The sequence below is a fragment of the Bidens hawaiensis genome, unplaced genomic scaffold (assembly GCF_021521415.1).
Source record: "Bidens hawaiensis isolate Kalapana, Puna unplaced genomic scaffold, B.hawaiensis_p1.1 tig00032475_1, whole genome shotgun sequence".
In the NCBI taxonomy this organism is placed as follows: Eukaryota; Viridiplantae; Streptophyta; class Magnoliopsida; order Asterales; family Asteraceae; genus Bidens; species Bidens hawaiensis.
Window position 1 is genome coordinate 111353 of NW_027495544.1, and position 63075 is coordinate 174427.

General features: G+C 35.7%; 2 protein-coding genes, 1 long non-coding RNA gene and 1 pseudogene across 5 annotated transcripts; 3 read left to right on the forward strand and 1 right to left on the reverse strand.

The window, feature by feature from the left end:
• The first annotated feature begins 5976 nt into the window (after positions 1–5976).
• LOC143583636 (uncharacterized) lies at positions 5977–7237 on the forward strand. The gene is made up of 3 exons (XR_013144221.1): positions 5977–6144; positions 6824–7027; positions 7112–7237. It is a non-coding gene; the product is annotated as an uncharacterized LOC143583636 (long non-coding RNA).
• A 34864-nt stretch (positions 7238–42101) lies between these two features.
• On the forward strand, positions 42102–48211 carry LOC143583633 (putative UDP-N-acetylglucosamine--peptide N-acetylglucosaminyltransferase SPINDLY; annotated as a pseudogene). The gene is made up of 18 exons (XR_013144219.1): positions 42102–42253; positions 42895–43339; positions 43411–43572; positions 43649–43824; positions 43916–43991; positions 44085–44213; positions 44369–44488; positions 44580–44648; positions 44734–44815; positions 45121–45215; positions 45940–46004; positions 46106–46304; positions 46386–46580; positions 46659–46753; positions 46841–46976; positions 47058–47275; positions 47362–47489; positions 47571–48211. The product of XR_013144219.1 is annotated as a putative UDP-N-acetylglucosamine--peptide N-acetylglucosaminyltransferase SPINDLY (transcript).
• A 2668-nt stretch (positions 48212–50879) lies between these two features.
• On the forward strand, positions 50880–54152 carry LOC143583634 (carbon catabolite repressor protein 4 homolog 1-like). Of its 2 annotated transcripts, none has more exons than XM_077065884.1 (10): positions 50880–51423; positions 51550–52282; positions 52351–52608; positions 52697–52783; positions 52886–52939; positions 53034–53125; positions 53216–53330; positions 53412–53547; positions 53622–53777; positions 53844–54152. In XM_077065884.1, the coding sequence occupies exons 1-9, from the start codon at positions 51266–51268 to the stop codon at positions 53765–53767; spliced, it is 1779 nt and encodes a 592-aa protein (XP_076921999.1). In that variant the 5' UTR covers positions 50880–51265; the 3' UTR covers positions 53768–53777; positions 53844–54152. The 2 variants fall into 2 exon arrangements, with proteins under 2 accessions (XP_076921999.1, XP_076921998.1); XM_077065883.1 differs by having other exon boundaries at positions 53849–54152.
• Positions 54153–54188: 36 nt separating this feature from the next.
• LOC143583635 (putative protein kinase At2g41970) lies at positions 54189–56425 on the reverse strand. Its single transcript, XM_077065885.1, has 8 exons — positions 56275–56425; positions 55997–56173; positions 55668–55918; positions 55445–55571; positions 55104–55362; positions 54902–55034; positions 54727–54813; positions 54189–54655 (listed from the first exon to the last, which is right to left on the reverse strand). The coding sequence occupies exons 2-8, from the start codon at positions 56100–56102 to the stop codon at positions 54530–54532; spliced, it is 1089 nt and encodes a 362-aa protein (XP_076922000.1). The 5' UTR covers positions 56103–56173; positions 56275–56425; the 3' UTR covers positions 54189–54529.
• Positions 56426–63075: the final 6650 nt, after the last annotated feature.

Consider the following 63075-nt stretch of genomic DNA (forward strand, 5'->3'; position numbering starts at 1 on the left):
AAAAAATAATATCTTTCAGGCCAAATGGTTGCAAAACTCTTTTTTTTCATGTACTTTTGCAATTTAGACGTTTGGTTAGTTTTTTCTAACCACCATATATTTATAAATCGATTGTCATTAAAAAAAACTTGAAGGTATGTTACCAAAATTATACAAATTATGCAAACATAATGTATACATACATAGACGACATACATATATCGTTAACAAATACTATGTTCTAAAATCAGTTACATTTTCCTCAATTTTTAGTGCCTAATAAAAAAACGTTTAAATGTTTAATTTCAACACACAATGTAAAATACTAAACAATTTTTTTTAAAATTCATACATGTCACACCCCGACTTAGGGACTAAGCGTGTGACGACAAGTTGGTACCTGTTTTGTAAATATATCAGAGTTTATGGGCTAATTTTAGCGGAAGACTTTAGGTTTGAATATAATATTTATTTACATTGAAAATTTACTTGGAAATTAAATACCCAGTATTAGTTTACAAAATATATGTTTCATATTACAAGGATTTTAGTTATCAAAAACGGAGCCATCTTTTATGCGCTTCTATCTTCATTAAGACTCCAATCCTTGCTAATGCTACTTATGCTTAATTACCTGCAATGGGTTAGAAAACAATACGTCAGCTATATGCTGGTGAACATGTATGACTCTATAAAACATTTGAATGAAATTACAATACAATTATAGTTTTCTGTACACCCAGCAGAAGTAAGTCTACTTCTGGGCTTTGTACCACTACCCTACACACATACAAATGTTTCTCCCGAGCCATGGTAGCCCCTGCAAGGAGAACTAGTTATGACCGTTAGCCCACGGCCACATGGCCTTTGACTGATTAGGCTGAACAGTTATGTTTGGATCCAGACACATGTCTACTTGGTCTGAGTGCTTTTATTTTCTGTATTGTATTATAACGTTTTAGAGATCACATGATCTCATGAAATCATTGACTGACTCGTTAAGACAAACACCAGTTCATCTTTGCAGAGTATAAATATGTTTTGATTGAATGATTGAAAAGGTTAACGTATTCACCTGTACCATCGGTGTTGGAAACATTGACAGATTGATTGATTGTGGGTGATATTTAACCTATACATAATAGGTTTGTATAAATATCCGAATGATGTTTTGATTAAGCTATTATTGCTAAGCTTAACCTTGAAATCGTTTATCTTTGATTGTGAATGAAAACACTTGGTTTTTATGTGACGTTTGATGTAGCATGCTTTGGCTTATAGGTTATAACACGTTGGTAAGTTTCTCCAGATAAGTAAACGGGTTCCTCGGTTGATTGGGATTTATACGAATTACTTTTTCTTAGGCAAGAAACTTACTACTAATGTTATCACCCTTACAGTTACTACATGCCCGTCAAAATATATCTTTGGTTAACATTACTTTACTATGAAGTAACGTTTATGAAAACTTGCTTATGAATGTGAATGTTTACAAAATACTTTCAAGGTTAATGGCCATAGCCTCGATTGATTGTCTAAGCTATAATTCAAATAACTTAAAACATAACTCCTACCTTATGTCGGATACTTAGATTGATAATAAGAAAAAGACAGGATCTTGCTCTACTCGATTGTGTGATTGCTAACTTGATTATAACTTCGTTACTTGCACAAACTTCGAGAAAATGACATGTCGACTCGTTACGGCAACCGGGCACGCCTTCCTATGCTAAGTGTGTGTAAATTGTGGTGTGATGGGATGAATTTGGCTTCAAACCCGTTCACCCCTTTTATAGGCGAATTTCTGGACCCATCGCGATACGCGATGGGCTTTCTCAACCCATAGCGTATCGCGACACTGCAATTTGACGCCGCCTCATCAGAATGTGACACGTGGCCTGTCATATCGTGCCACGTGTTGACACGTGGTTGGACACGTGTCTAGTGACTCAGCATGGTCATCGCGATACGCGATGACCTTGATGATTTAGGCTATAGCGTATCGCTACGCCGCCCATTTCTGGGTTGTTGTGCAAGCCCATCGCGCTACGCGATGGGCTTAATGCCTATCCTATCGCGTATCGCGATGCTTGAAGTTTTCTGATTTTTACTTTTTGGTCCCTATTCTTTATAAGTTAGTATATTTAGCTAATATTTTATAGGGTTTAAGACGCGGTGTTACAATACCTGATATTGTCACGAGCTTACATTAATAATTAACCACAAAAAAAATTTACATACCCCATTCAATTTCAAAATCCTAACCACCCATGAAACCAAAGAAAAGATTATAGAGCCAGTATCTTAAGATTTTCTAGTAAAACCTTAACCAATATCATAAGAAAAATATGCACAATGCTTGCATACTTCACTTGATTCTCATTCAACTCTCTTGCCTCCCAGTTACTCATACACACATGCTTAGGCTTCTCCATATTCAGCCCCAACACATCCAAGATCCTCCAAATTCAGCCTATGAAACTTCCCGGGTCACTTCTTTATCACCGCCAATCCAATATCTGTACTTTTGGAACAATCCAGTCCATACTCATTCTTCAGCTTGAATATATCATTGTGAGCTTCAATTCCAACAAAAGTGAAAGCCATAGTTGATGCTTGATTTGCTACTAACCAATTAAAGGTAAGTATTCAGTTGTAAATTGATTGTGGACTTAGTGGTATTTATAATAATCTTGTATATAACTTAAAAGGCCTTTGGTTTTCTTATGAATACTTAACGTCAAGAAACCATTTAGTGTTATACACATTTAATTCCATTAATTGCCCTTAAAGGTTTATGAATCAACTGAACGTCATAATGAAAATAATAATACTGATGGATGATGACACTTTAATGAGATTAATTGATGGCACCATAAACCTTAAAGGATACAAGAGTAAATACACAAAACATGACGCTTCATAACTTTGTACGATACGCTTGAAGAATGAATCGATGGATTGATAAATTACTTTTCTTGCTCAATTATGAAATGACTCTTTTCTCCTTGTCTTGTAATTATGAAATTACTTTGTTGCCCATCACTCTTCCTTTATATATAATATAGATATAGATAGGGAAAGTGGCAAAGGTTTTAATTTTATTTCATAAATTTACTTTTACATAAGTTTATATATATATATATATTGTTTGCTTAGGGGATTTTATATGGTTGTCAAAACATGTCAGGCACGACACGATGACATGTGGTACTAAACACGAACACAACACGATAACTAATCTTGTCATTTTTCAAACACAAACCTGTTTAGTAACAGGTTACAATGTTAAGACCTGTTAAGGGTATTGTTTAAAGACACAATAAATAATACATATGTAATGAAATAAAAAGTTTCAAAATGAACACAACAATCTTAATTAATACATAATCATCACATATTTGAAACAAAAGACGACAAATCTGCAACATACTTGAAACGAAAAAACATGGAAGCAAATCATAACATCCATTAAAGATATAAAACCATGATATGAGATTAGTAGTGAAACGCCGCATGTAAGTATTACTTTAGGTTTAGGACTTCAGGAGTGTATATTATTATTATTTTTAATTTAAAAATCTAAACAAGTTTTTAACAGGTTAACATGTATTTAACCTGTATTTAACCTGTTAGCACACGAATTTAAACAAGTCTTAAACATGCCGGCATGTTTATGACACAAACCCTGTTAACCTCAAATCCAAACCTGTTAACATCTGTGTCGTATCGTGTTGTGTCATGTTAACAGCCCCGTGGCTGAAATTAGCAGCCCTAGGATTTTAAAATCTTGCCAAAAGGGTGGGCGGAATACCTTCGGGTTGGCCCCGGGAAGGCTTCGGCCTTGGAAGGAACACCACCCCGGACTGTTCAGGTCAATAAAAAATGACCTCGATATCAATGAAGATCATAAAATAAATGAAATAAGCGCGAGGTGGACTTTTAGGATGAGTGTTGAATTTTGGGATGGGAGAGGTGCGAACACCATCCCCACGCTCCTCTGCGATCAAAGCAAGGTGATCGGGATGAGATGGGTACTTCCACCACCCTAAGAGCTATCACCATATATGATAATACTTTTTATTAAGAGAATAAAGTACTCGTAATCGAATTAAGGGGATGTTTAAGATGTTTTAAACTTATTGATAAGTTATAATTTATAAGAAGACAAAAATAAGGAATCCTAAACACCCCTAAACTGTTAGTTATGGAAATCCCTTTATTGTGATTATCATGTAATTATATTTCATTTGTGTATTTAAAGATGATAAACAAAACCCTGTAATTAAATATTTTATGTAATTAAATATTTTATTTAATATGGTACTACTCTTTTATTGAAAATAATTTCTTATTATTATAACTTGACATATTCCACGAACCATATAATAAGAATTGCAAATCCATTCTGAAAACTCTGAAAATCACAAGCGTATCTTATCAAATTCTCTTACAACAATAAATATACTAGACGGGTGCTCGCGCGATGCAGCAGGTTTTTAAACACAAACCCGGGTAATCACAAATAATTTGGTGTTAATTGTTGGTTGGAAACCTTTAAACCGTTTTAACCAATCATTTGTTAGGATTCACGGTCGGTTTTTCTTAACTTTCGGTTTCAAATTTTTACGGTTCAATTTCGATTTTTGATGACAAAAAACGTTACTAACGGTTTGACTCAAAGGTTAAAAACATTCAAAACCGAAGCGCGAACACCCATACATAAGTTGTATATTTTAGTTGAAAAAACCTAAAACGATATCATACTCAAATTAAAGAGAATAAAATTTTCGTTTTTATAGTGCAACTTTAAAAAATATATATATTAACATATGAAAAAGTTATGGTCGTTTAAAAATCATGGGTGAGAAGTTGGTTAAAAGTTAAATTAAAAAGTAATATATAGTAAAAGATAAGGGGGCAAACTTGCAACTATTTTTTAATTTAACTAAAGTTAAAGGTGGAAAATTGTAAATATATTAAATGAAACATGAGATTTTTTACTTGAAAGACTATATTACTCTTTTTCAACATGCATTATAATAGTCTTCTCTATTCAAACACCCATTTAGTTGTTTAGACACTCTAGCGTATAGCTTATACTACCCGTATAGATGGCAGTTTCTTGTCAGTATCCGTTGACCAGTTACTACGAGAAGGCATATACGAGTGGAGGCTTATATGAGTTGTATGAGCTATACGAGACAATTTGAATTTTTATAGAGTGGAGGCCATACGATGTGTATGAAGATGACAACTTTTTGTCCCTTAACCACGTTTTCCAACACTGACTGTACAAGCTGTATGGGCTATAGGAAATAAATTTTAATTTTTTTTTCTACCGACATTAGTAGCATTTATTTGTAATAGATAAAATTGTTTTTTTTTCAAACGCAAATATGAGCACTATTGGCTATACGACTTAAATTATTAAACACTAGAAATTCTCACTATAAAAAACATTTATGTTGCAATCCTTTTAAAAAAATAAAAATTATCAAATTTTTCTTATGATTAACTGAGAAAACAATTATTTAACGTCCCATTGGACATCTGGAATACACTACAACATTCTAAGTTCGTTTATAACTTACTTTTACACAACTGAATACTAATTATTTATTTTTTAATTAATTTTTATAAAAAATACCAGTTATAAAAAACATAACTTTTAGATTTTGAGTTTGTTTCTCATTTTTTTTTAAATTTACGATACGCTAGAAAGCATAAATATTATCTAATATAAGTAAAAGTGAAGGTTGGCGCCACAGTACCGTTTAAGAAGGGAATGCTAACATGAGCCGCACCAATCTTGGTAGTCCACATGCTCCTTCCTTTGCATGCCACCGCTACACCTGCAATTTTCCCCGTCGACATCTGATCCAGCCACGAACCCACCTTCACTTGAAGCCACCTACTCACCTCATCGATAGACACCATCGGATACGCCAAAGATTAAATCGGTTTGGCTTGGATTAAAATTTCCAAATAATCAAATCTGCAATATCGTTCTTCACCATAAACCCTAGAAATTGTGCTTACTTTGATTCCTTTTTGTAGTTGTTATTAACTGATTACATTTGCTGAAGAATCACTCCAGACTTGCTTAACGGAAGGAACAGGGAAGGGAGTGGAGATGTCGGGAATCCTTCTTGATGATTTCAGGTAATTCCGTCTTATGTGTTGTTTCATTTGAAATAAAGATATCATAATTACTTACAGTTACAATCATATACAATTTAGGGTTTCATCCCGAATCATTTAATTGCATATTTAGAAGCTAAATGAATCTGTAAAGTTGAAAGCAAAACTGGTTTATCTTTCATAATACAACCTTTCATGTTCTTAATCATGGTCAAAACCACACACCTAATAATATTTGATGCTCATGACAGGTATTTATTAAAAATGCATATGTGTATGTTGGTAATCTAGATCCAAGGGTCTGAATACCAGATATGGAGGATGAATTTCACAATTTTGGTGTTATAAGTGAAGGATGAAAGGGGATGATGTTATTGTTCCTGTCTATTCGTAATTTAGATTTTGCTTTATGATATTTATAAGGGGATGTTGTTAAGAGGCTTATAATAATTTTTATATGCTTATGAAATGTGATCATCTAATGTTCATGGCACAGTAACTATCCATACTATGATTATACAACATGTTTTGCCATTTTTTGTTGTTGTGGTAGTTTGTCAAGTCCGCTGATGCGGTAATTTTGTTGCACCTTCTATTGGACACTGTTGATGGGTTTTTTTATTACCGTTTAGGATTGGATTATGTTAATGAAAGTTGTGTTGTTATTGATTACTTCGTTGTTGTAATGTGGTGTATATAGGTGTTCATATCCGTTAATGTTCTAATGAGAATGCGGCTTTCTTTGTCTGGACGTGTATATTTTTTTCTTGATTTAGATTTACTTTCTTCATCCAGGTTACGATGACCCTCTAAAGAATTGCTGCAATAAAAAATGGAACTAATGGCGCACCACTTGAAGTTAGGGTTGTTAGAAAATGGATGTTTCCTACTGGTCGACATCAACGTAAGTCTGCATTACCATCTCAGCCATCGTGTCTCTCACACATTTACCTAATATTTAGCCCAATAATTATCAAAATGTTTACAGGGAGATGTAGTTGAAGTTGTGGCTCCTGCGAAGACCACACAATACCTGATTGAATCACTTCAAGTTAATTGGTGCTACTCAATCCAAAAACGTATTTGCACTTCAAAGCGTTACGCGATGCAAACAGTCTATCACAAAGCTTCCACAATACTGGAAAAAATGCATGCAGAGACTACATACCTGCATATCACCATAACTTGCCACACGAGCTGCCGCATACCCACACCAACAAAGATCTCCTAGTAGCTACTTAACATGTCTTACCAAAATTCGGTTTCCAGTTCTCTAGACAATGCTAACTTAAGTAATTATAATTCGTAGTGACAAACGGCCCTTTTGACCTTCCCGTGTTGACATGAGCAAACATATCCTAACCAGGCACGTATCCAGAATTTGTGCTTCGATAACACCTGACACATCCCACATACTAGACCAAAAGGTCATAGATCCTCGGCGGATCTACTATTTAGTGTCGGGTTGTAAGGCCCTGTTCCCGGTAGCCCTACTTTAGCGTCAGATTTACTCATAAACACAGTTCTACAAATCAGAGTTTATTAAAACTTTCGCGGAATATAAAACTTTAACCCTTTATTACAAAACATTTAATCTTTTCTTTAAAACCATAACATAAATCATCATATTAAAACATCATTTCTTCCATCTTCAAATGCCAGCCGTTCGATCCATGCCATGTGCCGACCTCATGCTAGCTCTTTAATCGTATTCACCTGCGTACATACTAAAAGTCAACTACGCTGAGTGAGTTCTAGTTAATCAGGTGACATACAATACATACACGTATCTTACATACATACATATCTTAACATTGTATAAATGTCCATAAGAGGGACGTCACATAATATCTATTGAAAGAACTATTACTATTACCCCTACTATTTATATTCTCCGTAGAATGACACTCTATATATATATTCTCCATAGATGGAACATCCTATATACTTCCACAGGCTTTCCATCAAAGGAACACTATGCTTTCCATCAAATGAACATTATGCTTTCCATTAAAGGAACACTATATTTTCCATCAAAGGAACACTATGCTTTCCATCAAAGGAACACTAAGCTTTCCATTAAAGGAACACTATGCTTTCCATTAAAGGAACACTCTATATATTATCCGTAGAGGGAACTCTATATATTTGTTATCATTTAATATCCATATAAGGAGACAATCATCACTATTCTTGGCAATACATGCAATATCCGAAGATCGTTCACGTATCGACAAGCAATCATCCTTAGATTACATACAATATCCATATCTTTATTTATAACCTAACGGTACGTGCAATATCCGAAGATCGTTCATGTATCGTCAAACAATCACTTGTATCTATCACATATATCATACTTGGCATACATTTACCATTCAAGGTAAGTGTATTAACTATCACATCGAGTATGCACACAGCCCCGAAAACATAACAAGGAAATGGGGTTAGAAACTCACCTGAATGCGGTTACGTTCACCGTTAATAGTTATTCCCTTCTTGAGCTGTGCACGGCTAACTGCATAATATTTACATGTATCAATTAACTATTTCTACTCATATAGTATTTCTATCTTTATATAACCCACAACGAACGGGGGTCCGGGGGCAGCGCCCCTGGCAGCGGGGTTCTAGGGGCGGCAGCCCCTAGCGGGGTCCAAGGGGCAGAGCCCCCGGCTGGGGTTAAGCTGCCAGGTCAGCTTGGAAAAATTTTATTTTCATTAACTGTCTTAACACATTTCCCATTAACACCTTAAGTTATTTTCTAAGTTGGGCTTGACTATTTAAGCTCCAAGATAATGGGCTAGTTTGTCTAAATTGGATATGGGCTTAGCTGATTCAGGCCCAACTGTCCATTATGGTATCTGGGCCCAACTGGACTCAGGCCCAAATCCAAACAGAGAACAAAGATGGCTGAGAACACTGATCTGACCGAGAACTCAAATTTGACCGAGATCTCATGTTGACCGAGAACTCGTGTTTCGGCTGAGAACCATGACCGATAACACATGGCCACCGAGAACTCTGACCGAGAACTTTTGGTGACTGCATGTTTGACCGAGAACCCTATGGTTTGACCAAGGATTCTCAAATTTGGCCAAAAACCCCCAGCTCAGCTCATTTTTCTATCCTATGCTCCCACCTTGCCCAGTTAACTTGGTCAAAGGTTCAAATCATGCACTTTTAACTCTTTATTATCATTGTTCATAACCGTTTTACACTCATTACTATCACGACTTCAAGATCTATCCCGTTTTAGGCATAAAGCTTTGACCTTTATAGCTTTAAAACGTTCTAGGCTAGATCTAGGGTTCATCTATGAGCCGTATATTTCCATAGGTCCATTAAGTTCATTTTAATCACGAAGTTTGTATTTTTATGAAACATCAAGACCCAATCTACTCTAGGGTCAAGTTTCGTGGCAAATCATTCATAAAAATGTAACCTTTAATCGTAGGAAACATACCTTCGACGTCCTAGGTTACGGCTAGCTTAGTTATGAGATTTAATCTTCTATTTTGCTTGTATATAGCATGCACACCAAAGATCTATCAATAAAGGGCTTGATTTAGATCTGGGATCCTTGTTCTTGATTGCGGCCGAAAATGGAAAGGTTGTGTGTGTTATGGTGGTGTAGGGAGAATAAGATTGATAAGATGGATGGAAATGGAAAGATTTAGGGTTTAAGGGATATTTATACTCCCTTAAGCCCGTGGACCTAAGGCCCATCTTTCTTTTCTAGTCCATGATTAATCCCTCTAATCTAGCCTACTTATCTTTCCGCCTATTATTATTATTTTATTTACCACCTTAAGCAAACTTGTCCACCATAAGAGATAATATAACAAAATATTATTTATTGAACTTTTGGGATGTTTCACGGGTTTAACTAACACCATATATTTTTGCGTTTATAAATAACGCAAAAGGCTAAACTGTAGACGCTTACTAAGAACATGCCCTGTCTCGCCTTTACTCATTACTGGTTTGGACTAACAAAAGGGCCCATTTAATAATGTATAAAGACATAATTAAATAGAGGTGAAATTACCAACAAGCATAATGAAAATAAATCAACAAATGTGGTAATTGTGTTACAGTTAACTTTTCTCAGTTTCAACAGCTTAGGTGCTTAATCTTTGGATTAAACACCGATTTACCTGTTATAGTTTAAAGGAAAATTGTATATGGATTGTTTTTTTTTTACATCTCTGAAGATTGCATACATTTGATACAATTTTAGGAAGTAAATTTGGAGTTTTAACAAATCTGATTAGCCCATATGAACGGAATCTCTAATTCTTTTGTTGATAATGATGTGTGCACATTAGTTTTATGGAATTTGATTTATATTTTGCATTAGTTTAATGTTTTGACAAATTGATATGTAATATGCAGTACCATGACTTTCTTAGTGTCCATTAGTACTGAATATTTTACATCCTTTTAGTTTTGAAGGAAAATTAGTATATTTGTCTATGGTAGTGTTTGAACGGTGTGCCATTGATGTTGTAACCATACATAATACAAGCTCCTAATTCTGTGCTTTATTATACTAAAACCACCCTTCAATACAGGTTATGTGAAACACGTAAGTCACTTGGAGCATTAACTTTATCTAAAATAAAAGCTGCAGCTATGCTAAGAAATATCTTTTTGACGTCCACAACAGCGGACGTGCCGGCAATAAAACAAGTGCAGCACCGGATATCCATCTTTTGCAACAATGGCTTACTGCACGCATCTTACAAACCTAGAAGCTGGGAATAGTTGTAGTTAATCATCTACAAATCACGAGCATAACTGTAGCTCCCACACTAACAATCCCGGCGCAACGCGCCGGGTCAACCACTAGTTAATATAAATAAACATAATTAAAGATAAAAATTACATCATTAAATTTATAACATGATTAAATATTAACTTTTAACGTATTCTAATCGAACAACCTTCGATCTAGCGGGAGCATCTCGAGGCACTGGCCTTCTATAAGTCGTTATTCGATCTATTCCGCTAGCCGTTGTTAATTCTTCTCCCACCACGTACAAGCTTATCTCATGGACCCCGTGAACACCAATGTATGATGTTAAACATGCAATGTATTCTGCAGTACTCGATGGAAGTAAACCTTTATCCGGATCACCCGTCGGTGTTTTAATGTAAAACCACATATTGTTGGTGTTTTGATACCCAAAGTTTGGCATTAATAAATTCATATCAAAGACAAAGTTTTGAATTTGTAGAAATACCACATAATTATAGCGTTGATGGCGTATATTCTTCTCGGCAAACCTGTAAAATGACCATAATGGTAGATATTCGAAGTAAAGTACCATGGTCTATCAGCTTACAGGTCATTTGTCATACTAACTACGTGATCGTATTCTTTATCACCTTGGATTACACATCTTATACACCACGATTTTGGATAAATATCTTATGAGTAGTTGAATCCATCGTTAGGTGACACCATAGGGTCTAACTAGGAAAGAAAATAAGTTAAGAAGGAAAGCAAATGAAAGTGGGTGAAATGTAATGAAAACAAAAGTTAATAGATGTAATTTTAGTGAAGAATTAGGGTGGTGTGAGCAAGGTTGTATACTAACAACATGACCCACCATCTAGACACACAAACACCACCTATACGAATCGTATAAGGTTTTAGGACTCATATAGATGGTGTGTAGGGAAATATACTCGTTAGAAATAAGGCCTATACATACATATATACTTCATATTTAACATCTTTACATCAATCTTGCATACTCCATCTTTCAAACCTTTATTTTTTTTTCATATGGCACACCGAAGGGATAAAGAAGATATTAATGAATTTTTCTCTCAACCAATTCTCAAATCGACAAAATGGACTTATTTTTTAAATCAATAATTATGCGTACAAACCACATAAAAATAAAGCAACAATACCACATAACATAGCATACCACATAGAATGTCATGTGGTGGCGCTCGGTTTCGATACATATTATGTACCATAACCTTTAGAACAGGAGTAAGTCTACATACGTACGCATGACACTCGAAATGCTAAACGAGTTCATGGTTATGTGTATCATCAACCACCCACAACCTCCCTCAATTGTATTGTCGCAAATAGTTGCCTATTAAGTTAAAATGTCAACCAGTTTAGATTGTACCAGAACGCCTAACTGTCATAATACAATTGTATGACCCGTTATGATCACACTGTAGCCAAAATTTTACGATTTCTCCACTAGCGCTTGTCTTCGATCGTTAATATGTACGATCTGAAAAGGGTGTATACAGGGCCGACTATAAAGGAGGGAGGGTGGTCGACGGACCCCACCCAGCACCCCGTTAGGCCCGAATTTATATATATATATAGATAGATAGATATATATATAGGGTAAGAATCTTAAAATAACTTTTTAAAATTGATACTTTTGAGAACCGTTTTGGGCCACAAAGAAACCCCTTAAAAATATTTAAATAATAATAAAACGAAAAACACGAAAATTTTAAAATTAAAAAAGTAAAAACACCAATAATTTATATTTTTCATCTCGCTTTCATAAAAAAACAAAAAAAATCAACCTAATTATACACATATGTATATTTTATTTAATCTCGATATACATAGTATACACATATGTACATTATCATTTATTTTAACTGTACATATGTGTATAGTAACATATATAAAATTAAAAAATACGTATTATACATATATGTATAATTTTTCCAAACCGATGTTTTTTATGAAACTGGAATAAAAAAATAATTTATTTTTTTTTGTTTTTTTACTTTTTTTTATTTTTGTGTTGTTTTTTTATAATTTTTCTTAAATGAGTTTTTTTTGTTTTATAATTATATATATGTGTGTGTGTAGGAAAAACAATATGTATACTTGGTGTTTTAACTTAATTACACAACTGATAGCTTGGTTTAGTGAAAAATGAGAATGACTTCTAACCAAAAGGTTGTGGGTTTTAGTCTTACTTGAAACATTTTAACTCTATTTTTATACAAAAAGTTTTTTACACAACCTAAATCATAACCAAGTAAGCTTATTTCACTACTAGAAAAAAAGCCTTCAATGACACGCATTACGTGTCATTAAAGGGTATATATGACACGCAAATGTGTGTCAAGGAAGCCCCTGTCATAAAATGAATATGACATGCATTTGAGGTGTCATCTTTTACGACACGCATTTATGACACACAATTACGACAAGCATTTACGACGCCGTTTATGACACGCCTTTATGCTTGTCATAGTTTAAGGTGTTTTAAAAAAAAATTATTATTATTATTATTATTATTATTATTATTTAGTAATATTACTAATTCTCACATTAAATGATAATTAAATTTGATAATACAACATAAAAGACATATATAGCAAAACAATTTATTTCATAACATACACATATTAAGTCAAATATATTAACAAATATGATAAAGTAACAAAAATAATGTTTGTTGATATAAAATTATTACCGAAAATTAAAAGTTGCCCCAAAAATCAACTATGATCAACCATAACTAATAAATCAGTCACCAACTCGGGCCGTTTTTCATCCGGTCTTTCTTGGTTATTTTCTTCTTTCCACGGCTTACAAACACAATTTCAAGCGGTCTATAAGTTGCCTGCATAGCAAACAATTACATTAGTTAACTACTCATTTAAAATCTACCATTTATTTGCCTTTTGATTAAACAATTAACATCATTTTGAGAAAATTCAATTAATGACCATGGCCACTTGGCCACCATTAACAGTAGCAATGAGTGTTAATGTGCAATCTAACAATTGACCATCAAAAGTCAACTTTGTGGATAATTATAAACTTAATTTGACAAAGTATTTTTGGAGTAGGTATGTGTAATTATAAGATAAAGGTTAAATGTATAGATAATGCCAAATTACCTTGAAATTTAGACACCTTCATAGACGTGACTGAAAATAGTTGTTGGATGTGGCATGTGTGAACAGTGTTGTTGTCGAAGTGGACTGCAAGCTCCTCCCATATAGCAGCCCCGATAAATTTCGAATGAAAATGTTACTACAAACAACAACAACAAAAATAAAACACCTCAATTTGGACAACAAACCTTTTACGAAATTAAGATTGACCAAATTAGGCATATGAAAGATAACTAAATACACATTAGTTAAGTCCAAACGGGCCGGGTCAACAAAACTTCATAATCAATCTAAGTATAAAAATTAAACTCCTAACAATATAACACTATTTCAAGTGATAACACGATATAAGCCCGTGCGTTGTGGCAGCTTCTGACTGATAATTGTAAATTTTCTTTAGAGGAGGCATACTCATTATTATTTATATAGTCACTATAGCTTTTTTTCACCATAGTTGTGTTGGGTTTCTATGGAAATTTTAAACTTAGTTAACCATTTAACTAGTCATTAATTAAGGCGGAAGCGTGAAAATCACAAACTTAAACATATGTATCCATATATATATATATATATATATATATATATATATATATATATATTACAAGTTTATATGATATGTTAATCTATGAATAACCCTTTATTCTTGTTTCAAGATTACCATTAATCTTAAGATTAGAAACCCGAGACAAAAGATCAAATAATACGGGGAAAAAAAACTAAACTATCAAAGATTGTAAAACTTACATTCTTAAACCTTTAAGAGATGTAGTTGATGGTTGAAGAAGATGATGATGTTGATGCTAGACTTTCAAAGGGAAGATCCTCAAACGGAAGATACCCCGAGCCTCCAACACACACCGAGCTATGTTAGGGAGCTTGAACACGAGAAAAAACGAGACCCGAACCTCTTCTTTTCTTGTGTTCGGTCGAACCAAAAAGCAAGAGAGAAAAGGTGTTGTATATCTCTTCTTACTTGAAAGTATGTTGATGCTATTTAAAAATGAGATCATATCTCAATCAAATCCTTGGTTAGGTCTTGGTCAAGTAAGTCTTACTCAACCTACATCAACTCTTTACCAACTTTGACCAAGTGTATGGAGTGTATGTGACTCATGTTTTAAATGATATATATATTTTATACCTTATAAAATATATAAACACCCCTTCTTTTATAAACCATTTTATAAAAGAACACATGTTTAAATAATCATTCCAATAATAATTATTTGAATAAATAAATTAACCAATTAATTTATTTAACACTTTCAAGTAATTATTCAGAAACCCGATTTCTGAATGTGTCGTGTTCTGTATTTGTTTTATAGATCATATCTCAACAAATACATAATTGGTGTGTGTCTAACTCGTTATTGGGTATGACCCGACTTGGATCAAACACAACTAGCCACATTAACCTAATTATGTGTCTCGGGCATACGGTATTCCAACAATCTCCCACTTGCACGTGACTCATAAGAAGTTAATGCTAATGGTGAATACCGCCTAACAACAGGTCACCACCCCTAGTGTGTTTGACTAAGTGCCATTCAATAACATCATCCCCTTCAAATCCATACTTGATATGATATAGGTAAGTCTTATCACTACATCCCTTGGTTACTAGATGTCCTGTCAAATCGAAGAGACAAAGAGTGATCATTCTCTCAATGATTTAACTTAACAGGCCTTAGACATCTAAACTCTCAACACATAAGAGGAACAAATCCCATCTTGACTGCATACACCCTTTTTGACATCTCGTATGATATCTGAGCTCTTTCTTACACGTTATCGTGTTACCGAAATAACAAAGAAGAGAGTCAAGTTATCAGACTTGATGAAAAACCAGATCCAATATGCATCTCAGGTCAAAGGACACAATGATACTCGCCTTTACTCAAGGATTACTTATGATCAGTTACACTAACTCCATGCAGTGATTCTTGAGAGCGGGTCAGTCCAATATTTGTATCCCACAAATATCTATGAACTTTGGTGGCAAACCTATGCCCTATATTCATCACATGAATATCAACCAATCCGGGTTCATAATAGTCTTACCTTCATACTTGTTCCCACAAGTATGATCGACTACGGACGTTTAGAACAACATAAGTCATTCATGGATTAAACATGCAAATATAGAACATAACTCATTGAATAATTAAAACATAATTAATTTTCATGAGATACCCATTACATTCGTTCTTATACAAACACTAAACACAGATTAAATCCACTCACTAGAATACCGAAGTCCTAATGCACAAACATGACCCTCATGCTTTGGCCTATCGAGGAGCTTCGTGAGTGGGTCCGCAATATTTTGATCGGTATGAACTTTATGAATACATATCTTTCCCTTTTCAACTTCATCCCTTATGTAGTTGAATCTGCGCTCAATGTGCCTCGTTTTCTGATGAGCACATGGCTCCTTGATCTGTGCAATAGCACCCTCATTGTCACAGAATATCTCTAGGGGCTCCTGAATGGTAGAGATAATCCCTAGATCCATGATGAACTTTTTCATCCATGCAGCCTCTTGGGCTGCCATTGAAGCGGCGATGTACTCAGATTCTGTAGTGGATAACGCGACAACATCCTGCTTCGAACTCTTCCAAGAGACAGCGCCTCCATTCAAAATGAAGACATATCCCGACTGTGACCGAGAATCATCTCGGTCAGTTTGGAAACTCGCATCCACGTAACCCTTTACGACGAGTTCCTCCTCACCAGACCCATATATTAAAAACATATCCTTAGTCCTTCTAAGGTATTTTAATATATTCTTGACAGCCATCCAATGACTGTCACCTGGGTTGTGCTGGTATCTACTCGTTATGCTTAAAGCATACGAGACGTCCGGTCTGGTGCACATCATTGCATACATAATAGATCCTATTGCCGAAGCATAAGGAACATGCTTCATCCTATCCTGCTCTTCCTTAGAGCTAGGACTTTGAGATGAGCTTAACACGGTTCCTCTAGGAATAGGTACCAAACCTTTCTTAGAGTTTTCCATCCTGAACCTTTTCAGGATTTTATCAATGTACGCACTTTGATTGAGTCCGATCAATTTCCTTTGTCTATCCCTATAGACTTTTATTCCCAAGATATATGTCGCTTCTCCAAGATCCTTAATTGAGAAACGACTACTTAACCACGCTTTAACGTTTTCCATACTTGGTATATCATTTCCAAATAAAAGTATATCATCGACATACAAAATAAGGAACATGACTATACTCCCACTAGCCCATTTATACACACACGCCTCATCACCGTTTTGGACGAAACCAAACGCTTTGATTTCTTCATTAAAACGATGATTCCACATCCGTGATGCTTGTTTCAACCCGTAGATTGATTTCCTTAACTTACATACTTTGTCAGGATTAGATGGATCGACAAAACCTTCAAGCTGAACCATATGGACATCTTCCTCAAGATATCCATTAAGAAAAGCGGTCTTGACATCCATCTGCCATATCTCATAATCAAAATGAGCTGCAATGGCAAATAATATCCTGATCGACTTAAGCATCGCGACCGGCGAGAAGGTTTCATCATAATCAATCCCTTGAGTTTGTGTGAAACCTTTTGCTACAAGTCGTGCTTTGTAAGTATCTAGATTTCCATGCATATCGGTCTTCTTCTTGAAGACCCACTTACATCCAACCAGTTTGGAGTTAAGTGGACGATCAACCAATTCCCAAACTTGGTTATCGTGCATGGATTGCATCTCGGCGCTCATGGCTTCAAGCCACTTGTCACAATCAGGTTGTGACATAGCATCTTTGTAGGAAATCGGTTCATCCGAATCGACCAAGTAGCAATCATCCACGAGAAATCCATATTTCTTGGGAGGTCGACTAATCCTACTAGATCTGCGAGCAACGTGTGTATGATCAACCATTTGATCACCTTCAACATCCTCGTGTTGAAAACTAGTATCGACCAACTGTGTATCATCCAGTGATTCTTGAACCTCTTCAAGTTCCACTCTCTTTTCACTAGGTCCTTCCATAAGGAACTTAGTTTCTAAGAAGTATCCTTTGCGTGAAATAAACACTTTTTGTTCACTAGGATCATAGAATATATATCCTATATCATCCTTTGGGTATCCTATGAAGATACACCTGATGGATCGAGCCTCAAGCTTATTTGGGGTGTCACGTTTAACATAAACTATGCATCCCCATACCCTTAAATATGAAAAGGATGGAACCTTTCCATGCCACACTTCATAGGGTATTCGATCCACCTTTTTGGTCGGGGCCATATTCAAAATACGAGCCGCTGTAAGTAGCGCATATCCCCAAAATGATGGCGGTAGTGAGCTTCGTGCCATCATTGATCGAACCATGTCCAACAGTGTTCTATTCCTCCTCTCGGATACTCCGTTATGTTGAGGAGTTCCAGGAGGAGTGAACTGTGAAATAATTCCACAATCTCTAAGATGACATTGAAAAGCATCACTTAGGTATTCGCCTCCTCTATCGGAGCGGAGTACCTTGATTGTTCGGTCGAGCTGATTTTGTACTTCATTTTGAAATTCCTTGAACATTTCAAAGGCTTCATATTTGTGTTTCATTAGATACACATACCCATACCGACTAAAATCGTCGGTAAAGGTAATGAAGTACCTTTCACTATTCCTACTAGTGGGGCTTGAGAGGTCCGCATACATCTGTATGCATGATACCTAACAAGTCCTTAGCCCTCTCATTTGTACCTTTAAAAGGTTCTTTGGTCATCTTGCCTTGAATACAAGATTCACACTCATCAAACGAACCTAACTCAGTTGTTTTCAAAAGACCATTCTTTTGGAGAGTATTTACACGATTCTTGTTTATGTGTCCAAGACGACAATGCCAAATGTAGGAATCACTCAAATCCTTTTTGAGTCTTTTAGTGGAAGTTTGATATAATGAGCTATTTGAGGTATTGTCATGAACCAATTCATAAATACCGTTGTTTGGTACAGCTTTAAAATAAAAGATACCATTAGATGATACATGCATTTCTGATTTTACAAATTTAAAGTCAAAGTTACATTGTCTAAGAAGGTGCACGGAAATAATGTTCCTTGTCAAACTAGGAGCATACAAAACATTTCTCAAAACAACTTCCAAACCACTTGGAAGCGATAAAGTGAAGTCTCCTCTAGCGACCACGTGCACCCTTGCACCGTTGCCCATGAAAAGACTCACTTCGCCCTTCTTTAAGTCTTCATTCCTTTTGAACCCCTGCAACCAATTGCAAATATGAGTTCCACATCCGGTATCCAATACCCATGTGTTAGAAGAAATAAGATTTAGCTCAATATTAATCATAAAGACATTACCCGAGGCATGCCCCGCATTCCTCTTGTCTCTTAGCTCTTTTAGGTAGACCGGGCAATTGCGTTTCCAATGTCCGGTCTCCCCACAACCAAAACAAGGATCATCCTTATGACCCCTCGGTTCCACAACCTTTTGTTTCTTTGCCATAACCGGTGATTTGCCCTTACCCTTAAGATGCACAGGAGGACCCTTTCTTTTTGCTACCTTAGCCTTAGAATTGGGTTGAGATCGATTCTTGGATTTACCTTCATTGATCGCAAACACGGGTAAAACCCTTTTACCCATGCTCGCCTCGGCTGTTTTAAGCATTGAGTGAAGTTCTCCAATGTTTTTGTCCCACCCATTCATGTTATAATTTAACACGAAAGTGTCGAACCTTTTCGACAGGGAGTTAAGGATCAAATCCGTTGCTAACTCTTTTGAGATGGGACAATTGAGCTTGGCGAGGCGATCAATGTAACTTTTCATCTTAAGTACATAAGTTGAAACTGGTTGATTATCATCCATTCTACATGCATGCAAGGCTCGAACCGTTTCGAACCTTTCAACTCTTGATTGCTTAAGGAACATTTCCTTAAGTTGAGTAATCATGTCGTACGCATTATGGTTTTCGAAATCCTTTTGGATTTCGGGAACCATAGTCGCCAACATGAGGCATGACACTTGAATGGAATCTTCCGTGTGTTGGACCCAATTCATATATTCGACCTCACTTCCCTCTTCCGGTTCGTTGGGGATAGGTGTTTCCAAAACATGATATAATTTTTCTTGTTTTAGAACAATCCTTAAATTTCGGAACCAATCCGAAAAGTTATTGTGGTTAAGACGGTCTTTAGCGAGAATAGATCGGAGAGATACATTTTGGACGTTAGGGATTATGTTGTCGTCGACGTGTGCGGCCATCTGCAGAATTTTAATTAAGTTCATTTTAGTGTTTTACCTTTTTAATTATTAATACCCTTTTATATATGCCAAATATAATTAATAATTAAAATCTAGAATCCAACGATAAACCCGACTCCGGTTAGGTGACCTTTTTCCCATTGTCGGTTTATCAAGGTAGTTATTCATAACAATTGCAAACCCTTTTGCAACTTCTAGAGTTTATAGGACCGGTTCGAAATCATATTTCGTGTCGGCGTGTTTATCCCATCAACACCTATTAGACCCCATGCTTGGGTGACCCTCTTCACATGGTTCTAATTTAAGTCGTCCTACTTGTATCAACTTGTAATATCAACATACAAACGGTTAGGTGACCTTTTTCCCATTTATATGCCAATATTACCTCAACATATTAATTTACTCTACGCGGTTAGGTGACCTTTTTCCCACTAAGAGCTTACTAATTGTTAAGTGTTATACAAAAAGGATGGTGTTTAACTTATTATCCTTAATTTTAAAAGGGATTTTTTAGTTTTAATAATTCTAGTTGTAAAACTTTAAATCATGTTCTAACATGCATTTAGTAACATGATAATTTTGAAACCATTTTCAAAATTCTAATTTATAATAAAACCATTTTATTATGGGCGTGAGACGGCTAGTTAATAAATCCATTTTATTAAACTATGTGTCACGTAATTACCGATAATTATTAGAACCCGTTTTATGCTTTGTTAATTAATTCTATGTGACGAAGTTGATATCCTAATATCTAGCAACCACACAATCAAACAATCAATTAACAAGCATACACAATTATACTAGACACGAGCCACTAAGTTAGACCACACTTGTTAGCCGAAACAAGTGTGTGTCTTAGGTCCGATCCTAAGGGACACATGACACATGGATCTTGTAGCTCCCACTCGATCCCGCATCCAAATGCTTCGAGCATCTTCTTCAACCCCGTTGTGATCCATTGGGCTTGAACTTGGGCCTTAGCTTCCATAAGCTTCCATTTGGGCTCAATAGGTGGGCTTAGGTCCTTTTGGGCTTGAATCCCCTTAATGGGCTTGTGAGACCCATTATCACCATACCCGGCCCAATAGGCCCAAACTTCCAATTTTGCAATCTTCTTTAAATTTATAAAACAAATGTCCTAATACATTTTTTCTATAAAATAAAGATATTACAAATAATCTATTTATTACATACCCATATGAATAAATAATTACAAAACTGCCCCTAATTAATTATTACAAACCGAAACTTGAATAATTAATTACAATTATCAACCACAAATAAACATCCATTTTGGTCTACGGCTCGGTCTAGTTTTAATAATTAATAAACATAACCCGTTATGTTTTAGGATCCCGTTTCAAAACCCCTTGACTTTATCGAGCCTAGCCCAACCCATTTTGGGCTTGACCCAATAACTTGATTATGAGCTTCGGCCCACATGTCCAAAACACATGGGCTTCGGCCCAATGAAAGGTCTCATGGGCTTCGGCCCATTTAACCAAAATGGGCTTCGGCCCATTTCACTTTCTCCCCTTTTTTTTCGGTTAGCCCATTAACCAAAACAAGTGGGCTTCGGCCCAATTTCACCCGAATTGGGCTTCGGCCCATTTACTCGGTTTTATATTTTTATTTTTTATTTATTTTTTTTTTTTTGAACAAAGCCAAAAATAATAACAAGATTAAATACAAAAAATCATGCATGTTAATTTTTGTATAAAATCTTTCAAGGGGAAAAATATAAAACCGAAAACCCGAAGCTTAGTTTCCCGTATCCCGGCTCTGATACCATTTGTTGGGTTTCTATGGAAATTTTAAACTTAGTTAACCATTTAACTAGTCATTAATTAAGGCGGAAGCGTGAAAATCACAAACTTAAACATATGTATCCATATATATATATATATATATATATATATATATATATATTACAAGTTTATATGATATGTTAATCTATGAATAACCCTTTATTCTTGTTTTAAGATTACCATTAATCTTAAGATTAGAAACCCGAGACAAAAGATCAAATAATACGGGGAAAAAAAACTAAACTATCAAATATTGTAAAACTTACATTCTTAAACCTTTAAGAGATGTAGTTGATGGTTGAAGAAGATGATGATGTTGATGCTAGACTTTCAAAGGGAAGATCCTCAAACGGAAGATACCCCGAGCCTCCAACACACACCGAGCTATGTTAGGGAGCTTGAACACGAGAAAAAACGAGACCCGAACCTCTTCTTTTCTTGTGTTCGGCCGAACCAAAAAGCAAGAGAGAAAAGGTGTTGTATATCTCTTCTTACTTGAAAGTATGTTGATGCTATTTAAAAATGAGATCATATCTCAATCAAATCCTTGGTTAGGTCTTGGTCAAGTAAGTCTTACTCAACCTACATCAACTCTTTACCAACTTTGACCAAGTGTATGGAGTGTATGTGACTCATGTTTTAAATGATATATATATTTTATACCTTATAAAATATATAAACACCCCTTCTTTTATAAACCATTTTATAAAAGAACACATGTTTAAATAATCATTCCAATAATAATTATTTGAATAAATAAATTAACCAATTAATTTATTTAACACGTTCAAGTAATTATTCAGAAACCCGATTTCTGAATGTGTCGTGTTCTGTATTTGTTTTATAGATCATATCTCAACAAATACATAATTGGTGTGTGTCTAACTCGTTATTGGGTATGACCCGACTTGGATCAAACACAACTAGCCACATTAACCTAATTATGTGTCTCGGGCATACGGTATTCCAACAAGTTGTTCATTACAAAGCAAATCTACGCTAAAAGAAGTGGTACATCTATGCAAAAAGAAGTTTGATACGCGCATAATAGTAAAACCTTAAACTAGCATTATAGCACCAAGTGTAATTAGTCAGGTTCATGCAAAGCATACAAATGTAAAAGGACACATAAATAGCAAATCTTACCTTTATAAAATTGAATTCAATAACAATTGATTATACAACTCAGCTGCAATAGAGAGGAAAGACAACAATCTACCTGTACATAAGTCACCATAAATTTTTTTAAACAAATGATCTCAATTTACCACCACTTTAAAGACTAAAATGTCAACTTGGTTCTTTAGTAAATTGGCCAATATACTGCAACAATACCTTTCTAGTTAAATTGGTCAATTTACTAAAGACTGGTTACTACAATATAAAACTGGTTAATTGTCTACAACGCCAATTCATAACATAAATCCACATTTAAAATTACAATCATTGACTAAATAAGACAAAAGAAAATAGAAAAAAATAAAACAAAAAACCTAGCCATAGGCTACAAAATTGAACAACATATAACAGTATAACACAACACTCGTTTTCATTATTTATATTACAACAAAACAAAAGTAAATCAAGTATATTGCTTGTTAAAGGTTTGATTTTAGTTTCGATATTGGCTCCAGAATAGAGATAAGCTCAGGATGGTACCGGTACCGACCGATACCGATAATTGAAAATATTTGGTACTGAAATGTTAGGTTCGGGTAATATAGGTACCGAAAACTCAAAACTTGGTAGCGTACCGAATTCGGTATTAGTTCGGTACCGGTACGAAAACGCTTAACACTACTCCAGAAATAAGATATAATTGATTTCAAGTTATGTGATTTTTAAGTAGCGATGAGCGTTTTCGGTACGGGTATCGATTGATACCAATACCGGTATCGAATTCGCTACCAAGTTTTTAGTTATTTGGTACCGCTACGGCACCGACATTTCCCGATTTTTGTATTAAATACCGGTACCGGACCAAAAATTTTGGTACCTGTACCAAAGTTTTTACGATTTTTAGTACCAGTACCGTACCGATCTCATCTAATGAAAGGATTTAACTGATCTATCAACATAAATTCAAACCCAAAGCGGCTATTTAGAAGCTTCCAATTTAGAACTTCATAATCTAAAATATTTAGTACCTGAAACTTATGTACTTAATTGTTTTGTTATTAAGCACCCATAGTACAAATATTTTTGTGATTAAGGCGGTAATTTGTGATTCTAATTATTCATAAGCCAAGTATTTTTAGTGAACTAATTATATGATACTAATCAAGAAATTTCCAACATTAGCCATCTCAGAATACATTTTTTGCCAGCTTAATTAATGAGCCCAATAAGGAGTATTACTTACATTACCTCCAAGTATCATGCTTCATCCTTAAACTAAGAGCCATCTTGTGACGATGCAACCTGTTCATGGGTTACCTACTGAGTTTGACACCGTAGCGGCTTAGCCTTCTATACCAATAAAAGCCTACCGAGTAGGGAAACAACTTGTAGTGGTATATTGCAACTGGAGTCACACAATCAGTTGGCTCGTGACCACTAACAACCTGTTGTGGCTGCTGCTACTCGTAAGAGCCATGGACCTCCAAACGCATGGAACCCAGCAACACAGAACTTGGACTAAATTTAGCTACAAACTGAATCAAAATAGTTAAGCTGTATCAATATAAATAACATAAAATATGAATGAACCCAAAACCATATCAAACCTAAAATAATAGGTCAAGATGATTTCCTTAATTCAACTAACTATGATGTAAGAATATTAAAATTGTCAATGGGATTGACTCATTTCAAGTACATAGGTAACTGCAAATCCCTAAAATTACATCCAAATCTAAAAAACAATTATGTCATCAAATATATGTTCTGCAAATAATAAAAAATACGAAAATGCTCTCATACCAAAACACATTGATGCGGTGAATCGGAGAGCGATTCCAAGTCGTTGTCGGTGGAGAAATTGTAAACCACCACTGCCACACTCAAACCACAACAAAAGAAACCCCACTAGACAGGTACACAGCGGTGGTGAGAAACCACCATTGCCACGGTCAATCCTCCTCCGCCTAGGGTTAAAAAAACCCAACAATAGCATACTACATCACCGGGCCACCACACGACGGTGGTTACTGGAGAGAAACCGAAAATGAGGCGATTTGTGGCACTGGCGGGGGCGCATGTCAGTGAATGGTAAATCAGAAATCACACACCAAAAGACTTAATTGATCAAAGGAAGAACGAAGATTGGAGCCCTAGAATTTGTAATATGTAAATGCCAGATTAAATGAGGACTGGTGGTTACAATTTGGGGGGATTGAGAGAAGAAAAAGAAGAAGAAGAAAAGAAAACCCTAGTTTGTTCAAAAGGTCTCACCAGAAAGTTGCTAAAAACTATTGGCTGGGGTTCAAATATTTATTTGGAATAAGAGATGACATGCATATATGACACGCAAGATTATTGTTTTGATTTATGACATCGGTTCAATGACACACAAAAATATGTGTCATAAATCTTCTAAATATGACGTTTTTTAATGACATGCGTATTTGCGCGTCATAAATCACCGCGTGTCATTGTGCGCATGCCATTAAAGGCATTTTTTTATTAGTGTTTAAATATTAAATTGTCTAAACCCAACAAAAATACCCTTTTACTTAAGGCCCAATTTTTTTAACAATTCTCGAAGATGGCCCTGGGTGTATAAAGATCCAAAACGACTTGTATAGGCTATACTATTCGTCTAGAGGGTGTATGAGCAGTATACGAGTAGTATATGTTATACTACTCGTATAATATTAGCATTGTCTCGTATAAGTCATACGACTCGTTTAATAATTTGGTCAAACACCTTTTCTAAAAAAGCTGGTGGATATCAGAGTATGGAAGTTTATACGACTCGTATAAACTATACGAGTCATATGAAGGGTGTCTGAATTTTGAAGGTGGGTGTCTTATTAGCAGGACCCTTATAGTTATACCTTGTGTTAAATATTTTATTAATTACTTAAAAATGGAGTGCCTTAATTTGCCCATCACTTCTATATTATATATAATATAGATATTCACTAAACATTTCAAAGATCGACATGAGTAAAATAAAAAGTTGGATTGACCATTGGTTATTAAGGTGAAGCACGATGTCGATGTATATTGTGTGGAGGATGCGACATCCGACCGTGAGAGGTCATAGAAACTAGAAAGCCTCTAATATAATGTCCTGTCTCGTTAAGCTGATCCTTTGCTTTATGTATCATATCTTTGTTCATGTGTTTTTTTTTTGTTTTTTTTTCTTTGATTTTATGAGATTTTAATCCAATTTATTCTTTACACTTTATTTTTCATGCTTATAATGCAATTAATTCTTTAAATACTTGACCCAATATTTGTTTAACCTTACACTGATTAATACTCTTAATTTTTGTTCATGCTTGTCTTACTACGTGTGACAAAGTTCTAACCATGCATGTGACAATAATTTTGTTGGGATCTTCGCAGGGGGGGGGGGGTCTTGGTTAGACTCCAACAAGTGTATACCACTAATAAATGAGAATATCACTGTTCTAGAATTCAAACTCGAGTAAGGTGGGTTGTATGCGGGTAGTAACTAGTAAGCCTTTCAGAGTCTCCCAACAACTGATTGCACTAAAAGCCGTTAAAAAAATGTGTTCTCACAATCATTTTCAAAGAGATGATGATTAGCCAAAACATTTCGTGTAGAGTTTTATTTACTTCTCCTTTGTTTAAAAGAAAAAATAAGCACAAAACAACACACTTTCTTTTGCATAAACTTTAAACTAACAATCACAACTTAAATGATATTGAATGATTTATTTGCTTTCGAAAAAAAGGAATAGTGAAAGAGATAGAAAACTAACAAATTCATACCATTTCGAGCAAAAGTAAATAAAGTTGGTGGTTTTACAATTAGTTAGTTTCGTGTAGATATTTAATGCTTTTAAGGTTTATAATTGGGATACTTTTAATTATCACTATAAAAAAGGTATTAAACTTTGTTTTTGTCCTTCTTTCCCTCTCCTAACGGTTTTGAGTCTTAACGTTTATTTGGTTGGTTTTTAAGTTATTTGGGTTCGGATAAGGACCAGCCCAAGTATTTAAAACCCTAATTCAAATTCAGTTCGAGCTGTATTTTGAGTTTTCAAGTATGATTCAAAAAATTAGCATCATACTATTGAAGTTTTGAGATAAACATTGTATATTAAAACAATGAAATCTCTTTCTTCATTTTCTACTAATGAGCTCCGAACAAACCAAGTTTGCTCATAATCGGTTTTGTCTTAAATATATTTGGTTATTAAGCAAATTGACACTCATATGATCTTATACCGACGTTTGTTAGCTTGTGATACAAATGTATCGACTAGTGATTCCTTGCATCATCCAAATGAACCACAAACAAATCTTGTAAGCATGAGCTGATAAAACTTTTATCAGATATATAGATTAGAAACCTATGTATTATACGAGTTAGATTAATGAAATATTTAATAAAGAAAAAAATATATAGGTTTGTAAGTCGTAAATTTATATATTACGAAGGGGTAAAAGATGAAATAAGAGAAACATGAAAAAAAAAATAGGCTAGACTCACCGAATTGTCACTTAGTAGTAGTTGGTGATCTATGTATTAGGTATAGTTACATAATAAGCCAACGATAATACTCATTATTTTCATCCGTAAGAACAGGGCCGTCTCCGAGATTTCGAGTGTCCAAGACGAGTATAAATTATGGACCCTATATAAAAAAATCAAAACATAATAATAATCGTAATGAAGATAAACAAAACAAAGTTATTGTAACAATTACGTACACAAATAGAAAAAATTAAGTGAATATAAAACAAAGTTAAACGAATAAAAACACCCTCTGTAAAACCTTAGGTGGATATGTATGAATGATAAACAAAACACATTTATAAAATGAGCAGATTTTTAAATTGCTTCTGGAATCTTGATCTACACATAGCCATTGCCTATTTCAATAACTATGCTCTACATTACATACTCAAGTATATGAAAAGAAAATATAACGAAAAAAGAGAAAATTCAACATGGATATAGGAAAAAAGACAAGAAAAGGTGAAAGGTAAAAGTACATGTAATAATATAAAATATTAATTTTTTTATCATATCTTCCAAACTATACCCGAGGCAAACTTGCAACCATACCTACCGGAAAACTTTCCGGCAACATTTTATTTGTTATATCCTTTTTCATTCTCCTTTACTCATATTTCACAAGTCATTGGCCCAATTTCATTTGTTACTATTTAAAATAACTTATATATATATATATTTAAAAAATTAAAAATTTTGTGCCCTCTTCCGAAACCGTCCCCTAAACGGTCGTCGAGCCTAGGATTGGGTCTAGGCCGGCCCTGCGTAAGAAAACATATAATTGTGTGTACTACGTGTATAGTTAACATTAAAATATTATAAACTAAGGGTTTGGATTAAATACAAATGAAATTAATGTGCTAAACGTGATAATTAAGTAGAGTAATTATATATATATAAGTAGAGTAATTATGTAATTACATCATAGAGTAATTACATATTATTCTACTTGTATATATATAATCACTTTACTTGATTCTCACGTTTAGAACATTAATTTCATTTGTACGTTAACATTTCCCTATAAACTAAACACTTACAAACCAAGCAATAACAAGAAGTAATTTGAAAACGAAGTAAATTTGAAAAACGTGGTGATTATAGCTTTTGATTCCCTTGAACCTGTTTAGTAATCTAGTTTAATTCCAACAAGATTAAAGAGAGGGTTTTACACTCTATTTCCGAGCCCAATTCAATGAAAGAAAGGATAATAAAGTAAGAAGAATTAGGAAAAAAAGGATGTTCTAAAGTTTTTTGAAGGAGGGAAACAAAAAGAAAAAAGAGATTAATTTGGAAGAAAAATTGACCATAATCTCAATCTTTCCAAATCGGAAAAAATTGGAGAGAAAGAAAAGTGGAACAAAATTAATCAAACTTAAATTACAAAATACCCTCATCCTATTAATTATAGGTCTTCGTTGTCTTTTATAACTGTAATCAAATTGACGCATACTCCGAAGCCTTAAGCACATCGCCCACCACCTGCAAATTGTTTATTGTGACTATTACTTCAATGAGATTATGATTACCGATCAAAACATAACTCTTTTTTTCTTTTTTTTTAGACACTAAGTTGAAACTTTCAAACGATATGCATCGATGACTTACATAATGTTGCCTTCGATTCAACTCGGGTTATTATATATATGATTATTAATATTAATGATATTATTAGGTGATAACTATTAGTATCATCATTATAAGATATGCACTAGAAGTTATTTAATTAGGATATGGCTTATTTAAAGGGATATTGGTTTTTAATACTTCCAACTTTCCCTCATTGGTAGATAACACTCCCAACTTTTGATTTGTCACCCACCACTCCCAACTTTCACCAATTTTCCAGTACCACTCCTCATCTAAATGAACACTAACCTCGTTAATGTTTTGGACTAAAAATGTCATTCAAATTAGTTGAGGGGGTAAAACAGAAATTTTATTTTTAACACACAACCTCCATTTCTGGTGACCTCATTTTTCTGGCGACCTCTTTTTTCCGGCGAATTTGAGTTTTCCGACTATCTCGTCTTTCAGAAAATGGAGATGGTTCAGAGGTGTAAAAAGGTGATGGATATCATGAAGATTGTGCACCGGTGAAGATATGATGAAGATGGTGCTCGCCGGAAATCTGCAACTCGATTTTCTGGCACGCAGTCGATCCCAGAAGGTGGCTGGGTGAGACACTGGTGGTGGCGGGGGGCGGGGGTTGCGGTTTTGGGGCGGTGGGCGGTGAGCTGATGGATATGGTGTTCGCCGGAAACCTGCAACTCGCCAGAAAACTCAAATTCATATGTGAAGCTCGGTAAATGATGGATATGGTGTTCTGAAAGACGAGATAGCAGGAAAACTCAAATTCTCCGGAAAAAATGAGGTCACCGGAAATGGAGGTTGTGTGTTAAAAATAAAATTTCTGTTTTACCCCCTCAACTAATTTGAATGATATTTTTAGTCAAAAACATTAACGAGGTTAGTGTTCATTTAGACGGGGAGTTGTACAGGAAAATATGGTGAAAGTTGGGAGTGGTGGGTGATAAATCAAAAGTTGGGAGTGTTATCTACCAATTAGGGAAAGTTGGGAGTATTAAAAACCAATATCCCTTATTTAAATTATAATTTGAATTCCTAATACCATTTTTGGCTCATATGTATATTGGAGCATAGCTTAATTTGCACCATTTTTTTGTGTGTTATGGCTCAAAAACTAACCAGGGAAGGAATTATATTTTTTTTGTGAAAGTTTGTATATTTTCGTATGCAAGATTAAAAAACAGATGAGAGATTGTTTAAGAATACAAAGGCCATCATGAAGCTCATAATATAACTGAATACTTATAAGAAACAAGGGTATAGTTGTAAAATTGCAAGTCTCCTTTCTTTTCCTTTTAACTTAGGAAAACATGAAAGCTTTAATTTCTTTTCATTTCCTTCAAACTCGGGAACACGATAGTAATTTCTATGTTTTTCTTTCCATATCTTTCTTTTCTTTTATTAATTCACTTTCCTGTCTTTTATCTAAACTCGGAAATAGAGTGTTAGGGAGAGAAATAGAGGGGAGAGACATGTTGTTTCGGTCAAAAAATAACTAACTAACTTTTGATCAAATTAGTACGTGAGGTAGAGTGCTTGATTGAAAACAAAGTGAACACGATGATTTGATTTCGAGGGAAAAAGCCTTTGATCGTGTGGATCTCCGGCGCAAAAAACCCCCGGACGGTGAAAAGTATCACCGTCAAATTTATTAATAACAAAAAGGTAGTTACAAGTGGTGGAGCTGATAATAAATCAGATGCTAAGTGTTACAATGAGTGCTAGTAGCTAAAGTAGTGTAGTGTGTGTTCTTAATGATCATATCAGCTCGATTATATAAATAAAAAGTTACAACAGAAATTCCGAGAAATCGGGGATAAACCCTAGACTTAGTCCTCCACTATTCGTTGTTGCCCACGTTCAAGTTTGAGGAAGTTTCAGCAGTAGCCGTTGTAAACCCACGTTCATATTAGCATATTAAACACGTGATCTTATCTGAAAAACAATCAAAAATAATAAAGGACAATTGAATTAGTCAAATATAATCCTCAGAATATTTGCATCGGCAGGATAGGTCGTAATCCTTAAATCGTGATCAATCCCGAGGATAAAAAATCTGCTCCCAACAATTGCCTCCAATTTTTACAGTTAGCGTGTGACAGCTATAAAAATTTTGAATTTTAAAATCAATAATATCTCTGCGATTTGAAAGGGCGGCACGCGAATTGAGGAAACCCTAAAACCGTCCTTTTAGGTTATAATTAACCCATTTCCACATTTCTAAATCACAATACTCTCTCCTTCGCTTGATATTCAGGTCAATCTCTTTCCTTTTCATCTTCTTAAATTTCTGAAGCTTCTTTTTTATTCGAACGATAATAAGAAAAAGAACCCCTTGATTGCTCAATCCTTACTCTTTCGCAACCTCTGAGGATTTTGTCGATCAAGGTCACATCCCCGCCACTGATGAGGATCAGTGTCTTTTCAACGAACTAGATATTCGATTTCTCAAAGATTCCGGCTTATTACCTACCAATGCTGTTATCAGATCTTTTGACCCCAAAGCCAAAGCTGAATTTTCTTCCAAAACCTGGGTTTGCTTCTTTTATTATCCCTTCTTGATTGGTCTTTTGTATCCATTTTCTCCGCTCATTAAGGAGTTCTTCGAATTACCGGGCTCTCTTACTCTCAAGTCATGCCAATGGTGTGGAGAGTCCTGTATACAGTGGACCGCCTGAATAAAACCCACGAACTGTCCATAGGTGTCCCTGAGATAGCCGCAACCTATAACCTCCGTACACACGGATCTCACCGCTATTGCCTTCAATCCAAATCCAGCCGCCTTTACATGGTTCCCAAAGTGTCCGATAGCGATCACGGTTGAAAGAAAAAATTCTTTTCGTTCGCCGTGACTCTATTCCCGATGGAGTAAACTTGCCGGTTAAATGGGTTCACAAGGGTAGGAAATTCTTAGGATAGAATTTATTTTTGCAAACAGTTTGTATTAATACGGCTTCTTTTTTGCAATTGTGTTTGAGGATATAATAAGGTACAGGAAAGATACGAATTGAAGGCTCAAGGCGTTGTTCAAAGTTCCGGCAGAAGATAGGGAATTATGGTTAGAAGAAGAAACAGGGGGAAAAAGTGTGACCGCTGCGAAGTCTCTTGAAAGCATGTCTTCTGGTAAGCATCTTGGGTATTTCATAAAATATTTAGGATTGCACTTTCTTGAGAATAACTTGATAAATCATTGTGTAGAGATGCCGAAGCCAAAGTCTTCCTTTAGCTTAGTTGACCTGGACGATCTCATCGAGGACAGGACCGTGGTGAAACAGGAACACTCCAAGACCCTCTCTCCGAAAGTAAGGGTTCCAGCAACTCGTCAAAAGAGCGCTACCCAGAAGAAAAGGAAGGCCACCACTTCAGCTGAAACTGAGCCCTTTGCCGACATAAGCACTATCGATGTTGTAGAGAAGTTGCAAGCTCTCGCCAACTTTCTTGAAACAGTAAGTATCTTTGTTTATCCTGAAAATAGTAATCTGCAGGAAAACTTATGTTAACTTGGGGATAACAGAAAACTGAAGGTGACCATCATAGATCCCAAGACGCTGAATTGGCTCTGAAAGAGGCTGAGGTCAAGATTGTCGATCTTCTACATGCTGCTGACATAAAGAACAAGCTTCTTAAAAAGAAGGACAAAGAGATTGTGGACCTCAGAACTTCATTTGAGTGGGAGAAGGCTGAGTTCATTGAAGAGGCCAAGAAATCTGCAGCCACCAGTATCCTGGAATCAATGCTCAAGATGTCAGAGGAGGTGCAAGCGAAGGGCTATGTGATGGATTCCTGGAATTCTGCGGCTTGGAGGAAGAAGCTGAAGATACTGAGGGGTGAGAAGGTTGAAGAGGTTGATGTGGCAGGTACCTCTGAGGTGATTAAGGAGATAGGTGCTAGTGAGGAGATGAAGGAAACTAAGGCTAGTGAGGTGACGGAGTCGGAGAAGAAGGAGGGTGATCATGGTGAAGGTGACAAGGTTTGAACCTGGTTTCCAGGTTGTTTTAATGTGTTTCTGATGGTTGTTTGAACAATTTTTATTTTGGTTGTGTATGGATAATATAATATGCCTAGGATAATGGTTTGGTTGGAGGGATCCTGATTCAGGACGAAGCCCAAACTAACTTTTATTTTCTGCTTTTAAACAATCTGATGGTTCAGGTGGATGGGCTCCTTTTTTAGTGAAACCTGAATAATCTTTTCATGCACTATGATATTAGTATGACAACTTTGTATGACTTGTGCTGGTATTTTATCCATGTTTCTGTTATAAAATTTTTAGGGAAAAATTGAATCTATTATAAATGGAATTTTTTAATAACAGTTTAAGTTTAAGTCAATAAATCAATACCAAGTCATAAAGTTCACCTTATCAAGTAATATGAAATATAAGAAATCATACCAGAATCATATAGCAACTAACTCTGATAATGTATAGACCATTTCATCCTCGTAATAAGATTACCTTTCAGGATGTTCCTCCAATCATAAGGATATACTGATAGACCTGCAATATTAACATTATCCTGAAGATAATTTCAGAAATTCTGGCGACAAGGCCCAAACAAACTGGAGACAAGGCCCAAACAAACTGGCGACAAGGCCTAAACAAACTGGCGACAAGTCACTTAAAAGCGGTGAAAACCCCTTAAACCTTAGGAATAAACTGGCGACAAGGCCCTTAGAAGAGGTGAAAATCCCTTAAATCTTAGGAATAAACTGGCGACAAGGCCCTTAGAAGAGGTGAAAACCCCTTAAACCTTAGGAAATGGTACGTCTACCATAAACTTGAGATTCAAACCAATAGCTGAGGATAACGAGGTAACAAGTCACTATATTTCATGTGCTGGCCCCGTCTCTCGAACTACGGTCGAATAAACGTGCGCTACAGGCGATCTTAAGAAAAGGTGAAAACCCCTTAAACCTTAGAAGGAATTGAATAATACCTTAACTGGCAGCAAGGCCCTTAGAAGCTGGCGACAAGGCCCAAATAGACTGGCGACAAGGCCCAGATTAACTTCATTCCATGTGGGGATACCATATGTCTTCAGACTACAAAACACTCAAATCTAGGTGAGGGGTGGGTGTTAGCCTTTCTAACACCACTCCGATGCTTAAGTCAGTAACATGATAAAAGAATAATAATATTGAAAATGAATAAAAATGTAGATTTGAATACATACCTTAGTTGTTTAACATCACTGTTAAATTTCTCAGGATAGCAATTATCTTCGAGATAGAAGTCTTATATAAAATATTTTTTGAGGCTGATAGCGTTCCATACCCTTGGTAATAAGTCACCATCCAAAGTAGACAATCTGTATGCCCCCTTTCCTACTTCCGAGTCAATCAAGTAAGACCTTCCCACTTTGGTGCAAGCTTTCCATCCGTAGGATTTGTAGTATTCTGAAAAACTTTTCGGAGAACCAAATCCCCTTCTTGAAATCTACGAACCCTGATATTCTTGTTGTAAGACTTTGCTATCTTCTGTGATAAGAGGCCATTCTGATCTTCGCTAAATCTCTGAGTTCTTCTACTACATCTAGATCTTCAAGTAGACAATGAGTATTATCTTCGGGATTCTGATGACTGACTCTAGCTGTAGGGATAACCATCTCCGTCGGGATAACTGCTTTAGCTCCAAATACTAATGAGAAAGGAGTCTGACCAGTAGCATTCTTTAAAGTGGTCCTATCTGCCCAAAACAAAAGGTAGTTCCTCGGCCCACTTTCCTTTCTTAGACCCCAACTTTTTCTTCAGGTTACTGATAATGATTTTGTTGCTTGACTCGGCCTGACCATTAGCCTGAGGATGGACAGGTGTTGAGGTGATCATCTTGATTCCCCAACTGGCACAGAAGTTGGTTGTTCTCTTGCCAATGAACTGCGAGCCATTGTCACACACTATCTCTGTCGGGATTCCAAATCTTGTCATGATATTGCGCTTGATGAATGAGATAACTTCTTTCTCTCTGACTTGAACAAAAGCTTCCGCTTCAATCCACTTCGAGAAATAATCCGTCATGGCCAGCATAAGATTTTTCCTCCTGAAGCTCTTGGTAGTTTCCCCACAATATCCATACCCCACTTCATGAAAGGACAAGGGGATATAACAGGATACAATGGTTCTGTCGGCTGGTGCAAAATGTTGCTATGTCTCTGGCATGCATCACATTTCTGAGAATAATTCATAGCATCCCTCTTCATCGTTGGCCAAAAATATCTTGTCCTCAGGATTTTGAAGAATAGTGCTCTGCCCCCAGTGTGATTCCCATAGTCTCCTTTATGGATATCCTGAAGAACTTCTTGAGCTTTTGCCTTCTCCAAGCACCTAAGATATGGTCCTGCAAGAGATTTTCTGTATAATATATCATTCATTGTAGTATATGGGATTACCTTCGTGCGAAAAGCTCTTGGGTTTTCATCATTGGGGATAAGTCCATCCTGAATATATCTCCTGATCGGGGTAATCCAAGAATTTTCATTATCCTCGGGATTCTTGACTCCCATATCTTCATCATCTTCTAATATTTCATTGACACCTTGCTCTCCTATTGCTGGGCTCAGGATATGTATGATAGGAATCTTGACACCTTCCGGTATCCTTAAGGATGAAGCTAAATATGCTAGGGCATCTGCTTCAACATTCTCCTCTCTAGGTACCTGAAATATCAAACATTTCGAAACACTTTGCTAGTTTTTTGACTAGCTCTAGATATTTCATTAGTTTTTCTCCTATAACAATATATGAACCATTAAAATGATTAGTTAATAATAATGAATCAACATATACTCGAATAAACCTGATTTTCATGTCGATTGCTAGTTGTAATCCTACTATCAAAGCTTCATATTCTGCCTCATTATTTGTGGCTTGAAATCCGCAGGATATGGATTGAGGTATAATGTCCCCCTGTGGAGATTTCAGCAGGATCCCAAGACCTATTCCTCTAACATTTGAAGCACCATCAGTGTATAGAGTCCACTTATCTTTGGTTTCTTCAAGTTGTTGGACTTCCAAGTCTGCCTTTTCTTTAAGTTCACTGGTGAAATCAGCCACAAAGTCTGCTAATGCCTGGGATTTGATGGCAGCCCTAGGTTCATATGCTATATCATATGCACTCAGCTTCACAGCCCATTTTGCCATCCTACCTGACATTTCTGGTTTTCTCAAAACAGACTTAATAGGGTAATTAGTTTTAACAAGAATAGGATGAGTTTCAAAATAGTGTCTAAGTTTAGTAGATGCCATAATAAGTGCTAAAATTAATTTCTCAAGATAAGAATACCTGGTTTCAGCATCCAATAGACTTTTACTTACATAATAGACGGGATGTTGTTGACCTTCTAGATCCTTCGCTAAAACTGCACTCACAACATTATTTGATACAACTAGATATAGAGATAGAGGTTCACCTTCTTCGGGTTTTACTAGTAGAGGAGCAGAGGAAAGAGAAGCTTTTAAGGACATCAAAGCTTCCTCATGCTTATTGGTCCATTCGAACTTCTTATTTTTCCTCAGGATATCATAAAATTCTTTGCACTTTTATGAGGATTTGGATATGAATCTGTTGAGTGCAGCTATCCTACCAGTTAGCCTTTAAACATCCTTGACTGATGCTGGGGATTTCAAATTCAGGATAGCATCTGCTCTGGACTCGCCTCTATCCCCCTTTTGGTGACCATATATCCCAAGAATTTGCCAGCCTTCACTCCGAAATGGCATTTTGCAGGATTCAGCTTCATGTTATATTTGTCGAGGATATCAAACGCAGTCTTGAGATCCTGGAGGTGACCCTCAGCTTTTTTGGACTTCACCACCATATCATCAATATAAACTTCCATCGTGTCCCCCAGTTGCTCTTTGAACATCATGTTAACTAACCTCTGATAGGTTGCACCTGCATTTCTAAGTCCAAAGGGCATAACAATATAACAATAAATACCTGTGGGAGTCATGAAGGCTGTGTCTTCTTGATCTGAGGGCTCCATTTGGATTTACTGAAATCCTGAGGATGCGTCCATAAATGTCAGCATCTCGTGGCCAGCTGTAGCGTCTACCATTGAATCTATGTGTGGTAGAGGGATGGATCCTTAGGACAAGCCTTATTCAAGTCTGTGAAATCCACATAAACCCTCAATTTTCCATTCTTTTTCTGTACAACCACCACGTTTGCTAACCATCGGGAATATTGAACTTCCCTAATCACTTTGGCCTTCAAGAGTCTTTCTACTTCTTCTTGAATGATTATGTTTCTTTCAGGTGCAAACTTTCTTCTTTTTTGATGGATTGGCCTGAAAGAATTATCAATTCCAAGTTTATGTGTTATAATATCTTTGGAAATACCTGTCATATCTTCATGTTTTCATGCAAATGTTGACAGTCTTGACTTGAGGAAATCAAGCAATTTTGACTCAATATCCTCAGGAATGCTAGTTCCTATCAGCACTTTGACTTCAGGATCCTCGGGATAAGGACGTACTTCTTTAATTTCTTGTTCCCTGGCCTCCATTACGTCTCGTGCTGGCTTCTGTAATTGCTACACCTGCTGGGATTTGGCAGTGCACTTCATAGAAGAGGTGTAGCAATTCTTTGCATCTTGTTGATCGCTGATGATTTTGATAACTCCCCAGGGACTTGGGAGTTTCACACATTGGTGATAAGTGGAGGGGACTGCTTTCATGTCGTGTATCCAGGGCATGCCTAATATAATATTGCAACATGACAAATAGTCAATAACACAAAATTTTTGTATTTTATTTACCCCCTTCGTTGTATACTGGGAGTTTTATTTCCCCAATAGTGCTCTTAGTCTCTCCGCTGAATCCAACCAATACTGAGGAACTGGGAACAATCTTATCCTCAGGAATATTCATCTTTCTCAGCACATCTAGTTGAATAATGTTGACAGAGCTTCCACCATCTATGAGGATCCTACGCACATAATGGTTAGCCACATATAATGTTATTACCAAATTATCATGGTGAGGATCCTGAATGTCGAATCTATCGCTTTCATCAAAGGTCATGGTCTTTGCTTGAGTGAGAATGGATGTCTTCGTTGGTCTGTCAGCCACTTCTAATTTTCTTTGATCAGCATTTATTTTTGCAGCAGAATAAAAGGTTCCACAGATGTCAGATCCTCCGTATATGAACATGATTGTTCTTGCATCTGTTGGTGGAGGAGTCTCCTTTTCAGGAATATTTTCAGGATTTTGCTTCTTTCCATTCTTCCGGCCAAGTAGCTCTTTCAAGTGGCCTTTGCTGAGAAGATAGCTAATCTCCCTTCTGAGTGCAATGCAATCCTCAGTCAAGTGCCCAAAATCTTCGTGGAAGGCGCACCATTTTGATTTGTCTTTGTAGGTTCCTTGTTTCTCCAACTTCCTTGGCCACATGGCTTTTTCACCTAAATCCTGAATGGCACACATTAATCCACCAATATCAAGAGAAAAACAATATTAAGATATTTTAGGATATTCTTCATCATCTTCGTCATCTACTGCATTAATCCTAGGGTTTTCAGGCTTATAGTACGGTTTTGATCGATACGATTTTACCGGGGATTCGGCTTTCCTGTTCGTCTGATCATACTTCGGGATATCGACCTTTTTAAAGTTTTTCTTATCGTCTTCTAGCCTGATAAACCTCAGAGCTCTGCTTCTTGCTTCATCTAATGACCTGCATGGAGTCATAACAAGATCATCATAAAAAGAGGAGTTTTTCTCTAACCCCAACATAAGAGCTTCCACCGCCGAAGCCGGGTTTAGATTTGGAATCTACAGCGACTCCTTACTAAACCTGGTAATAAAATCTCTCTAGGATTCCCCAGGATTCTGGGTAATCCTGTAAAGATCACATGTCATCTTCTCAAATGTTCTACTGCAAGAAAACTGGTTATTGAACAAGTTAATTTAATGAGAAAAGGAAGTGATAGTATTAAGAGGAATACTCAGTAGCCATTTCATGGCTGCTCCAGTCAAGGTAGACCCAAACCCCTTGCAAAGACATGCTTCCTTGATTTCCATAGGGATTGGGTTGATTTCCATGCGCTCTCTATACTGTGCAACGTGTTCCTCGGGGTCCGTCGAACCATCATATAGCTTCATATTTGGGGTTTGAAACCGTTTAGGGATCTGTACGTCACCAATTGATGGTACAACTCGGGATACTCTATGACTATCAGCGGGAACTTCAGCTATGGGACGGATTACACCAGGAACATTTGATATCATGTCCTTGAACTTCTGTAATTCCCGTGCTAAACTTGAACTTATACCTGCATCCTGCAAAAATCCTTGATTAGCATTAAAGGGAATTGTATTGAAAGTGTTACCCTGAGGAGCGGTATGGGTGTTGTAGCTTGCATTCCTAAACACAGTATTTCTTGGAGTGACAAATGGAGCGGCCGTAGTGTTAGCCTGCATCGGGATGAAGTCGCCCTGGTGCACCTCAGAGGACCCTGCAAACTGCTGAGTCTGAGCAAATGCCTGCTGAGGATTGAAGGACCCTGATGGAGGCACTCCTGAGAATCCTGCTTGTTGCTGAAATCCTGAGGATAACGCCTGCTGATAAAGACCTAAGGATCCCGTTTGGTGGGACAATCCTGAGGACAAACTGTTGAAACGATCCTGAGAGTCCTCCCTGCTGCGACAATATTGGGGATAACACCTGCTGATAAAGACCTGAGGATCCCGTCTGGTGGGACAATCCTGAGGATCCCACCTGATGGAACAATCCTGAGGATCCAGACTGTTGGAATGATGAGTATCCAGGGTTGTACGCCATAGCCGACTCCGGACGCACCAATCCTGAAGATCCTGGAGGAGTGAAAACCAGAGATCTTGGGATTAGTGATGTAAATTCTTCCACCGGCTTTTTGGCCTTCCTCATATCTTCCAGTTCCTTCACAAGCATCTGGTTGGTTTTATTCTGGCAATCCACTTGTTCCTATAACCGTCTATAAAGAGACAGCAGGTCGTTGTTGGACACCATGATGGGATCTTGGGGAGACGGCCTTGATCCCGAGAACACAGGAGTAGCAGGTTTCTTCTGAGTGTTGTCAGGTTTCTTAGGAATACCACCAGCAGGAGGAGGAGGCATAAAAGGCCTCACAGAGGAATCCAAAGCCACGACGGAAGAAGAAACAATTTTCGGTTGGGAAGACATGTTGTGGATGTTGAGAGTAGGGTTTAATTTGAAAGTTGATAATGATCAGAGCATCGTTTGCCCCACGGTGGGCGCCAAATTGTTTCGGTCAAAAAATTAACTAAGTAACTTTTGATCAAATTAGTATGTGAGGTAGAGTGCTTGATTGAAAACAAAGTGAACACGATGATTTGATTTCGAGGGAAAAAGCCCTTGATCGTGTGGATCTCCGGCACAAAAAACCCCGGACGATGAAAACTATCACCGTCAATTTTATTAATAACAAAAAGGTAGTTACAAGTAATGGAGCTGATAATAAATCGGATGCTAAGTGTTACAATGAGTGCTAGTAGCTAAGGTAGTGTAGTGTGTGTTCTTAATGATCATATCAGCTCGATTATATAAATAAAAAGTTACAACAGAAATTCCGAGAAATCCGGGATAAACCCTAGACTAAACCTCCACTATTCGTTGCTGCCCACATTCAAGTTTGACGAAGTTTCAGCAGTAGCCGTTGTAAACCCACGTTCATATTAGCATATTAAACACGTGATCTTATCTACAAAACAATCAAAAATAATAAAGGACAATTGAATAGTCAAATATAATCCTCAGAATATTTGCATCGGCATGATAGGTCGTAATCCTTAAATCGTGATCAATCTCGAGGATAAAAAATCTGCTCCCAACACATGTGACTAGAAGAATGAAGAGACCGATAAATGAAGTAAGTAAATAACGCATATCATAGAAGTTGAACACGAATTATAAAGCGTGTCACAGTTATGGTGCATGACATACTTGTAACATACGCATAAAATATGCTATCAATAGAACAATAATAAAATGTGAGAGACCCCTTACTTTCAAATTAATAGATATAATATCAAACTGAAAACTAATTCAAATCCTTTGTTTCCATTCTTTTGTTTTAATCATTTTAGCTCTGGCTCGGTCTTGTTTCAAACACACCTATGTATAGGGTGTTTATTGCTTCGTCTGTTTGGTGAGTATTTTTCAATCGAAACCAAAAACATAACATAAGGAAATTTAGATACTTTTAAACCAAACCAAAAATTGAATTCAAATTTAGTTCGTTTTTCGGTTTCAACTGAATAAATCATCACCCTAAAGCTATGTTCCCGAGTTCCACTTAAGAGAGGAAAGTGAAGAAAAGAAAGGGAGACTTATGTTCTCGAGTTTCATTCAAAGATGGAAAGCAAAAGAAAGAATACAAAAAAGTGTTCCCTAATTTTATTTAAACGAATAAAATAAATGGAAAAAGGAATAAAATAAATGAAAAAAAAAAATAAAAGTTGGGTATTCTTTTCAAAATGAAAGGAACTGAATGAAGGAAAACGAATGGAAAGAAAGGAAAAATGAAATGAATAAAAAAGAAAGGAACGGAAGTGTGTATCTTGTATAATCCAAGGACTACTTTGGTAGTAGTTTCTAAAACTAGAATAATAATAATAATAATTATTATTATTTTGATAATTATTAATATTTATTATTGGGTCCATCTAGGCAAGAGGGTTACAGTGGAACGCGGGCAAAATCATAGACGGAACACAACACCTTCAACATTTGACTACAAACCACCACCACCACCACCACCACCACCACCACCGCCGCCCCCGCGGTGGCGCTCCGTTCACTCACCGTCATCCTACCACCGTGTCGGTGACTGTGGCGGAACCAACACTCTCAATCAACTTCATCGTCACTCACAAAAACCCTACCAAAGCCTCTCTGTCAATCAACGAGCGCCAACATCCGTTTTGAATGCGTATTTAGGTCTTCGAGTTTTGCATTTTGTTGTCTAGTGAGTTTCTTATAATTAGATAGCGGTTTTTGAATTCGAATCATGCTAATTTAGGTTTTCCTCATTTGATAATTTGATTTTGCGTTAGTGCTTGATCCGTATTGTTTGAGGCTAGGTTTTTGAAGTATTTGTCGTGTGCTCTGTTAGGGTTTTGGAGTGGATCAGTACGCCTTTTTTGTGCTTCTGTTTAGGTTTTAGTCGGATACTTATTTGTAACTTTTATTTTTGTACAAATAGACCAATAGGCTAATCCACATTACTATCAATTTTTCAATTTGTTGCAGTACTTCTCAATCTTTGTTTTTAGTACGTATCTAGGTTTTTGAGTTTGTACTTTGGTGTGTGGTGTTTTTATCATGATTAAACAGCGAGTATGAACTCGAATCACGTTATTTTAGGTTTTCTTTCTTTGATAATTTACTTTATGTTATTGGGAGCAATGCTAAATCCTTGATTCGTTATGTTTGAGGCTAGGTTTTCTAAGTCTATGCGTGTTTGTTACGTTTATTTGTCTGTTATGGGCTCTGTTAGGGTTTTGTGGAAATAGATCAATACACTAATACACATTTTCATTAAATTTTCAATTTGTTGCAGTTGGTTTAGGAATCCAAGCTTTTAGGTGTACACGATGACATTGACAGAGAAAGATGTTGACGGGGAGAAAGAGAAGGGTCAAGTTAAAGATAATGGTTTTTTAAAAGCAGTTGAACCGTCATTAACTGTCAGCAATTTGACAAAGTGTACCAGTCCAATAACAAACAGTTGTGAGGAGAAAGATGCACTTGGTTATGCTAATGTTTTACAGTCTAGAAACAAGTTTGTGGAAGCTTTGGGTATATATGAAAGTATACTAGAGAAAGATAATGGGATTGTTGAGGCTCATATTGGCAAAGGAATTTGTTTGCAGATGCAAAATAAGGGAAAACAGGCATTTGAGAGCTTTTCTGAGGCTGTTAAGTTGGATCCTGAAAACCCATGTGCTCTCACTCATTGTGGTATATTGTATAAAGATGAAGGCCGATTGGTGGAGGCTGCTGAGGTATTGCTGTGCAGTACTTAATACTATTATTAACTAACAGAGCATTATACAATTCTTGATGTTATATGCAGTCATACCGCAAGGCTCTGGGAGCAGATCCATCATATAAACCAGCAGCAGAATGTCTGGCAATTGTACTTACAGATATTGGAACTAGTTTAAAGCTTGCTGGCAACACACAAGAAGGAATTCAGAACTATTATGATGCTATCAAGATTGACCCTCATTATGCAGTTAACTCATCTTCTTTGGTTTAAGGTTTCATTCTGTTTAGTGTATTCTTAATGTTTATTATTGGTTTTTTGGCAGCCTGCATATTACAATCTCGGAGTTGTATATTCTGAAATGATGCAATATGATACAGCACTTAATTGCTATGAGAAGGCTGCATTGGAAAGGCCTATGTATGCTGAAGCATATTGTAACATGGGTGTGATTTATAAAAACCGTGGAGATTTGGAATCGGCTATTGCTTGTTATGAGAGGTTATGAATGTTTATTTATTGTTTATCATTGAGGCGTCCATTATTTTATATTTGCTAATATTCTATGAATGGTTCTCTTGTAATTTTTCAGGTGTTTGGCTGTGTCACCCAACTTTGAGATTGCTAAGAATAACATGGCAATTGCTTTGACAGATTTAGGTACAAAGGTAATACAATTTTGTACACATGTTTTCTTGGTTACATTTAATGGTTTTATTTATACTTGTTATGGTTATTCTATAATACTCACATATTTTCAGGTAAAATTGGAGGGAGATATTAACCAAGGTGTGGCATATTACAAAAAAGCTTTATACTATAACTGGCATTATGCAGATGCTATGTACAATCTTGGGGTTGCATATGGGGAAATGCTTAAGTTTGAAATGGTAAAGTTGATGGATGTTTTTGTGTTCTTTTTGCTTCATTAATCATTATATTGTGTATCCATTTTTATTAGCTTTTGTATAGTATACTTTTAGTCATATGTAGCGCCATTGTGTTAATTTTTATAAATTATAGTAACTCTCACTTCTGTTTGCAGGCAATTGTGTTCTATGAACTTGCTTTTCACTTTAATCCCCATTGTGCTGAGGCATGCAATAATCTTGGAGTTATTTATAAGGATCGAGACAACCTTGATAAAGCTGTGGAGTGTTATCAGGTTATTCATTTCAACATTGCAAGTATTTGTGTTTCGTGATTAATAGATGTAGAACTTATTCTAATATATTTTTGTTGGTTTTCTTTTGAAGTTGGCTTTGTCAATTAAACCTAATTTCTCTCAGTCGTTGAACAACCTTGGAGTAGTCTACACAGTGCAGGTATAAACGATTAAATGAATCCATCAGAATTTAACAGGACGAGATAATTTAACTGTTACTTATTGCATTTTAAATAAATGTATAGGGTAAAATGGATGCTGCTGCTAGCATGATCGAGAAAGCAATTGTGGCAAATCCTACTTATGCAGAAGCTTACAATAACTTAGGTTTGTTTCTAACATAATCATACACTGTAATCATTAATGTTTTTAGCAGATTGTATTTGTTCTTTTGAGCGTTTATTAGGTGTGCAAATCACTGCATATTTGGATGCTGTAAAATGTATTAAGTTTTTACACTTGTAGCGAGTTCTATTATCTATATGCCACCTTGATTTTGTTCAACAAGGTTCAGCTCTAAAGTAAAAGTTTACTGGCTGCCGTCTTACAGTTTCTTTGTAGTATTTTTCTTTTTTTCTTTCATTTGACGTGTATCATGTTATTGATTATTTGTTGCAAATTGTTACGTGTAGGGGTTTTATACAGAGATGCTGGGAGTATAACTTTGGCAATTGAAGCATACGAGCAGTGTCTTACGATTGACCCAGATTCTCGCAACGCAGGCCAGGTATTGTTATATGCATTTAATTCTTCTCTAGTTTATAGTTATTAGCTAATCACGTGGATTGTCTTAAAAATGAGAAAGCGTGATACCTGAATGGGAAGCGCTTTTTGTTTCTCTCTCAAAATGGAGACATAATGTGTAGTCATGATTCATTACCGTTTGATGTTAATAGAGATTACTAACCATATGAATCGCAAGTAGTGTTTGTTAAAACTGAATGAAAAGGTGCTAACGGGAGCTCAAGTGGTTTAGATGTTTTGCATAGAACTTGTGCAAACGGAAATAGGAAAATATTGTTTATTAGGCGTTCTGTATTCAATGTCTTGATTTAGTCCTTGTGAACTATTTTTAGACAGTGTTGTTTGGTAATGACGCGTGATAAATGGTACATAATCTTGTTAAATCATAACTTTACCTAAGTGAAGCTAATTAATGCATGTCTCACAAAAATGATATTTATTTTTAACAGTTATGTCAAAGTAAAATAATTGTTTGTTGCACACATATTCTCGGATATTAGTCAGCTACTTAGGTAATTTTTGCTTACAAAAAACGAGGAGCTTGTAATTTGGTAATTGGTATATACTGATATGCGAACTTTCAGTGCATACATGGAGTGATCACTCTGAATCAAATTAATAGTTGAAGAGAGTTAATAAATCTTTACCTCATGATTGAGCTTATTTTAACATTTTTCTTATTTCTGCACATTGACTATTTGTTGCAGAACCGATTACTCGCAATGAACTACATTAACGAGAGAATAGATTCTAAATTATTTGAAGCTCACAGGTTCTTTTAGCTATTACACATGGTATATGTATATATTTTGTATATTGTTAGTTTGACATTACATACTTATATATGTATGCAATTTATATAACTTATTACAGGGACTGGGGCTGTCGGTTTATGAGATTACATTCTCAGTATACTTCGTGGGACAATTCAAAAGATCCAGAAAGACCACTTGTTATTGGATATGTGTCTCCGGATTATTTTACACATTCTGTATCTTATTTCATTGAAGCACCTCTTTTCTATCATGACTATGTTAACTATAAGGTGGTTGTTTACTCGGCGGTTGTTAAGGTAAAGTGTCTGTCTACGTGCCATTTACACGTCTAATATTTCATTTTATTCACTATATATATATATATGCAAATGTTGCAGGCAGATGCAAAAACATTTAAGTTCAGAGATATAGTTTTGAAAAGAGGAGGCGTATGGAGAGATATTTATGGAGTTGATGAGAAGAAGGTTGCAAGCATGGTTCGAGAAGATAAAGTTGATATTTTGGTGGAACTTACCGGTCATACCGCTAATAATAAGCTGGGAATGATGGCTTGCCGCCCTGCACCACTTCAGGTTATCAATTAATAAATTTGTTTTATTTACTTTGAATTCAGCATGTTTCTTATATTATTTTGGCTTTATACACTTAAGGTGACATGGATTGGATACCCGAATACCACTGGTTTGCCTACTATTGACTACCGAATTACCGACGCCTTGGCTGACCCTCCTGATACAAAGCAGAAGTACAGTTTTTTTAGATATATTCTCAAGAAAATAATATATTATTGCTGTGGATATTGAACTCAATGGAAGCATTGCATTGTTTACAGGCATGTTGAGGATCTTGTTCGTCTACCAGAATGCTTTCTTTGCTATACACCGTCTCCTGAGGCAGGGCCCACATCACCTGCACCTGCTCTTTCCAATGGCTTCGTCACATTTGGTAGTTATAACAATTTAGCAAAGGTAAGGAAAAAGGGTAGTTTTGTGAATTTTTATTTTAATTAACTTCTTTTTTGACGCTTGAAAATTTTTACTTTGTATCAGATAACCCCAAAAGTGCTGCAAGTTTGGGCCAAAATTTTATGTGCAGTTCCAAACTCTAGGCTTATTGTGAAGTGTAAACCTTTCTGCTGTGAAAGTGTAAGACAGAAATTTCTATCAACATTGGAGCAGTTAGGCTTGGAATCACTTCGCGTGGATCTCGTGCCTTTGATTTTACTCAATCATGATCATATGCAAGCATATTCTCTTATGGACATTAGGTAAACCCTTCATTTTATAAATACTAAGTTTAGACGTTTGAAGATATAATACTATTAGGCTTATTTTTTTGTGTGAATTTTTGTAGCTTGGATACCTTTCCATATGCAGGAACTACAACCACATGCGAATCTCTTTACATGGGAGTGCCATGTGTCACCATGGGTGGTTCGGTTCACGCACATAATGTCGGTGTCAGTCTTTTAACTGCAGTTGGTAAGATTTTCTTTATTAATTATTTTAATATTTAATATTTTTAATATTGTATATTATTAATTATATGACTTTAAATTTCAGGATTAGAACGACTGGTTGCAAAAAGTGAAGACGAGTATATTAAGCTGGCAATACAATTGGTTTCTGATATTACATCACTTTCAAATCTCAGAATGAATCTAAGAAACCAGATGTCCAAGTCCCCTTTATGTAATGGATCCAAATTTATTACCGGGTTGGAGTCCTCTTATCGCGACATGTGGCGTGAATACTGTAAAGGTAAAGTTCCATCTTTAAAGCGCATGGAAACACTTCAGAATTATACACCACAGTTTACTTCTTTGCTATCTAAAGATGACCCGTTTGGGCTGGTTAAGGAAAACGGGTTCAATTTAGGACCTCCGCGTTTATTAACAAGTGAAGAAAACGGGGTCGGTCAAAGCAGACGTCAAGCATGGGTCAGTCAAAGTGATGTAGGGTTAGAAAGGCGTATACATTGAGATACACAATTTTTTTAGTAGTGTAGAATGTTCTGTAATCTGTGTTGCCTTGCGGGCCGTAAGCTATTTGTGTCATATTTTGAGTGTTGTTGGCTGGCTGGTTTGTCATTTACTTAAATGTAGAAAGTTAGAACAGTGAAACATGATGATTATTGATGAATTATGTTGTGTTTCTGGGCGCCTTTTGCTTGGGAAATTGAGACAAATGGTGGTATTGTTTTATTAACTTATTGAGTACAAATGAGTTTACACAATTTTTAGAAAGAAAAAAAATACTATAGAGGTTGGCAGACCGGGTTTTTTGGGAACATGTTCCGGGTTTGGTTAACAAAAGTCAAATATTGGGTCAGGTAGGAACTGGTTTCGAGTATGGTCGAGTTTTTGCCCGGGTTTTGGCGGGGTTGGGTCCGGTTTTTGACCGGGTAGAGTTGGAATCGGTTCTAGCGGTTGTGTTGGTTCTGGGTCCAAGTACAGTTTCCTTGAGAAACCGAAACTTGATTCGTACCCGCTGGTCGGGTAAGCCTAGGTTTGGTTCTAGGTTGGGTACACCGGGTCGGACCTGGAACCGGGTTTTATGCCCATCTCTAAGATATACTATGTTAAAGGGATAGATAGACACAGCTATTGTGCAACATGGTTGACTTTGTTGTTTTGAAATGTTTTAGAAACTTTGACATTATGTGAATTAACTCAATGGATAGTAATATGTTCATATGTTGTGTTAGTTCTATAAGTGAGAAGACTACGGATTAAATCATTTAATTATAAGAAGCATTTTGAAGGATATGTTTCTTTTGTTTTTACTTGAGTTAAAATTAGTTTTCTTTTTATGTGAAATCAATTAGATTTGTATAGTTTTAAGACTGAGCAACCAAGATACATAGTTGAGCTTAAGTGAATATTGATAATTAGTTTATATCGGATAATCTTTCTTTGTTCTGAACAATTGTTATTTTCTATCATCGCCTTGCTAAGTTGGTAAAGATCAACGCCACAAAGTCTCATCTCAAAACACGATGATTATTACTAGTATTTGAAAAAAAATATATTATGAGTCGGCTTGTTTTCAATGCATGCACAATAAGAGAGTATATTCTTACTAGTGTTCCACAAGGGAGCTGTCACATTTAGCAAAATCGATTTCTTGGTCTTAAACACGGGGCAATTTGAATAGCCAGATGATATGACAAAGGCAATTTTATGAGTCGGCGAGTTCTCTATTTCTTAATGTTCCCACGAGAGTCTGTTTGTGATAGAGGTTGATTTATGAGTTTCTTGATTTGACTACAATGAGATGTCACCCCTGGTAGGACGCTTTGTCACCAACATGCCAAATATAACTTTGCCAAGGGCGGTTCTTATATTATCTTGTACTCCTTATATGGCTTAGCAATGTGCATGTTTTAAGATCAAGAAGTCGTCCTTGGAGTGGTGACATTCCCCTTATGAAACAACTATAATACCCTCCTCTTAAGATGCATGTATATTATCATCTTGCTTTTTATAATGTGTAAAGAGTGAAGACGTACCACTAAACCTTTTCACATTAATGTTAAGCATGATCAAGTGTTGTATTTATATTAGAGCATCAAACGTATAGAAAAAAAATATAGTCTATCAATGAACAATTAGCAGTGATTTGATTTTGTACACTTGAAATGTATACAATTATATACATATTCTAAATAAATTTCCCAATCATATAACTGATGATTATTAGAAAATATAAAAGTTAATGACTTCACATAGAACTATTTTAAACATTTATGACATAACTACTAATTGAAAAACATAGTCAGAATCATAAAAATCTTTTATATAAATGTATTGTTTTTAATTACAGACTTGAAATCATGATGAAAACTACAACTTTATATAACCTTATCGATGTCTAGCAATGTAATTTTACACTACAACTCTATATATAGCGAAAATGATTTTTCTAATATAGGATTAATTTCATATATACCCTTACAAATATTACAAATATCATATATACCCAAGTAAACTTAAAATATCATATATACCCTTACAAAGTAACTAAAATATCATATATGCCCTTATAAACTCAATTAAAGTATCATATATACCCCTAATAATTAATAATAATTTAATAAATGATCATTTACCGTTATTTTTAAAAATTTTAACTTTCATATATGCTCATTTTTAACGAATAGACCATTCTACCCCTTTCTATTAGATAATTTGTTTATACCCTATGTTATTATTTTAATTTTAATCGACGTTTCTCGCCTTTAACGGCAACCAAATTGTCTCTCGTAACTTCTTCAAAATTGCAAACCATTCAAAGATTTATCACATTGAATGGTCTACATTGTAAAACCTTTTATCACATATAATCAACCTAGAGTAATATGGTCATTTTTTAAGTTTTTTAATGAATTGGGTATATATGATATATTAATAACTTTGTAAGGACATATATGATATTTTTAATTTTGCATTAATATATATAATATTTTTAACATTTGTAGGAGTATATATGAAATTGCCCCTTTAATATATCTTACAACCTTCAATTTGCTTTTAATACTCAAAAGACTTTCGTGTAATTGGGATTTTCAATATTTCAATCTTATATACCACCTCCATGACAAGATAATATAAATATTCCATTATCATGTGTACATAATTATTCATAATAATTGCTCTTTAACTTTACCAGCTATAATCATCCAAATAAAAAAAAAGTATATATATAAAATTATATAAAATCAATCATCATAAAAACAAAAAGTTGAATAATCAATAATGCACTATTTAATTAAATAATCATTTTATAAAAATCATTAAACCAATATTGGAAAATGTAAAATAATAATAGCAATAATAATAATAATAATAAAATTACATAATTAGGTCGTCTTCTTATCTGTGTATTTGTAAAACCCCAATACAATACAATTAAGCCCAATCAAATCCCATTTCAAACCCTAATAATTCATCTTCTTCAAATCTAATCAATTCATTCAATTTCGTCTTCAATTCCACCAATTCTCTGTTCCAGAAGCTTCTCAATCGATCTTCGTATCTGCCTTGTTTCAAATTAGGGTTTTTGATTTCGTAAATAATAATATTAATAATAATCAAAAGCTGGCGCCTGTTAACGTTACGTAATGGCGGATTCGCCAGGTGTCCGCCACGTAATCCTGCCTGAATTCGTCATCTTGGTTATTTTACTGTCATCATCCTCTTTAAATAAATTAGGGTTTGTTGGAATTAGGGTTTGTTGTTGTTGTGATTAATAAAAGCATGCTGAGTGTGCTCAGAGTGCACCTCCCGTCAGATATTCCGATTGTGGGCTGCGAGCTTTTGCCGTATGTGCTTGTTCGACATCCCGATAAGACTGTTTCCACTGATGATGTTCCTGAGTTTTCACCAGTTGAAGGACATTTTTTAAGATATAAGTGGTTAGTTATTACTTATTAGCAACTGCTGCAACTGATTACCGATTCATATTGTTTACTAATTAGTATCATTATGTTTCAAGATTAAGTATTGCTGGTATATTGTTAAAGTTTAAACCTTTGTTGCAGGTATCGTATACAGAGTGATAAAAAGGTTACTATTTGTAGTGTACATCCATCCGAGCAAGCCACTTTGCAGTGTTTAGGGTGTGTTAAGGCGAAAATACCTGTTGCTAAAAGCTACCACTGCACTCCCAAATGTTTTTCTGACGCGTGGCAACACCATCGCGTTTTACACGAGCGTGCAGCGAGTGCTGTGAATGAGAATGGAAATGAAGAGGAGGATATTTATGGACGGTTTAATAATACGACATCTGGGATGAATAATAATAATAGTGTTGGTAATAATAATAATGTTGTTAATGGTACAGCACCATTATATCCTGCAGGAGTTACACAAAGAAACGGCGGCGAAACTTGGTTTGAAGTCGGGCGTTCTAAAACATACACGCCAGCAGCAGATGATATCGGACATGTTCTTAAGTTTGAATGTGTTGTGGTGGATTCAGAGACGAAGTTGCCTGTTGGGCAAGCGAACACTATATTGACGTCTCGTGTGATTCCTGCTCCGTCACCGAGTCCAAGACGGTTGACTTCAGTCACTAACGCTGACGTGGCAGGCCATTTGCATACATCATCGGGCACTTTTACCGTTCTTTCATATAATGTGTTATGTGATTCGTATGCCACTAGTGATTTGTATGGCTATTGCCCTTTGTGGGCCCTCTCTTGGCCTTATCGCAGGCAGAATTTGTTGAGAGAAATCGTTGGTTACCTTGCAGACATTGTTTGTCTTCAAGAGGTGGGTTTGACTTTTGTTGTATGACTGTACTAGTTTTGACTTTGACTTTGAGATTTGTTTGATTTCAGGTTCAAAGTGACCATTTTGAAGAGTTCTTTGCACCTGAGCTGGACAAACATGGATATCAAGCTCTATTCAAGAGGCGAACTACTGAGGTTTTCAATGGTAGTAATCAGACGATTGATGGATGTGCTACGTTTTTTCGCAGAGATAGATTTTCACATGTGAAAAAGTATGAGGTTGAGTTTAATAAAGCTGCACAATCTTTGACTGATGCTTTGGTTCCTAATGCCCAGAAGAAAACAGCTTTAAATAGGTTGGTCAAGGTAGCTTCCTTAACTCATCCTTTGTTTCAATATATTTGTTTTATTTGGTTAAATGTGTCATTTATGATGATAACCTTGTGATGTTTAGGATAATGTTGCCTTAATTGTTGTTCTAGAAGCAAAGTTCAGTAACCAAGGTGTTGATAGTCTTGGGAAACGACAACTTGTTTGTGTGGTAAGAGATTGCGACTCATAGGTTACAATATTTTAACGTTAACTAATATGTCGGATTTGATTGTTGTGTTTGTATAATAAAAACAAAATGTTTGGAGTGTAGGCAAATACTCACGTGAACGTACAGCACGACCTAAAGGACGTGAAACTGTGGCAGGTTTGACCTTTTAACTAAACAAACAGAAAAACAATCTCTTATCATCATTGTTGTTATTATTATTATCATTATTATAAATTGGCAAATTGTGAAGGTTCACACATTGTTAAAAGGATTGGAAAAGATAGCAGCTAGTGCAGATATTCCAATGTTAGTGTGTGGTGACTTCAATTCGGTTCCAGGAAGGTTAGTGGTGCACCGTTTATTTAAAAAAACTAAATAAAATGTTGTTACTTTATTATTTCTAATAAAGCCTACATATTTAAACACCTGCAGTGCTCGACACGCACTTCTAGCAATCGGAAAAGTTGACCCGATGCATCCAGATTTAGCTGTAGACCCTCTTGGAATCCTGCGACCCGCCGCCAAACTGACTCACACTCTCCCCTTGGTAAATGCCTCTTTGACTGTTGGTTGACCATTTGTTTATGAAAAATTTGCACTTTCTAAAACTTAGTTTTATATATTTCAGGTAAGCGCGTACTCGTCTTTTGCTAGAATTTGTTACGAGCAACAGAAAAAGAGAATGGACCCAAATACAAACGAACCGTTGTTTACAAACTGCACACGAGACTTCATTGGCACTCTTGATTACATATTCTATTCTGGTATATGTTTATTTGATCTTTTACCACAACCGATTATTCAAAATCAAAATACTCATTTTTTGTTTTGTTTTCAGCCGATAGTTTGACTGTGGAGTCATTGTTGGAGCTTTTGGACGAGGATAGTTTGAGGAAAGATACAGCACTTCCTTCGCCGGAGTGGTCATCTGACCACATTGCACTTTTAGCCGAGTTTCGCTGCAAGCCACGCATTAGACGTTAACGCATTTTAGGCAAGTAACTTATGGGCTTATAGTTATTAAAATAATCTAGTCATGTATTAATCTAAACATTTGCAGATCAGGTTGAATAATGGTGATAGAAGTGAAGGGAAACCAATGTAAGTGAACGTGTGAAAAAAGTAGATTTTGTAGGGAATTTGTGCAAAGATCTACTACTCTGTATCATGCTGTTGATCTTTTTTTTTTATAATAGCAATACAATTTCAGCAGTTTGACTTAGTCATGACCCATGAGTTTGAAGTTTTCTCATGGTGGGGAAATAGATGAATGAAAGATGTGACAGTTTTTGTTTGTTATTGTTTAAATTAGTTACATACAGCCTGGGTTGGATTGAATACAAAAGTTTTAATGACATTTTGTTTTTTTTCTTCCCCTTGTTTTATTGTGGTTCTTGCTGTTACAAATTGTTAATGATATTGATTTTATAACACTTAATACAACAAACTTTGTGATTTAATGTTACAAGGATTAAATTTAAGATTGCTTGATAACAACGCTGCGACTGTTTTTATGTTTCTTGATTATTCCATGATCTTTAATTACACCCAAAAGAAATTTTAATTGAAATACACTTCTACTCAAGCGATTGTGCTTGTCTGGGGAGTGACAGGGAGTACACTTTGTAAAAAGAATATGTACAAGCGTATCTTGTGTAACCGACAATTTTGGTATGATCTACCATCTAACAGTAGTTCTTCGGGGACAGTTGTGCTTGATGATCAAACGTTGACTTTTGACTTGGGTCAAGACTCAGAGTTGGAGGCTGCGGGTTTTGAGTTCAAAAGGGGCTGCAATGCCTTCACCACTATTGTCATACTTGGCCGAAAATCTGCCTCGTATTGGACACACAGTGCTGCAACTGCTGCCATCTGATCATAAACACATTTTAGTCGTTTAATCTAAATTTTTGAATAAATGGAGAACTTAATATAATATGGACCTTAGCAAGTGCCTTTGGTGGAAAATCATTGTTTAATCTAGGATCAGCACATTGCTTTACTTTATCCTCACTAAGTCTTGGAGTTGCCTGTTAGCAAACTCACAAGTTAGTTACATAATAACCAATATATGTGTGTGTGTGTGCGCGTGTGGGGTAGGTAGCATGCAAGACACACCCATGTAACAAGAGATTGTTGTCCTTTTGGCAATGTGTGATCCACAGGTTTCCTTCCTGTTAAAAGTTCTAAAAGAATGACGCCAAAACTGTAGACATCACTCTTTTGAGTTATCTGTCCTGTCATAGCATATCTGAGTAAAAACATATATACCACAACATTATGAACCGAAAAACCAATACTATTTAACAATAAAACTTACTCAGGAGCATGGTAACCAAAAGTTCCCAGCACTCTTGTTGAATGCAGCCGAGCTGCATTGTCAGAAGACAAACTGCTCAAGCTGAAATCGGCTATTTTTGTTTCATAATCATCAAACACAAGAACATTGCTTGACCTTATATCACAATGGACTATTGGTGGTTGAGCCTTTTCATGTAAATATTCAAGACCTCTTGCAGACCCATAAGCAATTTTAACTCTCTGTGCCCAGTTTAAAACTCCATCACCGCCCTTTCTCCCTAATTAACACAAATCAATGTCTATTATCATCATCAAATTTGAATATACCATGTATAAAAAGCATTTTTGTGATGTGTTTACCGTGAAATAAATCGTGCAAACAACCCATGGTTGCATATTGATACACCAAGATTCGGTTTTTATTCTCCAAGCAATAACCACGCAGTTGAGAGAAATAATCATTCTTAAGTCTTGAAATCATGGCTAACTGCATATATCAAAAAATAAAACAATATTAACTACATCTACAAACTCGTGTATATTTACTAACACACTAATTTAAAACATAATATGACCGTTTTACCTTATCTATGAAATCAGATTCAGAACCTGATAAAGAACTAGTATCAAGCATCTTTATGACTACTTCTTCACCCGTGTTTAGCTTTCCATAAAACACCCGACAATAAGTGCCTTCCCCAATCGAAGATTCCGAACCAAAATTATTCGTCATCTTGTTTAGCTCATCTAACGTGAACGACGGTGCGTCAATTGACGAGGTATTCTTAGGAGCCCCATTGGCAGCCCCACCCATCCTCGGCTCTCGCATACTGCCTGCATCATCATCATAACTATGTTTCATGGAAATTATGCATTGATCAAGTATACATACACCCATAATGAATATCTTACCTCCACCGTAAAGGGGTCCTAGAGGCGGTGCTGTTTTATGATTGTTTTCGTTGGCACCGCCATCGGCAGATTTGCCTTGTATTCCCTTCGGACAACAGCACCGCATTTTCAAAATGGCAGCCACAGAAAGCTTGCAAGATTGTATCTTTTTTAACAATGTGTCACCCAATCAGATTTCTGCAACCAAACATATAAATCAAAAAAGGGGTGAGACATTTGATCAAACACCTGGTGTGCATAACCGAAAAAGAAAAGAATTGGAAAGAAATAAAGAATACCCCATAACACAAATTGAAGCCAAATAGAATAGAATTGAAAGGAATCCAACGAATTGCGGGCTGGAAGAGAAAGAAAGCAAGAAAAGGTTGATGGGTTCTTTTCCTGTTTCTCTCTCCTACACTCGCCGGATTTCGAATTGCAGAAACCTAAAAACAGAGGAAAACTGAGACAAAATGATATGATGATCAATATCTGGTTCGAGTATTTTTATTACCCGCCAAAACCGCATGTCTACGTCTACGTGCCGTCATCTTGTACGGATCATCCATCCATCCATCCTGCCTCTCTTTGTTTGGACTATTTGTTTATTATGTACTAAGTTAAAAACCGCGCTGGAAAATTAAAATGATATAATTAAGAAAAACGTATATGTTTGTTATGATTGTAATAACATATATTACATGTAATAACAAAAATATGGAAATTTACGTTTGTTATTTAAAAATTTCTGAAAAACTTATTCTTTACCAACCAAAAAAAACCTACTATACTATCATTAATAAACCAAAAGAGTTCAAGTGATATCTCAGGAACACTGTAATTTCCATTGAATACAAATACTCCAAGACCTAACATATACTCATTCATCACAAACTCTACATGTACTACTTAAAGATTAGGGACTTGCTCCACTATTATGGAGTGGAACCAATTTATAGGAAAACCATCATAACTATTATATAAAACTAAGAAATTTCTCTTAACATTTTGGAAGGATATTATTCCTTTTTTCTCTTGCGATGATACTGTATCTCATTAATACCAACCTCATATTAGCTGCTTATTCTTTTTAAGTTGTTCTTTGCCCTTTTAATACAGCTATCATTTGCGCCTTTACTTGATTATCCTTTTTTACCCTTTTGAATTTACCCTTATGCTATTGGAATTATATTTTGCACTTTGCATGCCCGTTTGTTGCATTTTCCAAATATAAATGCACAATATAAAATCTTACTTTCAAAGTCTTTGAATTCATTTTAGATGTGATTCTATATAATAGCTTAAAGACCAATATAAACTATTTTGAAAATGATCCCAACGAATTTAAACTGACCCATTTTGCCCCTAGCCAAATGGACAATTTTTAAAAATCACTTGATCTCGCACACTTTGTCCAACTTAGTAGAATTAGGATAAAAAACATTGCTTTATCAAGAAAGTTTTCACATATAAACTTGTGGTGCTCTCATGATGCAGTCAGTAATACAAAACCTATTCATAATCTGAACAAAAGATCCATTATTTACGCTTCAACAAAAATAAATTGAAACCTTATAATTTAATTTTTATAATAAGGCTGGGTTCGGGTCAAAACCAGTTATGATCAGAATACATTTGGGTTAAAATGGGTTGTTTTAAAAATGTATCAAATGTATCAAATAAGGCTGGTACCGTCGTTAACAATTGGGTTGGGGCGGTTGTTTATTAATAATTACTTTCTAAAAGAATATTCATTGATCTTTTGCTGACCATCATCATCTACACATTAAAAGTATGCAAATAACATACATTGAATTATAGCCTTAAAAGTATGCAAATAACATACATTGAATTATAGCCTTACAGGTGAGCATTAAAACTATTCAAACACACAAATCTATCAAACATGATTTAGGTATAAACCCTAACTACAATACAAAATAATACCAAACAAACACAAAATCAGGTGTAAGAACCCTAACTACAATAGTCAATACAAAGATACACATTGATGAAGATGAAAGGTTTACAAAAACCCTGCTTGCATACAAATTAATTTAATTAATTGTGACTATGTATTTTGTGAAAACAATCATCAAGAATTAATAATCGTAATCGATCAAGGGAAAATATGATTTACCTAGATGATAATGAATAAATAAGGTATTTTGTAGCTTTAATTGAAGAATTAATCTTCTAACTAAGAATTAATTTCAAGAAACAATAAAAAATCTTAAAATTTAAGGAAAGTTTGTTATTAAAAAATTACTCATGAGTAAATTAAGGAAGCTAATTGCAAGGAGGGTCAAATACAATTATTATTTTTGTTTATTATAATAGTATATTCAAATACAACATTTTTGATTTAATGATACAAACATGTATGAAGAATAAATTATATATTTTGAGAATATATTGCTTCCCCGCCATGTAGCTCAATTAGTTAATTGGGCGTAAGACTTGGAACAATAACTTAGAGGTCGCAAGTTCGAAACCGATTCTAAACGCCAATCGCCTTGTGTAACACCCCGTAACCGCAGCGGAAACGTAAACGGGATGCGACAGACACCTCTGATATCAACCACATTGTTTATAAAGGAAACCGAATGCATTAATATACTTCAAAATTACATTATCTCATCTTTCATTACCGTCTAGGTGATACACACATCATACAATACGGTTCATAATTCTATCTGCTATAATGTATCCTAACGTCCAGCACGCAAACCTTACACACATCAAGCACTTAGCACGTAGTCAATCACTTTATCTTAGTTGTACCTGAAAAGCATGTGAGAAAACGGGTCAACTACGAATAGTTGGTGAGTTTCACAATTCGAATAAACCATGATAAATCATTATCATAAAATAATATTATTATCGATATAATTATGCTGAGCCCACAAGTGAGAACTTTGTTAATCCCAAAACATATCGATTAACCTCCGGGAACTCTGTCACCCCAGAATACTTCCAATAACCTCTGGGAACTCTGTTACCCCAGAAACACTTTTAATAACCTCTGGGAACTCGGTTACCCCAGAACACTTCCAATAACCTCTGGGAACTCTGTTACCCCAGAAACACATTTAATAACCTCTGGGAACTCTGTTACCCCAGAAACACTGTTTCGGGCCTTACACTGTTAGCAACTCAGACAATTACCATCTTAATTCATTACCGTACGATTCCCGTACAATAAACATTATATAAATACGTTCATTTCCATGCGATCAGCATGTACTTAAACACTTTGATAAAAACATGCTTTCCGCCCCGGGAAAATATTTAAAACAGTTCAGTAAAAGGGGCTCGTGAAAACTCACCTTAGCATATGCAAGTAGGTAACAACAATCAATATCAGTTAACTCGTCCAATCTGTAATATGATCCCTACGATCATTATTATACAATTATTGTTTATATAATCTTTAATCTTATCAATCGGTACACCTGGGGACACTGTCAACCCAGCACTGTACCCGTTCTGGGGGCAAGTTAACCAAGAAACACTTCTCCGGACTCAGATTGTGATGTCGTTTAGAGTTCCAAGGCCACAACTACTATTAGTCGTTTTTCTCGTTTTGCGTGCCTAGCACTGTTATCCGTTTTTATGTTTCAAAAATGAGTTTGGTCACCCCACGACCCGAAAATAGTGGTTGACGGATAATTTAATTAAAGATGTGAAATTATAGCTCGGTTTAAACGTCCCGATTGGCCGCGGGACCCGTTTCCGTCTTTGGCGTACCGGAAACTGTTAAAATATATTAAAATTACTCAAATCATCCGAATTATTTTCGGATGATTTATTTTTACTTGTTTAGCTCATTTATATGAAAATAGTTCATTTTTAAGGTTTTTATACACCAGTCAGCTCGCTTATGCGAACTTTACCGGTTTACGCGTTTTAACTTTAAAAGTTTGATAATTAGCACGATTAATTATACGTTTACTCTAGGATCTTGAAATTTTGCCCAAATCACTTTTTAACAGTGGGTAATTTTATAAAAATATTTCCAGAATTAATTCTTATATTTAAAATTTATTTATCTATTTTTAAACACCATTTAAACACTAAATATGTCGTAAATACCAAACGATCTTAGAAAAATCCCAAATTTTTCCTGGATGTCCCCTGCCATCCACATAGTCCCCTGTAATTTTTCCATAACCAAAATCTTCTTTTACATGCCATTTTTACTAAAACCGAGCTAGAAATCCCTAGAACTCGTTTAACCGAAAAGCCTACTTAGACTTCTCCAACGGACCTCAAATTTTGTGTGTGACTTATACATGATATGAAAAGCATATCCACAATTTTCCAGAATTTTTCATGATATTTAACTATTTTTCACCATTTTTGGCCAAAACCGAGCATTAAATTCACCAAATATTCATCCTTCATCCAAAAATTACCAAAAATTCACAGAACTCATATTTCCATGTGTTTAACACCTCCGTAAAATTTCGTGACCTAACTCTAAACGACCAACAATCTGTCCAAAAACACTATTTTGTCGACAAAAACCGAATATACCTTTCGTTTTCCGCCACTACAAGCTACAAACTCTTCTTTCCGCCTTATCTACCACTAAATACAGAGCCGACAAACAACATACCACAATACCAAGCAAGTTATACTCACGATCAAGCCATTTCTTTCATGGTTACGGTTATGATATAAAAACAAAGATTTTAACCGTAAAAATTCGTTTTTGACTCGTTTAACTCATTTCTTGGACCAAGATCCTTTGTATAACCCGTATACATCACTTGGTCATGCAAGAATCGGTTTCATCTCGGGTTTTCACCCATTTTTCATTTGAAACCTCATTTTCTTGAAAGAAAACCTAAGAAAGGAAGATAAACACGATTACAACTCGGTTTTTACCTTGTGTTCTTGCTTGAAAACTCGGGTTTTTGATCAAAGGTTTGAGAGAGTTGAAGGTTTGTTGAGTTGGGTGTGTGAAAAAAAGAAAATGAAAATGCTTTGGGGGTAGTGTGTTGCGACCGGAGGTAGTGAGGGGGTGGGGTGGGACCCACCTCTTCATTCTTGGCCACTCATTTGGATATCGGATATCCGGATAATGTTTTGGATAATCTGGTTCAGTTCGTTTCTCGGTTAAATGTTTAATTCAGCTTAAAACGAGGCTAAAACGGTCGTTTTTCGGCTAAAAACGAAATTTATATAAAACCACTTTAAAAACTTAAACCATGACTTCCATTAACTTAAAATACCATGTTATTAATTATCGCGCATCTTTTTCGGCTTGATCGATCATCTCTTGCTCGGTTTGGTATTAAAGGTTTCGTTTAACGTACAGACGTACTATTAAATCGAAATCCTTTTTCTGTGCTTTAATCCACTTATCCCGAAGCTTTAATACTTCGTAACATCTCTAAATATCATATATCCCGTCTATAATTGAACCCTCGATTCATTCGGATTTCAATAACTATCGATCGTTTGATCGCATAATCAATACGGTGAATTATATATTCACGTACAATCAATACAATGAACCATGTATTCTCGTATAATTACCATGGTAACCCGTGTACCCGACATTGTATATGACGTAACTAACGTCTACCGGTTAGGGTATACCTGGTTTCGTCGGAATCGTTACATTCTCCCCCCGTTAAGAAATTTCGTCCCCGAAATTTTACACGCCCACTGACCCTTTCTGAGAGAAAGGTGGGGGGGGGGGGGTTTCCTTCAGAATTCACCCTCGCGTTACCATGTATAATCTGGTCTTCGCTATGAATTCCACTTAATCTTAATTAATAACGCTTGGTATGTCCAAACTGTTTAGTTTTCCCGTCTACTATATTTACGGAATTAATTATGATATCAAGCATGTCCTCTATGAGTACCTCTATTACTAGTACTCTCGTTGCCTCGTCGCTTAGGCACTTTTCAATCCGTATACATGGCAAAACCTCATGTATAGAACTTAGTCACTAGAATACTTTAATCGGTAAACTAAATGACCAACCATAGAGATAGTTCTCATGGGGTCCAAATTATTAAGAAGCTATTTTCGGTTTTGCCAAACCTCATATCACCTCTCTAAGGTGATGCCTTAAAATACCTTGTCACCCCTTTCCGGCGACAATGGTTTCCTTTGAATGTTGGCATAACTCCTTTGCCAATTATGCGCTGCTTTCAATTTGTCTTAAATATTATAAATCTGATTGGTTGTTTCTCGAATGAATTCGACTCTTATGGCTTGATTGACGCCCATTTTCAATTTAACAAATTGGTGATAATTACTTCACCCATAAAAAGCTTCAAGCTCTCGATGCTTCCTTCCCCGCCTTCCAATAATGGAAGTAGGATGACTATTTTGATTTGAGATAATTGAAAATGGCACTCCACGACGAGTTACCATTTCAACATTATGAATTTGGGCGAGAATTCATTGTGGTAATCGTCATAGATTGGGATGAAAGGTGAGGATTGGTTAATCAATCCGCGATTACCCAATTTTTCTCATGCCTTTGATATATATCTTGGGAATTTGCATCCCGAAATCCAATGTAATTTATTCCCACTATCATTGGCGAATTTTCTGTTATTGTGGCGTTCCCAAGGGTTTTCGGTATGCAGCCTTATCTCTTGCATAACTTAAATTTTCACCAACATACGTAACCATATCTTTCTCCACTCTCGGTCATTAACAACATCCTTTCAGAGATCTGTATCATCAATAGTCAAATCCGATCCCGGATGTATGGATTATTTCGATCTATGCGCTTCGTCCATGATTAATTCACTAAGGTCATGGAGGGTCGGGATCCAAACCCGATCTTTGAAATAGAGAGTTTCGTCCACGCGCTGTCCGAAATTCCTTTCGTTGCCGTAAAGTTCCTCCTTTTCCAAATGTCCCTCTTTCAACGCCTCATATTTAGTTCTTTCTGATCGAATATGTGATGCAACTTTTATGATCGGTGACGATGGTGCACTTCGTATCGTAGAGACAATGTCTCCACATTTAAGTGCATAGATAACCGCTCCCAGTTCTAAGTCGTGAGTAGTGTAATCTTACTCGTGTACTTTTAACTGTCAGGAAGTATAGGCTATGACCTTAAAAT

Coding starts and splice junctions, on each gene's coding strand:
- LOC143583635 (XM_077065885.1), bottom strand. CDS start 56,102: ATGCGGTGCTGTTGTCCGAAGGGAATACAAGGCAAATCTGCCGATGGC. Junction 55,363..55,444: donor TTTGCACGATTTATTTCACG/GTAAACACATCA, acceptor TGTGTTAATTAG/GGAGAAAGGGCGGTGATGGA. Junction 55,035..55,103: donor TTTGGTTACCATGCTCCTGA/GTAAGTTTTATT, acceptor GTTTTTACTCAG/ATATGCTATGACAGGACAGA.
- LOC143583634 (XM_077065884.1), top strand. CDS start 51,266: ATGCTGAGTGTGCTCAGAGTGCACCTCCCGTCAGATATTCCGATTGTG. Junction 52,609..52,696: donor CTTTAAATAGGTTGGTCAAG/GTAGCTTCCTTA, acceptor TGTGATGTTTAG/GATAATGTTGCCTTAATTGT. Junction 52,784..52,885: donor AACGACAACTTGTTTGTGTG/GTAAGAGATTGC, acceptor TTTGGAGTGTAG/GCAAATACTCACGTGAACGT.